Source organism: Haliotis rubra, unplaced genomic scaffold (assembly GCF_003918875.1).
Source record: "Haliotis rubra isolate DU_JTF1 unplaced genomic scaffold, ASM391887v1 Scf298, whole genome shotgun sequence".
Lineage (NCBI taxonomy): Eukaryota > Metazoa > Mollusca > Gastropoda > Lepetellida > Haliotidae > Haliotis > Haliotis rubra.
Genome location: NW_025766966.1, coordinates 592,891 through 664,979, shown reverse-complemented (window position 1 = coordinate 664,979; position 72,089 = coordinate 592,891). Strand labels below are relative to the sequence as shown.

At 38.9% G+C, this 72,089-nt stretch overlaps 1 protein-coding gene across 6 annotated transcripts; it reads right to left on the bottom strand.

The window, feature by feature from the left end:
- Positions 1 to 14,138: 14,138 nt before the first annotated feature.
- LOC124282299 (semaphorin-1A-like) lies at positions 14,139 to 56,503 on the bottom strand. 6 transcript variants are annotated; one of them, XM_046718253.1, is made up of 19 exons: positions 56,401 to 56,503; positions 45,006 to 45,128; positions 29,640 to 29,739; positions 29,161 to 29,206; positions 28,885 to 28,947; positions 26,123 to 26,233; positions 25,839 to 25,926; positions 23,865 to 23,975; positions 23,439 to 23,527; positions 23,079 to 23,220; positions 22,846 to 22,939; positions 22,476 to 22,623; positions 22,111 to 22,232; positions 21,415 to 21,494; positions 20,989 to 21,274; positions 20,453 to 20,508; positions 20,118 to 20,231; positions 19,548 to 19,615; positions 14,139 to 17,781 (listed from the first exon to the last, which is right to left on the bottom strand). In XM_046718253.1, the coding sequence occupies exons 2-19, from the start codon at positions 45,100 to 45,102 to the stop codon at positions 17,434 to 17,436; spliced, it is 2,163 nt and encodes a 720-aa protein (XP_046574209.1). In that variant the 5' UTR covers positions 45,103 to 45,128; positions 56,401 to 56,503; the 3' UTR covers positions 14,139 to 17,433. The 6 variants fall into 6 exon arrangements, with proteins under 6 accessions (XP_046574209.1, XP_046574210.1, XP_046574213.1 ...); XM_046718254.1 differs by lacking the exon at positions 56,401 to 56,503 and having other exon boundaries at positions 14,139 to 17,783; positions 19,550 to 19,615; positions 45,006 to 45,404; XM_046718257.1 differs by lacking the exon at positions 56,401 to 56,503 and having other exon boundaries at positions 29,636 to 29,739.
- Between the last annotated feature and the right edge of the window lie 15,586 nt (positions 56,504 to 72,089).

The following is a 72,089-nucleotide window of genomic DNA, read 5'->3' as shown; positions in this document are numbered from 1 at the left end:
CTGGGGAAATAAATGAGGGCTGGACACAGATTCCTCAACCGAAATGTGGTTATCTGTGGAAAAACAGGGCAGCAGGAATGTCATGAATCTTGTGAGAGTGGGAAAGAGATGTTACAGCTGCTCACAAGGATTATTCAATGTACATGTATACCCTTTGTTGGGTTAGCTGGGAGGAGCAAATCCATCTTATGTTTGGGGGAGTTTTCCCCCTCATATCATAAGGCATTACAGAGGGAGACTCTTAGACTTGCACAAGTCTCTAAGGTAAAAATTAATGGTTTAAGTGATAATTTATAAAAAATAATAAATAACAGATTGGGGTCCTTAGACTCCGGTTATCCGCTTATCCTCTTCGAAGGATAGAATTACTATACATCCATGGGCTCAGCATTCCGTACAGCCTTGGAGCAAGGCTAGGAGACTCTGAATGAGGGAGTCACACTCATGTTTGACAAACGCTTATAGTCTCTGAATATATATAATTTTGATTGCTTTGATTTACATTGCAGGGAGGACTAGGCAGGAGGGAAAATATTGCGGTTCAGGGGCTGACTAACTCATGTCATGTGGATTCTGGTACAGCATTGCTACACCTAAGATCACTCATACCTCTATTATGGAATGCTTATATCAGCCAGTCTTGTAGGATAGATTTAGCACAATAGTTTAACAATGTATAAATATTTTAGTATCTTTCAGCAAAATCATATTTGATAATTCGGTGAATATCTCACTTGGAATCACTTGCTTTTGGCCCATGCACTCATTCCTCATTAGAGTCTTCAGCCATGGGCATGCATTTCAATGACAGCCAATTAGATTGAGCGTTCAATTTTTACAAAAAAAATTCAAAAAATATTTTCATTTTTGTACTCATGAGAATTTGCGAAAAATAATATGTTTGAAGCAGTGTCTGATCAAATTAGCCTGATTCTGGTCTTGACAAGGGGACCGCATCTTTTCAAGTAAACCTCGGGACTAATAACCTGTTTGAAGAAAAAAAACAGAAAGATGAAAGATACTTGATCACAATCACATCGCTTTCAATCCTGCCGATGGCCAACTCATCATATTAAAGGAATTGATCTGTGTCTTGTCCAGGGATGTTTGGACTGCAATGACCCTTTGCTTGTCAGCAGACCTCATTTCATTAGAACCACCCAGGCCTTGTACGTTCATACTGCAATAGTATGCTGGGGGGTGCTGGCCTGACATCGATAGCATATTATGGGCAGATTGCTCCAGGGATATCACTTTGTGAGAAGCTAATATACTGCAATGACCACTGATCCCTTGAGCAATGATTTTTTCGACTGGGTCATTTTCTACAAATACTTGTTTGATGGAGTGCGTGCTTACTTGGTCTGACTGTTGACTTGGCAAATCTGGTGATGGGTGTTGGTGTTTGGGAAACTAGCATGGCAATTAGTCTGTGTGTCCTACTGGTTGGTCATCAGCCTGTGACACAGCAGGCAAGTTATTTACCAGTTTAGTTGCAGATTATTCAGTTTGTCAGTGTCTGTACATATAGACAGTCTGTCTGCTCAAACTAAGGGGAGATCACTCCGAGGGCATGTGTTTAATTTCTCACGCCATGGTGTATATTTACTGTATCACTGGTGTAATGGGGGGTGAATAACAATGAGATTTGCCTGGGAAACTTTGTAGGTGGCTTCCTGGTCTCTTCATGGGTTTACTCCGACTAGTGACTATAGAAAGCCCAGCAATGAACTATCAGCCAGAAACAGAGATCATATCCTGATATACAGTCTCTGGTGGAAATGAAAAAAAACTGGAGGGCTGCCTTATAGCACGCTGAGGACAGATCTGAAGAGTACACAGTGGAATATACTGACTTACCTGTTACTGTTAAGAGTGAGTGAGGGAGTATATATAATGTTGCATATAACAGTATTTAGTTATGTCTACCAGTGAACCTATGCCTTCAAGTCTTGTATGTTTAGCTCATCTGACTGAATTTATTTTCATGGGACATTCACCCTAGTCCTCCACTCTGTTCACTTTGGCCAATGATCTCTTGTCCCAGTCCTTTCTTTACAGACAGACAGACAGACAGACAGACAGACAGACAGACAGACAGACATTTTATTCAGTAACAGGACTTCATCCCAAAATACAATCATGATAATATGTAACGCATCAACGCATTTACAGCATTTGCAGTTTGTGTTTCTTGTTTGCTTGGTATAAGAATAAACATACATACATTACTTTACTTTAACACAGTATAGATAGTTGTAGTAGATAGGGTTGTTAGAGGCATCATGTTATTGTCTTTTGGGAACACAAAACAAGTTTCAAACAATAACAAGCAGATAAATAAACAAATATAATATGTTTTATCAAACAAAGATACAAGTACAGGGAATTCACCTTGTCACACAAACCCTTCACACAGGGTTCAGGTGTAGTATATTGACACATATCACATACCAGTGATATACTCTGGCATGTATTTCTTTGAGAGACTATAATCCCCAGCCTTTATGGGGAGAATTGTATTTATAAAAACTACTGTATTTCAGATCAGACTTGAAGGTGAATTTATGATGGAGATTGAGTCCAGGGTATATGTTATCAGTTGGATGTTGTGGACTAAATGCCTTTGTAATAGGCTGTATATTACACTCCCTTTACCACTTAAATCTTCACTTTCAATCCATCCATTCCCACACCCAAAACCTAACCATCCATTCATCCATCCACACCTAAAACAAACCCACCAACCACACATTTATCTGCCCATCCATCCATCTAAAGACACACCAACACATGACAACGACCAACCCACCAACCCACCCATCCTTCCATCCATCAATCCATCCACACCCAAAACCAACCCATCAACCCACCCAACCATCCACCCATCCATCCACTCCGAAAACCAACCCACCCATCCTTCCATCCATCCAGCCACACCCAAAACCAACCCATCAACCCACCCAACCACTTCCATCCATCCAGCCACACCCAAAACCAACCCATCAACCCACCCAACCACTTCCATCCATCCAGCCACACCCAAAACCAACCCATCAACCCACCCAACCATCCACCCATCCATCCACACCCCCAAAAACCAACCCACCAACCCTACCATCCACCCATCCATACACTCCCAAAACCAACCCTCCCACCAACCCACCAACAGCATCAACTTTACTCAATCCAATATGCTGTTGACTCCCCTGTTTTCACCTAGACCTACCCACAGTTTACACTGAAGTTTCTTCCTCCGGTTCACCAGACCGTCCTGCAGTCTGTAGTGAGGCCTCTTACGGCCTCCAGCCAGGACACAGCTCCAACAACATCTCCACCCGCTGTTGACACTGAAGGTTCTTCCTCCGGTTCACCAGACCGTCCTCCAGTCTGTAGTGAGGCCTCTTACGGCCTCCAGCCAGGACACAGCTCCAACAACATCTCCACCCGCTGTTGACACTGACTGAACATAACCTCTCCACGCAGGTTCAAGTCGTATACGTGCTGAATACAAACTACAATTTTAAAGTCAAATTTCTGATGTAATCTCACCAATGCAAGCCGTGTTAATCCCTGTGCTAACATGCCCCAGGGATCCTGGAGCCACGCTCATTTTGAATTCCCCCCATGGCTACATGTATGGTCCTGTTGGCCTTTTCGTTGCTCACAACTCATATCTAGTTTTCTAAAGTAAACCGAATCAGCTGAAGCAATTGGAAACACTTTTTGTGGTAATTGAATTTGCACCCCATGTCTTTTGCCTGACCTCTGACCTGTCAAGGTCATGTTAGTTAAAGCGCTTGGTGTAGGTAATTGATTGTGCCTGAGCTTTCATGTCCCTGAGTTGAGAGTATCGTGGGTATTACTGCACACTACGAATCGCATGTTACATAACTGATTGTTGTAAGGACATGTCACTTGAAATTGTGACAAAACTGTCTAACTCTAATGAACATTTTAATTATTCATATAAGATAATTTAGCTCATCTCACTGAAAGTCAGGTGCTCTTGTTCAGTTGCATGTTGTCCCCTGCCTGTGTGTCTGTTCCTATTGGACATCTCCTCTAACACAACATGGGCTGTAGAGCTGGAACTTTGTATGCAAGAACCCCTACTATAGTATATCTAAAGGGAGCTCACATACAATCCAGTGTTATTCATGGACTCCATCGCAGCCATCTCATTTTGTCCCAGTAAGTGGTTTGTGATGTCCTTTGTGACACATCTTCATTTTTTATCAGTTTACGACCTTAGCAAGAGCCTGTATTTTTCTTTGTTGCAAAGTAAATATTGCATCGTGCAGATTAGCAAATTGTGTACAACTCATGTGTACAGAATATGGGCCTTGTACAGTTTGTGGAATAACAGGCCCAGTCTATTTGTGGACTTTCCAAGCAGTCTACATCTGTTTCACACATCATTGACAAAAGGTGTCCTCAATTTGATGTACACAATATGTTTCTTAAGGTGTACTATTGACTTTCCTCTGCATGTGTTTGTGACGGTGCCATCCCCAGGGCAGGATACCCTCATGTTCTCATGAAGAATATATATCATTACCATTTCAGATGACTTTCATGATGCAGTTGGATTTGTACATTGGCACATTTCAGCAGGGCTTTGTGATTTCTATGTAATTGTATTTGATGAGGAAATTACTTTATTATCTATATGCTACAAACAGGTCTCACAATGTAAGACTTGTATGAATGAGACCGGCTGCATGGTTTCAACCATGTATGTTCTCCGGATCTTCCTTATCACTTCTTTGATTGGTTGGAAATCCGTTTCTGCAAGATTGACATTTTGCTAACAAGGTGAACAGCATACATGTAGAAAACCAATTAACTTGACATTCTAAAACCGGGGTCATTGATTTGCATTTTTTACCTGAAAATCCTATTGATAATTCAAAGTTTAATTTAAATTATTTCACTTGCTCTTTTGGTTCAATACTTTAATTTCCAAATGTTCCGCAGTAACAAATTACGTCAACCCTGTTGCATTAATATACAGGAAATGGTGTGTTAAAAATAAATAGCGGAATTGCACTTCCAGTAGCTATGAAATGAATTGCTTGCTGGGAGATTACAAAGATAGGAAAGTGCCACCAGAGGAGAAATTTCACTGACAATTACCCATAATACATTTATAGGCATTGAAGAAATGACCAGTTGACACTATGTTTCAGAAATAATCTATTGATGGCTGCCTTGGGAGATATTTTCACCACCACTGATTATGGACGACAGTAATATTAGGTTATGGTTTCAGCTGGAGGGAGCTACAGCAACTCTCAGCTGTGCATGTGATATGAAATCTTAACCACTAAAGTGCTGAGAAGTGCTGAGGCTCCTATTTCCAACCATGTTTGGAATGTTTGAGTTGACGTAATTCGTGCAATGATCATGTCCATTTGTGTTAAAAATAACCTATCGAAAAGCCTTCCACGAAATTAACCAATTTGCTCAGTTTGGTTCATTAGGTTAAATTGTTGTTTTTATGTTGGGTTACTGGCTCTTTTTCATGCATAAATGAGTGATAGTTGTAGAAAGGGAAACATTCTTTGTTTTTCGTGGCCTTTCACTCAAAGGGGTCATCTTACAAAGACACCTGGATTGCTGGAAAGGTGAAGATTGCTGAGAGATTGCTGGAATGGTGAAAATTGCTGAGAGATTGCTGGAATGGTGGAGATTGCTGAGAGATTGCGGGAATGGTGGAGGTTGCTGAGAGATTACTGGAATGGTGAAGATTGCTGGAATGGTGGGGATTGCTGAGAGATTGCTGAGAGATTTCGGGAATGGTGAAGATTGCTGAGAGATTACTGGAATGGTGAAGATTGCTGATAGATTGCTGGAATGGTGGAGATTGCTGAGAGATTTCGGGAATGGTGGAGATTGCTGAGAGATTGCGGGAATGGTGGAGATTGCTGAAATGGTGGAGATTGCTGAGAGATTGCTGGAATGGCGGAGATTGCTGAGAGATTGCGGGAATGGTGGAGGTTGCTGAGAAATTGCTGGAATGGCGGAGATTGCTGAGAGATTGCTGGAATGGTGGAGATTGCTGAGAGATTGCTGGAATGGTGGAGATTGCTGAGAGATTGCTGAAATGGTGGAGATTGTTGAGAGATTGCTGGAATGGCGGAGATTGCGGGAATGGTGGAGGTTGCTGAGAGATTGCTGGAATGGCGGAGATTGCTGAGAGATTGCTGGAATGGTGGAGATTGCTATTATGAGATTATTTTGATATGGTTGGTTGTTCTCTGATAGATCACTGTGATGTTGCTGTACCATGACTGTATTGTTGCAGCAATATGCTGGTTGATTCCTGTGATGTTGCTGGTAGATTGCAGTTGTATGGTGGTTAGATATAGTCTAGAGATTGCTGTAATGGCATGAGCGATAGCTGTGACATGGTTGACCAGTTGCTGTGACATTGCTGAGTGATTGACCGAGAGTTTGCCCTGACATGGTTGTGCGAGTGCGGTTATGTGGCTGAGTGCTTTCTGTTATGTGACTGATTGATTGCTGTGACATGGTTGAGAGATTGCTGTGACATGGTTGAGTGATTGCTGTGACATGGTTGAGAGATTGCTGTGACATGGTTGAGAGATTGCTGTGACATGGTTGAGTGATTGCTGTGACATGGCTGAGTGATTGCTGTGACATGGTTGAAAGATTGCTGTGACATGGTTGAACAAATGTTGTGACATGGTTGAGATATTGCTGTGACGTGGCTGAGTGCTTTCTGTTATGTGACCGTGATTGCTGTGACATGATTGAAATATTTCTGTGACATGGTTGAAATATGCTGTGACATGGTTGAAAGATTGCTGTGACATGGCTGAGTGATTGCTGTGAAATGGTTGAGACATTGCTGTGAAATGGGTGAGAGATTGCTGTGACATGGCTGAGTGATTGCTGTGACATGGTTGAGAGATTGCTGTGACATGGCTGAGAGATTGCTGTGACATGGTTGACAGATTGCTGTGACATGGTTGAGAGATTGCTGTGACATGGCTGAGTGATTGCTGTGACATGGCTGAGTGATTGCTGAGAGATTGCTGTGACATGGCTGAGAGATTGCTGTGACATGGTTGAGAGGTTGCTGTGACATGGCTGAGAGATTGCTGTGAGATTGCTGTGACATGGCTGAGATTGCTGTGACATGGCTGAGAGATTGCTGTGACATGGCTGAGAGATTGCTGTGACATGGCTGAGAGATTGCTGAGAGATTACTGTGACATGGCTGAGAGATTGCTGTGACATGGCTGAGAGATTGCTGTGACATGGCTGAGAGATTGCTGTGACATGGTTGAGAGATTACTGTGACATGGCTGAGAGATTGCTGTGACATGGTTGAGAGATTGCTGTGACATGGCTGAGAGATTGCTGTGACATGGCTGAGAGATTGCTGTGACATGGTTGAGAGATTGCTGTGACATGGCTGAGTGATTGCTGTGACATGGCTGAGAGATTGCTGTGACATGGTTGAGAGATTGCTGTGACATGGCTGGGTGATTGCTGTGACATGGCTGAGAGATTGCTGTGACATGGTTGAGAGATTGCTGTGACATGGCTGAGAGATTACTGTAACATGTTTAGAAGGTACAGGTTCAGCTTGCTGTGTGCCACATGTTGGCCAGGCTTCGATGTCAGCCGCTATGGGCTATCATGGCTGATATATTCACTCACTAATGCTTGACCTTAGTATAAAAACATTAAACCATGCTTGCAATTTCACTTCACTGTACATGAAGTCACCATATTTGTAAATTTACATGAAAAGTACAGAAAAGTGTCAGGACAACCTGAATATTACAAATCTGACACATAACGAAAAACTGACCAGTGAGAAGTCATATAAAAATTATACCTTATCTTGAAAATAGGGAAGTCATATGAAGGTTGTGCTATACTTGGGTTACAGGGAACCAGAATGGGAAGGGACTATTAGTTATCTCAGTCAGTGTGTCCTACACAGCCATTAGGGACCGTTCATAATTTATGGCTAGGGGGGGTGATGATGATTTTTATGGAGAAGCATGTACAATGTGAATGACACCCCTAATTGTATGTACAAAATAAGTGACCCCCTGCATGTCATGTACAAAATCAATGACCCCTCCTCCCCACCCATAATTTTTAAGCATAATTTTAAACAATTTTTATGAACAAAATTGATGGACCCCGTAGTATATGTGTACAAAATTGATGACCCCTAGCTCGCCAGAACAAAATGGGTGACCCCCCCCTAAAATCATCATCACCACCACCAACCAAACCCACCCCACCCCCACCACCCCCTAAGCCATAAATTATGAGCGGTCCCTTAGTACTAAATGGATGTCAAATGTACCCATGTACAGTGACTCAGATATAGCCACAGAGGTAGAGTGACCTTGACATTGTAATTACTTAATTAACCTGTCGGCCAATTAGCCTAGTTCTTAGATGGTGTGGTGTGTTTTGCAAGTGTAAGCTTCATGGAAGGGCTCTCCTTTCAAGTTGTGAAATGAAGCATCAATAATTGTTGTATTGAAATAGGATGAACTTTGTTGGAAGTGATGAGCTGATTAATATGGTTAATAGCTGATTCATCTATTTATGGGTGTTTAAATTTCATTGATGCAAGGATTTGTTTGCTAACTGTTTTGTACATTATAAACTCTACTTTGGGCCATATCAGGATGTAAACAGCATGTACACTATTAAACATATATCAGTTTGAAAATGTTCTTCACCTATTAGCTGAAGCATAGGCTTAATTTGTCATGCACAAGCTTGTCATGCATTGGCTTGTCATGCATTGGCTTGTCATGCATTGGCTTGTCATGCATTGGCTTGTCATGCACAAGCCTGTGGTGCATTGGCTTGTCATGCTGAAAAACCTGGGTTGAATGTCAATATTACTACCATGTGAAGTTATTAAATGTACTTCCATGAGAGGTTGATAAACATGCTACTATATGAAGTTAATGAATATACAACCACATGAGATTAATAAAGCAGCTACCATATGAAGTTAATAAAATGCAACAACGGTTCTTTGTAAGGTTTATAAAATACAACAATACTACTACAACAACTACTACTACTACTACTACTACTACTACTACTACTACTACTACTACAAGGGGCAGTGGGGTAGCCTAGTGGTTAAAGCGTTCACTTGTCATGCCAAAAACCTGGGTTCAATTCCCCACATGGGTACAATGTGTGAAGCCCATTTTTGGTGTCCCCTGTCGTGATATTGCTGGAATATTGCTACAAGCAGAATAAAACTATACTCACTCACTGATATAATACAACAGTACAAGGCTGGCATTCAGTGTATACACCATGCAGACATCCCATGACACGTGTACAATGGCCTGGGTGGTGAGACTCGTGTGTGAGACAGTGTGTCGTCATACCCTAACAGTTTAAAAGATACTCATAATATCAATCACTGGTCCAGACTGGTTATTTACATGCTGCCTTCTTATGTGCGACTTCCAAACAACAAGTAAGCCCTTCATATGGGACCTACAACAAGGCCTGATCATGAAGCAAGCATACATATAATTACAGTATTACCAGGACATTTGAGACAAGTTACGTGTATTTGCCAGTGGCATACATAAGGTTAACGCATCCTAATTAGCTTACTCCTCAGTGTTCAGAGGTATGCCTGCCCATTTGGTAGTGCCATGGCTAGGGGCTGGAAGAAATGAAGCAAACATGATTCTATCTGCCGATTCTGCACATGAATAATTCATCTGTCCATCCCGCTGGCATCCTAACTCACGTTCGATTCAGCAAATGTTGCTTTGATCGCTCTCAATACTCCAGATTCACCAAGATTTCGGATGTAATTTTTCAGGGTTTTTTTAAAGTTGATGTTTTGGGTGTATGAGAGTGTTTGATCCTGGATTCTGTCGCAGAGTCAGCCTCTGGTGATAAGGTCATTGATGTCCACCATGTAAACAGAAAATAGCCAATCTGAAAGCGGGAAACAGGATTTCTGAACTTGAGGGAGGAAATGACCGAAAGACGAATCTACTTAGTTTTTACATGGAAATCAGGCTGGAGACGGAAAGCTCTGTATTATTACTTTAAAGCAATGTCCTGCCTGTAGCCTTTGAGCTAAGCAAGTGTGTGAATCTGACTACAAGAGAACAGAGCCTTTGAGATATAAAAGCACTGAGTTAGGTGAACTTGATTTTTATTAATGTGTTCATGAGCATTTTCCACTTGTCTAAGGTGCCGTGGTTCACTTAGACTAATAACTAGTGTCTGAAATGAACATATTTTACAGAAAAAAGGCTCATAGTGAAAATAAATCAAAATATAATAAAAAGGAGCCCTGAGACTTTCTTCATTTTCAGAAGCTGTGGAAATCTAGACTTGCCACATTTTGGAAATAATGTTTGAATTAATGGGCTATCCCACCACCCCTGATAATGGGTTTGAATCCTGCTCACCTTGATCATGTTTCTTGGTTTGTCAGTACCACAGTCATGCTTGTTGGTTTTACCAGGGAGACTATATAAGTTGTAGAGTATCCCTGGTTTTACCAAAGTTGTAAGTGTCTGTGTCTTTCATAACCTCTGGCTCCCAGAAAGTGATATAACCTCCCCAGATTCAATGTGTTCAAAGCTGGTGGTAAACCAATCTCCCTGACTCACTCACTCACTCACTCATAAGCTGTTCCTTTCACCAGGATCAATGTGTTAAAATCTGGTGGTAAACCAATCTATCTCACTCACTCGATCACTCACTCACTCACTCATCAGCTATTCCTTTCTCCAGGTTCAATGTTTTCAAAGCTGTGGTAAACCAATCTCACTCACTCATAAGCTGTTTCTTTCTCCAGGTTCAATGTGTTCAAAGCTGGTGGTAAACCAATCTCACTCACTCATCAGCTATTCCTTTCTCCAGGATCAATGTGTTCAAATCTGTTGGTAAACAATTCTATCTCACTCACTCATAAGCTATTCCTTTCTCTAGGTTCAATGTGTTCAAGCTGGTGGTAAACCAAATCCACACGCTCACTCACTCACTCACTCACTCATGAGCTGTGCCTTTTTCTCCGGGTTCAGTGTGTTCAAAGCTGGTGGTAAACCAATCTCACTCACTCACTCATTCATAAGCTGTTTCTTTCTCCAGGTTCAAAGCTGATGGTAAAGCAATCTCACTCACTCATAAACTGTTATTTCTCCAGGTTCAATGTGTTCAAAGCTGGTATTAAACCCAATTCACTCACTCATTCATAAGCTGTTCCTCTCTCTAGGCTCATCGTGATGTAGGTGCTAGAAACTATCTCAACACTTTCTGTATGAAGACATAAACTATATTTTCAAGTGGCATCTTGCTTGATAAAGATACTACATAGTCTCCTGAAACGTGACTTTGAGAGGTAAGGAAGCTGAAATCCATAAGTGAACTCTGTCTTCACCACAGCAAGTGTATGCTACCTTCTCACAAGGTGTTTGATTAAAGTCGACAGGCTTTTGCATCACCCATTCCTGGGAGAATATTCTGTTTAGACCAATAATTTCTCACTCATTTTCAAAACAACTACAACTGACAACCTTATCTCTGACTAGGTACAGCCCACGCAGATTAATTATTGAGCACGGACCTGTGTTAATCCCTATTGTCACACCATCAGGATTGTCTCTTTGGATTTAACCGACAGTGGCAACTAACCAGAGAACCCCGAAACACTGGTACTCTTATGCTGATATGGTATGACGTTATTTCTGGTAAAGCCAAATCTATTACCTGCCTCACTTTCAGGAGGTCCCAGATGAAAGTGATGACAACAGATAGCTCTGTGGACCCTACCTGATGTAGAGACGCCTAATTCCTGCCTTAGCCGCGCGTCAGTGTATCTCTTTGTAGAGAGCAAATATACGGGAACCTGCAACTGCAGATACAGATCCAGCCTACCAAATCCCACCACCTATACTCAGCTTCATAGATTGCTGTGGAGTACTCCCGGCCAGGAGATTAATTATTGCGTCAGTTGAGCGGCAATAGCGTGAAGATACCGTAATCACGGGATCTGAGTGAGCGGATGCCATGAGCCAGGGAGGCTAGGTGAGCGTGGAAGTGTCATTGACAGACAGGCCTGGATCAAAGTGGCTGTTACAGACTGGATGTGCTGGAGGCCCAGGACACACTCTGGTACAGCACAGCCTCAACAGGGCAGCCTTCCGCAACACTGGTTGGACTCAAGGGCCACAGCAATTGCTCTGCTTTGCCCATGGGGTCTTGGTCTTTTTCTGTTAGGATCTAAGCGAAACTGTCTTGCCTGTGGTGTGAGTTTTTTTGTACCTTGCCCCTTGCAACCTGTGTCTTTTCACATAGGATATGACATAGACTGGTGTCCCTTCCAACTGGGACCAATGAAGCCTCTTTTTTCCTGTTTCAGTATATCTAAATATTAAGTTAGGCTCAAAGCAAGGTTGGCAACCCTTGCCTATAGGATGTTAATTGTTTTAAAAAGGGAACTTAATTGTTTAACTTTAGGTTCTAAGCAGGATCACTTTATAATTTTAATAAGTATCTAAGCTCAATTAGTGTCTCTTGCTCTGTATCATATTAGTGTCCCTGGGCTTTGTGACCCGTGAAGATCCTGGTTAGATTTGGTCTTCAGTAACCCATGCTTGTCGTAAGAGGCGACTAACCGGATTGGGTGGTCAGGCTCGATGAATGGGTTGACACGTCATCATATCCCAATTGCCTATATTGATACTCATGCTGTTGATCAATGGATTGTCTGGAGACTCAATTATTGACAGACCGCCGCCATATAGCTGGAATATAGCCGAGTGCGGTGTTAATTAACAAACCAACTAACCAACCCTTGGCTTGGCGATCTTTATATTTTACATAGGATCTAAATAAGATTTGTGCCTCTTGCCTACAGGCAGTGTCCCTTGCCATCAGTATATTTGTGATTTAAATTAAGATCTATTCTGTGTTAGGGTTACAATTTGCACTCATATTAATTTTTGCTATTTTGTGGCTGATAACCATAGATAATCTATGTTTGGGATTCCAACACTATTTATGACTTTTGGCTATGGTAGCTGTGCCAACTTACACTTGTCGTAATGGTAAACAAAATATGTGGTCTGGACAGTGGAATCTTGATGGCTGAGTGGGTTAGACTGCAGACTGCAGAGGGTTCAAATCCTGGTTGAGACTCAACCCATAAAATAATGAAAATTGTACTTCACCATGGAAGAGTAATCCCAAATAAAGTATTTACGTTACATATCGGCATTGTCATGAGCTGAATGACATATCAGCATTGTTTGTAATGAGATCTAACTCATGCTTCCAACACTGATTTGGTAAACCAAACTGCATTTATAAGCGATGTATCTACTGTTGTAAATATTTTGCAACTTCTACATCCTTGTTTTTGTATGTAATTATTGTAGTAATAGTAGTTTCCAGGAATACACAACCAGGGCTCAACCATCAAGGATGAGGGTATTGCATAGTTCATATATTCCAGTAATATCCCACACTCTGGTGCAGTGAGGACTTAGCATAACATCACTGCCACAGGCTAATTTGCATATCACGTGACCGGACTTTTCTCTTATTTGTAAACAAACGCTCATATTCATAAGAAGAGACTGGCTTACGCAAGCTTTTCGGTGTGCTCTTCACAATATTTTACATTGTTACATATATATTCTTCCACATCTACGACAGTAAGGTTTATGACTACATATTTAGATATCAAACTGGCTACACAAATCGAAAGTGTTACATGTTTTAGGATATTTTCTCAGTGAAACTAAGCCATTCTATCAAAGCTGTTTCATTAGATGTGTAGACTTCGTCAAACATAAAATAGTTAAGAAATACATACATTATATTGAATGGACTGTGTAAGATGTGACGAATCGTCACATCTTTCTTGCCTGTGGCAGAGGTACTATGCTGGCTGGCCGCATGGAACTCTGGGTTGGAGAGTGGTAATATCCAACAATCAGCTTCACCCATCACACTAAGCTACAGAATTAAATCCAACAAGCACATGCATTTACTCCATGTCTTCAGCACGCATACACTCTCCTCCTTACACGAGGATCACTTGTAAACACAGATAACAAAAAGAATATTGTATTATCATGTTTTGTTTTATTTAGTTTGTTAGTGTCATTCCATTGCATTTGCCTATGCACCAGACACTGGACAAATATACATATATACACACACTGGCAGTGCAGCTATATCACATTACAGAATACACTTTATACATCAACGCCAAGCTCAAGTACAAGTACAACCTCATTCACTGTTAAAGCTTCTTTAAAACTAAAAACACCAACGCTAGTCTCCTTAGGGTCTATTTCTGTAAAATGATACAGTTTATCTGAAAAAGCTGAATAAAGTCTAAAATCAAGTTAAAAGCGTCATGAAAATTAGAATTTTCTGTGTCTCTTTTTCTAGCTATTCTTTTTTTCTCATTAGTCGTCTCTCCATCATAATGTTATGGAATGGTTTGTCATAAATACTGTTGAGCACCATCTACACTAGTGCAGCTCACGTCAGCCTCTTTCCTCAACACTCACAATCATACCACTTTAAAATTAAAATTTTCAACTTTATACCACACAATGTATTCTTTAAAAAAATTATCTGCATTTCAAAGTCAATAATATTCTCAATCTTCAGTAACATTCAATAACTGAAATCAATTTTACCAACGTAAGGCTCCCTCCCCAAGAAATATCTAAATTCTCCCAACATGCATCCATATTCTCCTTAAGTACAAGACCCTCCCCCTCTCCACCCCCCAGTCTGAGACACGTTGAGCTGCTCCAGCTGCTCTGACCTCACTGTCAACACTGCAATCTGCATTCAATACCATTATTAACAGACATGAAGCGGTAAAAAAATAATATTTGTTAGCATTTATACATGACAACATGGCATAATGATGTTCTGTACACTATTTACAATGAAATAAAATGACACAATATTTCTTGGAAGAAAAGATGGAAGATTAAGTGTGACATCTATACAACTGATTTTTAAAATCTTTGGCAATCCATCACAGTTGTTGTAATATCATACAGAAGCATAAGCTCCCTTTAACTTAGCCCATAACAGCAGGCCTCAATCCTTGTATGTACACAAGGATGAGGTATGATGTTTCGGGCTGTACATACATTTGTACACAACACAACCACAGCATTGCCCTATAAATATTCCGATTAAAACATGAAAATGGCGCCAACTTATTATGTAATTTTGATTATTCAACCAAACTTCTGAGCTCATCCCTTTTATTATGTCTTGTCAAGCATGTTTTTCATGGTTGAGAGATCTTGTATTACACATACTTTGGTATGCTTCATGGAAATTTTTTCAACGTTTTAGATAATAAAATTCTATAACACCTCTTTCTTAATAAAAATATGAATATTCATCGAGTCCAAATGAATAAAATAATTTAAAAAACCCATTCTAATCCAGATCACAAGAAATGATATCAGTATGGCTTGTTGTATAAAATGTGTATAATGCATTGACCCAGATATGAATATAACAGTATAATGGTTCCATTCTTTCTCTCACACTCGCGTCACTTGGGACTGACTACAATTTGCATTTGGAAAAAGAGGCAATCCTCTTTGAAAGCCTGTGTGTAAGTGCTCAGAGGCCTGTTTGGTAAACTGTGACTCGCTTTGGGAGCTACCCAAAGAGTCAATATGGCCGTCAATATGGGAGCGTTGTTACAGTGACGCAATGTTTACCAGTCAGACGCTCCAAGACCATGTGAGAAAACGAATGAAATATATACCTATACCTTGTGACCAAAATATTTGTTTAGTTTTAAAGATATTATCTAAAATAAATAAAACATATTTTTTTAAATTATTTTTTTAAATAACATTTTCCTTATTGAAAAAATGTTTTATATTAAAATTTGACAATGGTCCCAAGGGGTGTAGGAAAATATAAACTCCTAGAATATTACAAATAAAAAAAGATGACATCTGTGGCAGAATAGTGCCTCTAAGGCAAACAACTACATGTATCACTGGCCTTGCTAAACTCATGATGTATTCCTTTAATGTACAGTCAATACTTGTAGGTTGTAGGAACACTTACACTGAATATATAAACATTGGTCTCATCAACAGGATTCAAACAGTCTTTATCAATCAACAATGCAAAAACTTTATTCATAAAAAGTCGGAACAAATGATTTATGTGATTAAATGTCATTTCGAAAAATGTGGATGAAAACATATTTGAAGCTTGTTGTTGAACCAATTGTTATAAACATGTGATTGTATATTTTTATATATACATAGATAATTTGAGTACTGTACAGAACAGGTGACAGCCATTGAGATTTAAGTGATATGCTCCAAGTATTTTGATGTCATATGATTATTCAAGATGGATAACTGCTAAATGCACCTCAGTGTTGAAGAGTTCACTTTGAAATGGTGTGAGGAGCACGTGCTGGAATCAGGGGTAAGTTAATGCCATGATACCAATAAGACGCAGGGACCACTATGAACTACAAGCACTGAAATACTCAAACAAACAATTCAGCTTTGTATTCTTAAAGTTAACAACTAAAGCTATATCCCTGCCTCTAGATGAAAATTTGGTAAATTGTGACCTTTCTTGCCATGGTAACCACTGGTTACCTTGACGACATCAGCACCGTATGACAATTTTGAGCACATAATTGAGTATCGTCCACAAATACTTTCGCTTTGTATCAATTTAGATGCTTTAATTTGAATGTTTTTGAGATCACTATCTCCCTCCGTGCAGGCCGACATCCCATAGGACATTCGATGTTTGTCTCACACAGAGAAGTTCTGTTTCTGATATACAGCGAAGCACAGGTCCGACAACACAGTATCTACATAGCATGTTGGCCGTGACTTCTTTCTGATATACATATATATTTCAGAATATTGGTCCATTTTCCCATTATGTATTGCACAGTGCTTGGAATGTATGCAAACAGTTTGATTGCAGACACAAGTCGCCATCTTGTCTCTTGATTTCACCAGACACTAGTCACAACTTCAGCACAACAGGTGTTCCTGGAAGATAGCATGATTGCATAGCCAAAATACACAGTTACTAGACCAGCAATGAACTAGGCATAATGTTGGCTATTAGGAATACACCTGACGGAAAATAAAAGTTTGTCACATGACACAGGACCTGCCCATGAGGTTGCCATGGGGCTGTTAGCACTATTTCTTGATGGCATGTAGCCCTGCTACGGCATCAGTTGAGGTCGCCACCTCGCCTCATCAGCGGGCGCCTCAATCCTGCTGGTTGGTCAAAGTTTTCACTCAGAACCATGTGCTTTTCTAACTGACCAAGGCCAGCCCAAGCCCAGCACCACAGAAAACATTAGTCTATGTTGTTTCCCGCTTGCTATAAGTAGACCTTGTTTGATTTAGTCACTGGTTTGGTTTCCACACTTGTATTTAATTTCCCGGGGGTTTTAACGTTCACAACGTAACTAAAACTTTTGTTGTATGGATTTTCTGGGGTGAAATATGTATGGTCCCCTGAAGACAGTCTGTTGGACCTCTTGCTCAGAGAGATGTTGCGCTCGTGATATGGAGTGTCTATGTCACGTGATGCTCTGCACGAGCTGACTTTATAACCGATGAGGAATCCGACGAGCATTGAAAGGACGATGGAGACGACGATTGCGATAGCAAGGGTTTCCGCTGTATTTACTCCCGATGGATCCTGGTGAGTTGCATCAATAGGACCTTCTGGAAAAAGAAGAGAAGAACCTTGTTGTCATATGTTACAGGTTTGAGCCTACATAGAGTCTCCAACTGCAGAAAGAAAACACGGTTATTGAAGTCCATATCCAAGGCATCAGACAACCATGTACACTACTGCTCAAAACAAACTTCCCCTGATCTTGTTCACAACTGCTACTGTCCTGATCACGAGGACACGATGACATTTGTCTGTACAGTACTAACCAAATTGTTCCTGATATTGAACACCATGTTCTACTATTGTGATCAATGTGGTGTTTGTACAGTATTAGCCAAAACAAAGTTCCAATTGATAGCACTTAATTCAAGGTTTGTTGCAATAGGAGTGTACTCCTAATGCAGTAGTTTGTTTTGATTCTGTCAGTATAACACATACAGATGTGACATGTATATAGACAAAACTTTGTCATGTGTGATGGAATAAACATTCCCCAGTTGTGGTGACATGTCTTGTATGATAAATCATCTGCTACACAAACACGGAGGTCTAAACTAACACGGATGCAAGTACCACATGCAATGACTATCAACCATTCACTACAGACTAAACCTAGAACATTCAAGTTAGTTGTACATGGCATGGTTAAGACAGACTGCATTGTCAGGTAGTCTTTTCACAATGGCAAATGTTAGTCAGCTATCAAATTACAAACTGAAGACCAAACTAAACAAAAAAAACATAAATATAATGTTATTAGCAGAACCATTGAGAGAGCCATGAAGAAAGATGTAGAGATAGATAGACATTGCTTCCCATCTTGTATTCTGGGAAGGAGACAGCAGAGTTCAAAGCAAGGAGAATAGAACCCATATCTTATGTGAGATGAGAGATCACGCTAACTTCTGGGCTACAATATAGATGCTTGAGAAGAGTGAAACTGTGTTGACTTTTTTGAGATGCAGCAGACCTTTTACAAACAGCACTGACAAACCTAAAATCATTATCAAATCAAATCTTGAATTTGAACCAATTATAGGATTCCAGCATACCAACGAGCCACAACTGTGCACTGTAACATTGTGGCACCAGTGGCTGCTGCAGAATCCATGCCCCTATGAGAAAGACTGACTGACTGACTGAGTTTAGTTTTACGCCGCTTTTAGCAATATTCCAGCAATATCACGGCGGGGGACACCAGAAATGGGCTTCACAAATTGTGCCCATGTTGGGAATCGAACCCGGGTCTTCGGCGTGACGAGCCAACGCTTTAACCACTAGGCTACCCCACCGCCCCCTATGAGAAGGAACTTACAACATTCAACTAAAGACAGACATGTATACATGACACTTTATACGGATAATGATTTCGTATATTTTATAACAACATTTAAGAGCTATTTCTTGCCCTTGTCCTGGTGAAGGGGCAGTATCAGTTTGGACACAATGTTAACATAATAAAAGAAGCTGTTATCAAGTGTCACATATACATGTTCTTCCAACTTCTAAATGTCTATCAGAGATTATAAAGAAAGACATGTAGGACACAAACAGTTGCAAGACACAATCTCCACAGCAACGCCCATAAATATGGACACACAAACATTTACAAGCACAGTGAGGGAAGCAGGCTATGCAGGGTTAACTAGCTACTCTGAGGAAAGATACCTTGAACCAAGCAGTGAGAGACTAGGTAAGCAAGCAGTAAGAGACTAGGGTAAGCAAGCAGTTAGAAGCACAGTAAGCAAGCGGAACTACATGAGGATTGCCTCGCCATCGTGAAGAGCTATCAGACTGATGCAGTGTGCCTTACCGTCATATTTATCTTCAGGGTGAGTTGTCTTGGGAGCAGGTTGTTTTGTGGAAGCCATATTGGGTCCTGATGAGACAAACACAGGGCGAATGAGATGACATGTTATCCTGGGATAGTTCTCACGTCTTGTTATGATGATATTTAGGATGGAATGTCACAGGACAATTAACAGAAGACAAGCAACATTAAAGAAAATTTAAAAAGCAACTGAGGCATGAAAACAGCAAACATGAAAAGAAAGTTGTTGTGATCTTATACAAGTGGTTTCTCTAGAGTGTTACCGTGGTGGACTTTAAAGGGGAAGGCATGCGTGTGTTAGTGTAATAGATTGCAGCACACTTCACTCCGATCATTAAATTACATTCCGTTAAAATTACACTTTCTAAATTTCTATTTCAACACATGCTTTTAAATTCTATAATATGGACAAATCTCAAATCACTTGATTACACTGTATGTTCATGCCACATTTCTTCTGCAACTTAAAGTGACTCGTGATATTTATTTCTTGTTTTAATTTTTATAAGCAAATGTAGATATGTTGTTGATGCCTTGGACATAAACTGACCAATATTAGTGACGTCTTTGTCCTCACTATGTTTATTGGGATCCGTGACCTGGGGACAAACACACTTTTGTGGCTCTGTGGCCGCTGCTGGTGTTGTCGTAGTGCTGGTGGTTTCTTATAAAATAAGACAAATCAAAAACGTAAAGCAAAGCAGAAAAAGATATAGGTAAAGAAATGCTTCAACATATTCATAAATACGTCTTACCGACTGGAACTCAATAAAATAATAGAACTTCACATTGAACTATAACTCCACATCAAACCAAATACTACATAATATTTACAACACCACAGCAATATATACAGTGGACTGTACAATATAGATCACAACTTACCGTCAAGGATCTCCACTCCACAGCCAGAGGACTTGCCAGTTGTAACACTCTGAAGTCTGAAGAAGCAAGTTTTGTCATTAACATCAATCATACAACACAACATTAAGCAAAACAAAACAAAAATCGTGTCTAAAACATGTAAAATTTGGACCATATGGACAGGCCAAAACATAGTTAACACAAACAGAGATTGTCATATAAATATGTAATATAAAACCTTGAAAGTGACTGCCCTCCACCCACCAGGTAAATATTTCTATTTAATAACTACCGGGGTATTAGTGAATGAGTATGGTTTTACACCACCTTTAGCAATATTCCAGCAATATCACGGAGGGGGACACCAGAAATGGTCTTCATAATTAATATTAAGAATAAAGAATTTTAAATATATAACTTCTTATGATGCATGGCCCAATAGACATCTGAGCTATTACTTTTAAACTTCAACATACACCTCTAGCTTTCAGTCTTAAGATTGTTTTGACAATATTGATAACAGTTGTTATGAGTGAATACTGCTGTTGATTCCTCACCCTCTGTTGGTGTTGGAGCATCTGGCATCAACCCAGGAACAGTATGGGTCCTGCAGGCCGACACACGAGTGACACGTGTTTTTGCGGTTACAGCGATGGAGAGGGATGCTGACCACATTTTCCTTGGAGACAACCACCAACTTCTCAGTACCATCTCGGCGGTATACTCTCAGGTTGACGATCGATTCATTCTTCTTCAAGACCTGGATCTCCTCGATAACAACCGTGCGGATCTTGTCTTTCGGGCCCTTTTGGGTATTCACAGCCTTAATGACCCTTCCATCGTCTGCAATGTCAAAATCAAATAAACTTTCAAAACCATTTTTTTTAAATCAGTAAAAACTATTAAGGTTATCATCGGTGATAAATTATTTTTAAACAAATGTTGATATGAATATTTTAAGGAGAAACTACTGATGCGTTTACCTGTTCCGATAAACATGATATCGTGGTATTTATCGACTCCACGGATTTGCCAGTCAATTGCGATCTGAGTGAAGCGGGACCTGAAAGTAAACATAAAGATAAGAACCATGCCACAGCAAAAAAGATTATTTTTTTACCAATCATAAACATATGGATAAACATAAAGAATAAAGGTTAAGTCTAATTTTGTCTCCATTCACACATTATTTCCCAGACCACCCACTCTTTAACCCATCATCTTCAAGAAACCACCAAAATATTGCATCCCATAAACAAAGATGGCTGCCCCAGGGGACATGTCAGTCGGAAATTCATCCCAAGATTCACGGATAAGTAAAGAAAACTGGGAGCTATCGGGTGCCATGCACAGCCAGCCATTGTTTTCAAACAAAATACCCATGGTCTATTGGTAATCGTTGAAGCAGGAGGGGCCAAGTCGGTCTGGCGACACAACCAGGGGCTATTTAGCCGCAACCCACTAAAGGCAGGGACAATCATGTTGTGACAGTGCTAAATTTCAAATTGTAACAAACTGCTCCGTATCAAAGAATTGGCTGGAAAGATGATCCATTGATAACTAGCTGGATTTTCAACTTACACTGCAGGACAAAACTACTGGAATTGTGTCTATGCCTTTCTTGTCCGCTTCAAAGACTGACTCGGTGGTGATGATAAACAGTGGAGAAGGGGACTTACGTGAAACTTGTCTGGATGAAGAGTGGGGCGCCACCTAGGGCAGGAACCGAACTGTCCATCAATGGGTGGGTCTTGATGAAGTTAAGGGTCGTATCCTCAAGCCTCTGACTACTGTTGGTGCACTGAAAATAGATTTCAGGTAAAATCAGGCTAGACTTGCTAAGAAAAAAATCAGTTCAGTATATAGTCAAAATAATTAACTTGAGTTAGGTTTTCTTGACAACCAGTTATCCTAAAAATCAGTATCCCAAGTAAAATGACAGGATTTTCATGTTACAAGAAACATTTTAGCTTAATACACTGAATTGAAGTTATCTGAATTAATTTAGGATTGACAGCTGATGGAACCAGGTTAAGGATCTCACCTTCTGAGGATGAGGGGCAGGTGTCTTTTCTCTGGGCACTGCCAGCCAGTTGTGCCACGCGGATTCCTGACCCTTGAACCGACCTTCAAACGTCTTGACAATGTCTGCGTATCTAAATGCACAGACGGCAGATCCACGGATGGAGTTGCTGCAAGACAGAAGAAGATAGTTATTGTATGGTCTCATGAACTCTGCATTATCACGGATAATAAAATGAATGATGATGATGAATGTGATAATATATATGATGGATTATTTGAATTACTACTTTTTGATCTCTTTATCTTATCGGTAAGAACTGATGATGGTGATGGTGATGATGATGATGATGATGATGATGATGGTATTTTGACCTAGCCAAGGGACTTACTGTGGTGTGTTGAAAACTGCATAAACCATGTCAAATCTGCTCCCTGAAGAAATCACTGGTCTGAAGTTACCCTCACCAAAATCTGATGTTGATTCTGAAAGAAGAATTAGTAAACATTAAGCATTGTACAAGCTGTCTTAACTATACAAATATACATTGTATCATATGTTAAAGAAAGCACAGTTTGAGTGTTAAAATTTAAAAACCAAAACAACTGTTAATTAGAAACTTACGTATTTCATCAAAATAGAATGGGAAATCCCCTGGGATGGAGCAGTTGAGTCGAGCCTTGAAGAAGGATGTCCATGTATTGTCCAGCAACATCTGGCCTCCCTCGTCACTCTTACAGATTCGAGCAACTCGAGAAAACACAGCCTGGAGGAAGCAACAGAGCTCAGTCATAACATTGAAATATCATGTATTATTTAAAAAAATTCAATTATGCGTTAAATTGTTGTAATAATGATAGAGGTTCACACATATACCTCAATATGTTTCAAATCCTGTTTCAACTGAATTTGTGTCTGTTCTTCTGATCTTAAATTAAATATCTTTAATCAAATGTCAATATTTTTTTCATCCTCTTTCCTCACCTTGCCACAGTTGATATGTTCCACAGCAGTTTCACGGAAGAAGAAATATATCTTGTCTTGCTTCTCAAAAGAACTCACAAAATTGGGCTCTGGAAACAGAGATAATGCTTATCATTCTCTACCTGCTCATTCACAACATTCACTGTCAAAGTCACACCAGAATATATCTGTACTCCAGCGCTGGCACTATCTTATCCATCCATCTACATGATACTTTAATTCCTTGTGAGATAAAACCCCAATAAAATGATTAAATACGAAATATTTTTTTTCCATATTTATCACCATATTTATTTCCAACCAGGCTGTTATGCTGCTATGAAATGTAAGTAAATTACCTCAACAGATTTGATAATTAAATTATTAATTTTTATCTGATGTAGAGATGCGATAATGGTGATCGCAGGGTAACTGCACACAACCTACCATTGAGCCACTTGGAGTCATACTGCTCTGTTCGGATCATCTTGTTGGTCTCCAGGATTAAGGGGTCACGTGATGAAAAGTCAGATACTGTCGCAGAGTACAGCTTCCCACCTGGAATAAAAATGGAAGATTGACTATTTCATGTTACAATCCTCTTTGAATTGAATTATCATGAAAAAAATGTAAAATGATAACATCAATATTTTTTAACTGCCAAATGACATGATAAACATTACCAGAAGCAGCTTTCTCCATAAATAGCATCTGTTTATGGGCTGACAGGTTCAGAAGGAAATGTTACTGTCAGCAGCAAATTGTAGTCAACATATATATTTGGTGGTTTTATTGATTGAAAGATTTTTTTGCTGAAGTTGCATTTCTTTTCAAATTATCCAACACTGCAATAGCGGCAAGCAGACGTCCAAATCTCGACTGGCACTGGCCCATTTTCTCCAAGTATGACCCCTGGGAGAGATGCAGCGACAGGACAGAGTTAAATGCTTCCTCACAAAGACTTTATCACTGGCGTTTAATTATTTTCTATGTCTCGGGAGACACAAGCTAGTTAAGTTCAGGAAGTCACCAAACCTGATCTGTCATAAACTCCCACTTCGACACCAATGTGAAGCAGACTAGAAATACATTTAACAAGGGGACAAGAAAGTAGTTCCTCGCTTGGCCACCTTGTGGCAGCACTACTGACATCTTAATAGCTGCCATATTGGGTGGCATGTTTTTTCTATGTCAGTTCCAAATACTGTCATGGTCTGGAAAAACATAGATGGTGATTTATGATTTATTTGTGGTGAATGTTGATAGCTGTGGTTGATAGCGACATGGGTGTTGGCTGTCTGTGGTTACTGAACTCTTATTCTGGTGTTTTATCTCTTTACCATGTTTATCTTATCCTCTTTGACACCACTGAAAGTGTCCTTGAGCATTTATAGATGCAATGTTATCCCATGCTTCGTAATAAATCACATCTAGAACCTTTCTTGACTGACTTCAAATCCTCACTCAAATCTCTATAAAACTAACACATATATTCAGCTGGCCTATGCAGTCTGAACTATTCACAAACGGCCCCCTTGTGTACATAATAAATCTAACTTGTAATCTACAGGGGGAGATAAACTACTTTTCTGCAACCTGTCAGAACATAATCAAGATTTCTGTTGACAGGCACATAATTCATATCTGGCTCCAATCACCAGTTTCCCCTTATCCCCGAAAAGGTAAGGTAGGGGCAAGATACACTCCCCCATCCCACCAACCCTCAATGATAGGTCACATGCGTGGCCAGTGCAGACAGAAGCTATTATTTCAACTATCCACGCAGAGGTTCCCTCCAAGCTCCATACACTGTACCAGAGGGAATCGGATGTATGCGATTCCTGACACATCATTAGCAGGATTCCTGGAACTCTACTGCTGTGCCTTTGTGTGAAAGCAGTTTATTATTTCTGAGTGTCGCCAATGGCAAGGCAAATTGATCACTTTCACTGTCTTATAAATTCTGTGATTCACATCTTAACATTCAAGCTGAGGGCTTTCAAATTTTCATCATTCAAAGATTTTCTTGAAATAATTATGGACTAAATTAGAATTTTGTAAAGAGACTCAATATTATATTTCAACTATCTCCAAATGTTGGTAATTTAGCGGACCAAAATTGCCTCATGCTGATGAGGGTCACTTCAAGTGTGTCCCATTTATAATGATGCTCCTGGGACTGACCCTGTAGTGTTTAATGAGTGGTCAGTTGCCCTCAAAGGTAATCTCCCGGCCAAACTGGTCTGACCACACCAGGATATTACCAACCACAGGTTTGGCCATCAATCATGGTACACGGATTTATGTGGACCAAATTGTCACAAATTGAATAATCAATCAAAATATGCATCATAAATATTCCTCAGATTTTAGAGAAATATTACACTAATGTAAAATCTATGCTATGCTAAATCTACTTGCCTGCATAAATGGCTGTGCTGTTTTGTTCAGGATCATAAGGGCACTGAGCTACACCATCTCGCTCCTCAATCCTTTCATATCCACTGAGCTGTATGGCAATAACAAGCATATGTTAGATACATGACTCAGACGATAACCGACCATTTTCATGCTGTTATTATGATTGAATAATCTCAATATATTACTCTGGATACTCATTTGAAAGATAATTATAAAGCCATAATGTAGCTCAATTGGGTATCTTGAAATTGTTAAAAAATGAATATCTTCATGAAGACACTTACCCCATTCTGCTTGTACGTTCGACATTTGGGACGGAAAGCATTTGTTCCACAGGTGTATAACCTGTCATTATCTTTCTTCACTATGACACGGATGTAATTCTGACATTGTTCCTGAAATATAAATCATTCGTTGTAAATATATTCAGAGCAACTGAAGAAAATTTTAAGTGACATTCAACATGTAAAATTCCCCCAAATATCCGAAAGTTTCATTTTGTGTTTTGGGTGACTTAATAATATTTCATAATTCACATTAATTAAATGTTTAAGCGTTAAACACAAGCCACTTATGGCAATGCCAACTGTACACGGACCTCTCGTTTCTGGACTTGGTAAACAAACACCTTCCATGTACTGTGTGTTTTTGTCTATGTACAGCCCATGTTTGTTTTTGTCTATATACGTGAAAAACAAACAAACCGGGCAGCAAATTGACAAGCCTGTATTTGAACTTTTCCACTACGTGTTTGACACAACTCTAATTTGATGCAACGTAAATACCGTGTGACCTCATTTATACAAGCATATATCTCTCATACTGACATGTTTTATGCTTAATCTCAAGACTCCCTTTAAGTAAATTCTTAATTTGAGCAAATCTGCTACGCTGTGATTACATTTTACAACATCAAACTACACTTCATGTTCATCTTGATACTCGTATCATCTCCTTCATAGCAAGAAAACTTCAACAAGATAAAGACACTTGACGTATCTTTTTGATGAGGGACAAGAGGTAAAACTTAGATTTTTATCATAGTTAATATTTCAGTATGATGTGTGTGTAATAGGCAATCACGTCACAGATTGAAAGGTCACAGAGCTTATCCTGAGTTAAGAAGGACAAGGGCTACTCTCTATTTTCAAAGTCGAAAACGTGCCGGAGACCACGCAGCCCCAGTATATAGAGGACGAACACAACAGGTAGCTGTGAATTGTGGCGTAGATTGTGTCAAGAGGAGATAGAGGGAGAACCGTGTACAGGTGTGGCGGCCAGGTAGATACCTCGTTATCTCACCTGGTCTCTGTGTCAACACTGACGTGACTTAACTCATCAACAAGCAACATGGCAAATCTATTGCCAATGAAATCACCTAATTCCTTTACCACATGTACTCTTGCAATCGGTGTCAAACTATCGCCAACATTAGATAATATATTTCTGAAACTGTCAACTGATAATTACTAAGTTAAACAACAGAGTACTAATGATTTTGGGTAATTTCACATTTCAATCATAAAACTTATCTTGATACCATTTCTTAAACCATTGTATTCATTCTGTATGATGAAATTCATGCAAAGTTAGGATTGAAAAATCTTTTCACTGCAACAAGAGCATGTGATAATAGAGTTTCTTCTGCCTGACTTGCTTGTTTACGATGGCACAGGATATGTATTAGATACTGTCTGTTTGACAACTAGTTTATGAGTAACACATATTTCTTAACCAATCTTTTCATTGAGATCTAAATTGCTTTACACATCAACAACCCTAAAGAATATTGTACTCCTTTCAATATCCATACTTTCAAGAGAAATTTCATCAAGCTTTTTAACATTAAAATTCATGGTCCTTGTTAGAATTTGAAAGGAATAAAGAAGCATCTAAAATATTGTGAAAATACTTTTGCTGATCTCATTCCTAGCACATTATACACTACAATGAGTTTCTGTGGGAAATGTGCTTTAGTGTGGGACACAGAAGACAGCATGACCCATGGACGCAATGAGTTACCTTCCACCTGTGACCTTGACCTCACTATTGTGTGGCAAACAATTCTTAATGCACAATAATAAGTATTTGCTCTACAAGATCGCATCCACTCATACAAGCATGCACAGCTCAGTCTCATTTCCGTATATCTAATTGAATTGTTTACTTTATCAATTGCGGTTTCCCAAGTCTTCCTGTCTAAGCAACCATCTTTATTATCACCAATTGGTGACAAGTGAAGCAAATTTAGTTTTGTCAGCTTCTGTATCCCAAGACATCCCATACATTGATGCAGCCATACACAAGCCCACTGTCACATAGATTTCCTCCCTGATCAGAATCTTGTACAGTGGAGCAGGAGCAAGTCAAACACTGGTTCAACTTGAAACAGATCCAGCTTCCAGCTAATTCAGACTGCATCATTTGTGAGCCTTCATCGGGAGTGTGAAGGGTTCGGAAATTGATTTACCGCCCAGTCGGGTTAGGTCTGTCTCATCTTCAGGTATCTTGATGACTTGGCCAAATACAGAACCTTGGATTACTTTTTTATATTTTCCATAGTCCTTCCTTTCGTTAGAGAACCAGGTTTATCAACATCCTGACTGACTTGAGTTACTTGCACATGTGTTACTCTGCCAACTGTAGTCTGAGTGTGAGTGAGTGAGTGAGTGAGTGAGTGAGTGAGTGAGTGAGTGAGTGAGTGAGTGAGTGAGTGAGTGAGTGAGTGAGTGAGTGAGTGAGTGAGAGTGATATTTAATGCAGCTTTTAGCATTTTTGTAGCAATTCCCGAGGAACTAACCCTAGAACAAAAACAAACCTTTCAACCACTGGGCCAACCACAAGGTTAACCCCCCCAAATCTTAGTACCCATGAACCAAGGAAACTAAATGGTTGAAATGGAAAATGAATGTTCACTGTACTTTCTCCAAATGCCAGCTATGTCGGTGATGGAGTGCATTTTCTTTTCCTACATAATGGATCTATCAAAGAGGGCAGTGAAGGTCTTCAGTTACGATGCCTCAAAAACAGAATTGATGGTACTTACTGGGGTCTTATGTTTCTTGGAACATAATTCAATGTCCGATGCCTGAGGTTCCCAATCTATTCTCTGAAATCATGAAACAAATAATTTAGAATAGATATACATGCCTTTCAAGTCTGGAAAAACATCTATGACATCATGAGTGTAGAAATATAATTACATAAGGAGCATCATCACCATGCTGTTTGCTCATGGTCATATTTGAAAAAATTTCAAAGCTTGACAGTAAGAAATATTCACATCACTTAGGGCGTAGAGAAAAATGCACAAAAAACTTACCGAGAATTCCTTTAGGTCAGCTAGACTGACATTATGTATAGCGTTTCTGAAACACAAAAGGTCATCGTTTATGTTGGGTCACACTGATCTTGTAAAACAAATACAGAGACGTAAAAACACTTTCCTGCATCTCTGATGCAGCATTTAATTACACATAACAGTGGGAAACACCAAATCTCAGAGATCTTACACCTAAAAATATTATGTAACAGTATACAGAAGCAGGTTATTTCTGCATCTCATCTTATGAACATGATGAGAGTGAAGCTAATAATTATGTTTAAAATTATTTACAAGATGTCCTTATAAAATTAAGCACATATTTTAATTAATTTTGAAACACATGCAAGTTACTTCTGTACCTTATCTTATCATCATGATGGCAGTAAAACTAATAATCAAGTTTCAAAATTAATTAAGATGTGCTCAATTTCATATCACTTGTGTTTCATATTCAGGTATTTTACATATATACTTACTTTGCTCCCAGCAACATGGAAGAAGCATCGGCCATCAGGAGTCTAAAGTGGTCAATTTCATCAATTCGTCCAGCAAATTTCTCCAGGCTTGCATCATTTTCTACAAATAATAAAAAAATAATGTAAACAAATGAGTCCTTAAATATAATACAAAACCACCAATTCATGTTTACATAGGTTTCAAAGCCTGATTTTTCTATTGTCGGGACAACGAGACATCTAAGTGTTTTGCTAATACATCCACTAGCATGTAATTGAAAGTAAACATAAGTTAATGTTTTCAACTAGTACTATTTTTTCCCCATTGTGTACTACATGTCAGCAGACTAGTTAGATGTGTTACTACATGGCTCTCTATGCATACATTCTCTACGTTGCTGAAATGTTTTTTTTCCTGATATAAAGATAAAAGGGAAATTTGTGTCTCTCTCAGAAGTTGATTTGAAACTGGTTTGGTTTGTTTGTAAGATCTCCTGGTTGATGTAACATAATCAGCGTAGGGCACAACCTTTGGGAAAAACATCACGCATTTAAAGACTGAATATTCATGATAAGCACTGTTTTATAACCTTTGAAACATAAACCCAGTATGGTGCAAAAGATAATGTCTTAACTCTGACACACTTTTTTAAAATAAAAAATAATGTATTCTAGTTGACCACATGTGGGTATTTGTTTAAAAGAACAAACAGTCGTGATTCATTTGAATTACCATATAATGAGCGAAATTTACAAAATTTAGTTGTTAGACAGAGATATGTGTGAATTATCAGTCAAAAGGTTAATGCTAGACCCCCTGGGCAGAGAACAGTATATCATGTGTTGTGTGTTCACAGCTTCCATCAGGAGATCACTCTCTCACATGACCAAGCTGTGTACAGGACATCAACCCACAGTTAAACATTCCTCAATTGTTCTACCGACAAAAACTAAACATGATTTTATACATTATAAATAAATGCACCCGACTACCACACAAAGCAGTGTGGAATACAAACATATGTCTCAATACACATTCTCGGCATTATCAGTGTGCAGGTTAAGACAGGGACACCCCTCAGATGTGTAATTACAGAAATAAAGATAGCAATCTGGGCTGAAGAAAAGACCATTGTTGGGCAAGCAGACACGACAATGCCTGAAGATGGTCCTCATGGCAGACAGAGATGGCTATTGTCAAAACAAGTTCCTTGACGGCCCACCTCAAGTTTATGCACTTGGAGTTTTCTTAATGATAGTCGTGTTTACACTTCATCTGGAGCTTGACCTTGATTATGAACCATGATCAAGATACTGCGCACCAGAATTTGTAATTTTCAAGAAGATTCAACACGCAGATGTCTAATATGAACAAATACTAAGTCATTTTCGGTTTGTTTATATAATAAGGTTAACAAAGATAAATTTATACTGTCAAAATTTTATCAACTGATCTGAGAAATATGGTTCATAGGAGCCGCTTGCTTGAGATCATGAGATCAGAAATCAATGACCATGGCAGGCTTATCTTTGTGTTGACAGGGACAATGGGGGACCTGATCACCTAGAGTGACCCTCTAGCCAATGGAGGACATGGAGGACGTGACTGGGCGGCTGGTGGGACAGACCTGGGACCAGGCAAGGGAGAGAGGCTATCACAGCCTCCTTGATCTATGTCCCCTCGTATCCCTTGACAACCTGTCCTTGTTAGTTGTCATCCCTGTAATCCACTCATTGCTCAAGTCAAGTCTGGATATTGCTTCAGATAGGCAAAGGATCGACATCAAATCAAATCCAACCATTTCTTACTCAGGGTTGGACTTTTGAGACTTACTGCTTAGAAACAAAATTAGCCTGTTCTTTCAAAATGGATCAGCGCCTGTACTTTGATTTATTCCTTTATTAGCCACACTATCGTCTGTGGTGGTTAGTCTCAAGTTCAGACTTCTCAAATGTCACTTTCAAGTGAAAGTGTACCTCATTTAATCCCATTTCCTCCTGGTTCCATGTTTTTACCTAATCCCCAATCGTTCCGCTTTCAAGGAAGATAAATCTATTGTTTTGCTGCCTCCTGGTTTAGTTTCAGCATGTTGAAAGTCCATTACTTTATCACCTGATGGTAACTGAATTCTAACTACCATTTCAACCTGCAGAATCTGAGAAAAATATGTGAGCAGGTACAAGCCTTAAATGCCACGATGCACTAATGCGAGAATATTGTCTCGTTTATTTGACATTATTTAAGCATTGCAACTACCACAACAAAAGATTCTGTGCTGCCTGATTGGTATAATGAGCACCTATAAATACTCAGACACGCTAATGTATATTGGTCATGCTACCCCAACGTTTTGAACATGTGATATTGATGGCGTGTCATAGTGTTATACCATGTTAAAACCACAGCGCCATCTACTGAGGTTTGCACCACCTGGCAGGAAGTGGCGGAGATGGCACACTCCACAAATATGTCCCAGAAACCCTTGAGCCCCTGAATACATTGCTTTCAACTTCCCCAATATTGATATGCACATACTGCAAACAAAACGCGCTTCATTAGCTGGCAAGTAAGAACACAATATGGCTTTAAGTGCTGGCAAAACAAATCTTTAGCCAAACACATCATCTCTTCAAAGCTTTTTGTCTTTAATGTTTTTTTACCCATCACTTAAATCACCTAAGTTCATACGAAATAATCAATTCATGTATGATACCACAAATCATTAAAAAATTCATTTTATGAAAGCATCAATGATAAACCTTCTTTAAACATATCACAGAACCCATTTCAAAGATTTTAAACACAACCTGCTAAGATGGCTGAGTTCGGGGAGACCTATTAAGATAGCTCTATCTGCATGTTGCATGTTTGTGGGGTCTAAGAACAGCATCAAGTGAATCTGTCTCCACTCTACGCCCCAGGCTGAGATCTGCCTGTTCCAGGTTTTCCAAGGCCAGGCCTACCGTACCTATCAGTTCATGTTTCACCATTGTGTAACAGAGACAACAGCTCGGACAATAGTATAGCTGAAAATAGCAGCATTTTCTTAGAAGGGAAGCCAGCTGTTGTGATGCCTCTTCTTTGTTAGGGTGCAAATATCTAGTGAGTAGAGCAAAGACCAGACCTGTTTCAGGGACCTTTATAGTGTAATCAATGTTTAAAGTCTCCCTCAATACTATTGAGCTACTTTTGTTTTAATGATTCAGCATCACTTCAAGGGAATGAACAATGATGAATAATTATCCTGTGAACAATAAATTACCACGCATTTCCTAACACAGAGACAATAAAGTTACAGATATTGATCTTAGATAAAATGAAAACAAGACCTCATTTTAATAAACATGAATATATTAATTAGTTATATTATTGTTAGATATGTAACTCATTTTTGCTTGACTGACATTTACCATGAATCATTTTTCCTCATTGGGCACCATCTTCCTTGCCTGTTTCTCCGTCCTTCCATCTGCCTATCTACCCATGCTGTCCAGCACGTGCAAGGATGAGATACATGGCAACCCACAGTTTATAAACAAGCTCGACCTCTATGGCTCTAACACACTGAACTAACTGAGAGCGTACTCTCCACATCACACAACACATGTTCTTCAAGATCCCATCCCAACCAGGAATATGATACCCGACCTGGGAAAGTAAGATTACTGCTGTTGCACTTCCAACAATGTAACACTGTCTCGCACTCCGTAAAATGCTAAATTGCGTAAAATTAAAACCATGATAGAACAGTAAATGGGTTTGGAAGCCATTAAAGAAACAGGCAAATTTCCCTAACTGATAACCTCTCAAGACGATGTGCGTAAGCTGAAGCACGCGACTGCACGTGCGCCAGGTTTTGGTAGCCTCTGGAGGCTTCATGTAGTGACGAAGATAAGAATTACACTATGGGCTCTACTGTGGCACGTCAGCTGGCCCTGACCGATTCATGTTAAATGTTACACTTACTGAATTACTGTGTTTATACTACAGAGGAGAATCATGAGTACGACTCGTAGCACTTGAGACTCTGCCAGAATGCCTCCAAATGCCAACACGTGCTCACCATACCCTATGGCCTACAAATCTTTATTGTCTTTGGATCAAATATACCCAATAGTAATTTTTCTCAGCAAGTGCTTGCCAAGATCTATTATATATCAATTTGGCTGCTTATTAAGTTTCTAACAACCTTGTACAACATTATCCCGACTCCCACGATACCAGACTATTGCTGGACTAATATCCACAGTCATTACATTCTCAACAAGCTCATGAATACCAGCTAATTTCCAGTGTCTGCTTGATGGCTAATCTGAGACTCCCATGACTGCATCTGTTAATGCTGTTCCTGATCAAGTATCTGGCTTATGTTTTCTGGAAATTATCTAGGAGTTGGTGGACTCTGTGAAGCAAGACCAACTTCATCCACACTTCGTGAACATATACAGTAGTGTCACATGTCAACTATCTCCACCACTGCATCCTCTCATAGGAAAACCTCCGACTTCAGCTCTCTAGAAAATAAGCACTTATTTCCTTTTGAAATCTGTTTATCTATCAACATGTTCATGAATATAATGATGGCAATAGTTATTTTTTTACAGTTTATTGTAGTTTATCTAAGCAATGACAATAAAATGATAAAAATATATCTGACAAATTGTGCTAGCTTCCTGATCTCACTATAACTACATTTTAATATTGCTATGACTTTAGACTCAAGCCTTAATGTGATCACAAATTCACACCTTTTGAAGATTGGAACTTGAATAAAAGATGTGAATTCATAATCCAATTTTATAATTTATTTCATAATAATAGTGACTTAATCATAGATATTTTCTGATTTGAATTTCCAGTATCCCACGAATCCCAGAAGTAACACTGTTGCTGGAGATATCATAGCGAAGGAGATGTGACATGAAATTGACAATTTGTCATAATCATCGCCTGGGGTGATCCGGGTAGTATGTGACTCACCTGTGTGACTCACTCCATTAACAATCACCCAGTTTATCAAACTTGCCTCAAGCAGAAGAACGAGCAAAACATATGCCTGATTTGTTGTCATTAATGTTCAACTCCTTCTGTCTCATTGACTCTCTTATGTTCCATGCCTTCATATTCAAAATATGACGTTAGGTAAACATTCAGTCTGTAATGTGATCTATATATATGCAAATATAATGTATGTTGTAGGAAATATTACAGAGGACAACATATGAAGGTTGATAGTAAAGTCTCTCTTAATATCAGATGTAAATGCCCCTGACAGTCTAAGCTTGAGTAAATATTAACTATTTTCGTTCTTTAAAAAGGCAAGTCTATATATAGATTTCAAAGCTACTGCAATAGTCTGGGGATATTTACACATTGCACACTGACAGCGTTAAATGCTACTTACACGTGACATGCACAACTAATTACACTGATAATTTTTATCATCGCATAACAAGAACATATAAACAACAGAAAATGAAACTTTTTTTCTGAACAATTTTGTACTCCATGTGTTTCCAGCAGATGTGTTATTTTCACAAATTATTATTCTTTCGGATCATCTGGTTTGTTCAATGTTTATAACACTGAAAGTCAAAAACCTTTTCAGTGTTCACAGTCAGCCATCTTGACTTTAGAAGCAAAGATGGCCCCTGTGACACCGAGAAAAACCAACAGCTCCAGGAGATCCATGTTTAATTTGTGCACGTCATGTTTAAACGTCTCGTATCACGTCCTACGGCTGCGGAGTCGTCTAGGTGCCGAAACCCACAGTGTGCATGTGAAGGGAAGTAAATGTGGTAGGAGAGTTGGTGGCGGGAAGTGAGGGACGGAACAACCACTACACTTGATTGCCGGGAACAGGAAGAACCAGCTCAAAAATTGATCAAGCTCACCGCGGGCATATTAACATGCCAATGAATTCTGTTATCCCATTTTTTTTACCTGCGATCCCTCCAAGTTTTTTTCCCACTCCCAAAAACAGATACTTAAAGCCAGAATTCACTCACTTTCACCTGCTGCATTAAAATACTTCCTATGAAGTATATGATGTTTCAGGCAATGGTATTTCTGGAGATCTGTGGCTAGAAAAAATTATTTAATCTACTAAACGAACTGGTGAAAGAGATTATTCATTTCTTCACGTATAGTGATTGACCATTCTGGACAAGCGTGACAACATAAGTCTCTAGAAGCCATGCCGGGAGGTTTCAGTGAATTGACAAATTCATCCCCGTCTCAACACCTCACTTTCCTGGAAGAAACTATTCAGCATATACAAAGGTGTTTTCATAAGTTCGGAAATCACCTTTGTTAACCTTTCAACCTCGAAATGATATTCTGAATTCTTGGGTGGATGATTCGGCAGTTTCTTACAGTGTTCCTTCAAGCGTAGGAACATTGTATTGAGTTTGTGTTGACGACTTACAGGGTCTTGGGATCTCATTCGCTGAAACAGCATGCAGCAAGCCACCACAGACACGGACAGCGCCATATATTCAAGCTGACAAGTCCTATTAGGTTGCCAATAACACAGAATACTATAGCCCCTCAACAGCCCATAGAGCCCTCCACCAAGCAGGCCCTGTTCCGCTCCAGGTGCGCTCAACAGGGTAGTTTGACACAGGGACATAAGCACTACAAGGGTAGACTTTGCCGTCTGCTTTGTTGCCTAGAACCCTCAAGGTTAAGAACACACCGCAACATTACTGGGCCCGACAGGATGGGAACTACATTCTTATACAACTGCCATTCTGTGACAATGCTTATCCATGAATTGTATAGAAGTTGTTTAAATAAAATCAATTAAACCATTTCCATAAGAAATCACTGCAAAAGGCAGGTTCTGTGGTATGAATCAGATTATACCATAAGCTTGTGTTTCTTAAATCACTTTTGAAAATTCTTAAATGAACATAAAAATATTTGACACTGAGCCAATGAAATAAAAATAATGGTTTGTTTCATGTTTTTAATCTACAGGAAGGAGTCTTAAAATCTTTCCAAAAACTAAGGAAAGTTTGACTAAAATGGAAAGAATTTTGTTTCAAGGTATATGTGAGTGCCCACATTCAACCTATAAAGACGCTATAACATGCATCCTTATAACCCCTAAGTAGTTTACTGTGGCTGTAATCCCATTTCTGCCAGCCTGTTTTGAAGAAAGGAGCCATGAAGCATGGAAGCATCAGCTCAAGCTGCTTCCTAATCTACAGGTAGCTGCTGTTCTCATGCTGTTGGCCTGTGGACATGTTTTCTCTGAAATCAGACTAATTGCATCCCAAGGCCTGAGGCTATGGCGTAGGTTGGGGCTTTGTAAATTGTGAATCAGCACTTTCATCCTTCAGGTGCATGGGGGATGCCTTACAATAAAGGCTCCTCAATACCACTGACCCATTTCGTCAATTCAGATACTGCGCTGGGACCTTCAAGCAGAGTGGGAATCCATCTTGAATAGCCATACATAAAACCCACCTCTCCATACAAAAGCTAGATCGGGTTTCGGCCCAACCCTATTTCAAGCAGGATCATCTTATAGGCAGAAAACCCCTTGGAAAATAAACATGATCATTTGTAAGCACGACTTGGTATTGGGACAGGATTTCTTTACCTTTCGCAACACATACCTACACAGTTAACACTGCTGTTTACTCAAACATCTACGAAAAGACTGGCCGATTGAACACAGTAGCTCTTGTAATTCTGGGGGTTTGACACTAGAATGAAGAACCAGATTAAATAATCACCTGAATAATGATTCAGATTTGGTGACAATGCTGACAGCTACACAATCCATCAATTAACACAATGACTGATTTTATTTCACTTAAGTATTTATTTTAAAGACTGACCTTTCATTGACCTTTGTCCTAAATGTCATGAATATGTGACACTGGGCAAAGCCATAGGGCCGAAAATTAATTCAAAGTATGAGGAAAAAACATGTAGACATATACTGGGAAGAATGTTAAGAAGTCGTTTTCACTGTAATCATGGAACACAGAGATGGGAGCATTCAAGATCAGAGTAACTATTACTGATTAATGTTCAGTCACATTTTTGTAACTTTACACTAATGAGCAATTCTTACATGATCAATGGTAACATTGATCTACAATGCACCACATCGACGGTGGTTACTCTAATTGGTCTTTTCTTTTCAATTTCAGGCATCAAATCTTTCTCTACCAGCAAGTTTTTATTGGATGTAGTTTCAACATTGCCACTTCCAGCTTTCTGTTCCTACAGTGCAATGCAAGAATACACCTTCCACTCTCATCTATTCTAGTGCTCATTTGGGACCATGCAAAAACTGCCCCAAGGGCCCTATCGCCAACATCAAAAGACTAGTGTGTCTACCACAGTATAACTCTTTTGTTTTGGAGTCATAAAAAGTGGTTGTCGTGGTGAGTTGATTCTATAAGGTTTAATGCACTCCAACACTCACAAGAACACAAAGAAGAATTCCAAAGTGAAGATGTAATGCAAGGGTAAACCAACGTATCAATTAATTAGAATCAAATGAAATCGCGATTCATTACAAATTTATGACAATGGTAACCTTTGATCTTTGGAAGCACTGTGTGACTATCAATTACAGCAGGAAGCTTTTCATATCTGCCAGTCAAGAATGGTGTGTCTTTCACAACAAGTGTCAAAATTGTATGTAATTTTCAACTGTGACCAATGCACTATCTGACATGATTACATACCTAACGTTTCAACTAATCTGTACTTAATGGCCGTCAGCTGTCCATGCTGATGGTACCACTGTTCCTGAATGCTGTACTGAGCAACAGGATGCTACTATATCGCAGTTCTTGAGTACAGAACAATGACATCATCATCAACAGCTGGGAAATAGGTGTCATGCAGAGCATGAGATGAATGAAAATCAACGGTCTGGATCACCTCTCATCATCAGTATTTTCAAATATAATTATTTAACAAGTGCAATTGATACTCGGCTGTTTCAACACATGGCAAATTGCTGTTTTTTCCCATGCTCTTCGAGAACCTCACAACATTAATTGCCTCTTGTGCTGATCGTCATATATGCTTTTGATCGTCATACATGCTGTTACCTCGTTAAAAGTTGTCCCACAATCACCAATACCAACACCAGACTTTGATTAAATTTAAAAATACAATTTCATTGTTGATGACAAAATATAATTGTAGGGGCCATATTTTATTCCTTACTATTTCACCAGTCTACTCATGACAGGATTGCCATAGAATACTGGCCAGCACCCAAAACTGCCGTCTGCTTTTTTTTAGCCATTGTTAAAAAATGCTGATACACCATTAACATGACACATTAACGTACATCAACACATAAGTATTTTGTGGTTTAAATGACCAGTATTCCGTATGAATGTGTATCGAGTCACACCAGGGTTTTTCAGCTGAAAGCCTAACCCTTTGGCAGACGTCCATGTGACTCCATCCCACACATACAAGCTTCATCAGTCACAGACGAGCTCGGCAAATTACCACATCCCCCAACCCATCACCACAGGAAGTAGTCAGCTTTAACAGTGGATTTAATTAATACCTCAGCGTGCTAAGCCTTGGATACTCAAACTCCCCTCATCCCTCGATTCAGGAAAACAGATTGAACTGAAGACTTCACATGCTTCCCACTCAATATAAATATTTTTTCTAGGTTACTTTTCCCAATTTGTATGATGAAGGAAACACACCACTATCATATTGATGGCAACTGTAAAAAACAAATTACCTTTATTCAAGGTATGTAATTAATCTTTCAAGCAATATACTATTCATCCATTGAGGTTCAACCCACATCAGTTATGTAATACAGCCCAAAAATATGCTGTTGTGGTCCACAATTTTGGTCTGAAAGATTACCTATTATAATCCTCACGTGAGGATATAAATTTACCTACTTACTTACAGTTATGCGAAACATTCTTCTATGTTCAGCATTTCATGTGTAATATATAACAAGGCAAGCCTTCATCTTAAGACTTTTGCCATTACACGTATGATTTACTACAACATCTGTGCTAGCCCATGACAGGTCTCAATGTGTTCATCCATCTTTCTGTCCATCCACCCAGGTCTCTACATTCACAAGTCCAGTCAATACCACTTGGCAGACGTATCGTGATTTCAGATAGCTCTTTCTGACCCATGGCCTCTGGCAGATCAATTAGACAATCAGATTGTCTCTGGTCAGTAAATGGTCAATACATCCTCCAGCTATTTTCCTGACCATTGATCTCCCTGCGTGCATCCAAATGTCCACAGTTTGAGGTGTAATTGTGACAGGAAGAGGGGTTCATGTTACAATTGTCTCCTCATAATGATGTAAATAGGGCTTCAGGTTATCAACACATCCTTTCAAATGCCATCTTGAAATGTTCTTGATCATGAATGCCATCAACCAATCTTCCACCAAATGCCAATTGAAATTCATGCTGATCAAAAGTCATCACTTGTGAGGAAATGACACTACGTATGGATATACCAATACCTGGACCCTGTGCTAATGAATAAATATACTACTCAAAGGAAGCCAAGAACTACTTCATCCTTTCATACTATTATAGTTAACTGTCATGCTTCTTCTCTGAGTAGTATACATCTGGTAGATGTATTTCTGTAACAAGGACCAAACAAAAATTCCCTTTAGATAGTGATACAAAATACACTTCATGTGCAAACAAGACAATGCTGATTGTAGATTTCTAGTGTTTTGCTCGCCTTGAACTATGAGAACTTGATATATTTTTGATAGTCCCAAGATCTTCGCGTTAACAAGGTTTTGCTAAAGTTCACAGGGATGTGAGCTTGATTCCCCTCAATCAGTGGACAATTATTGTGTAAGTGTGTCTCAGGGATATTGATACTGGGACTAATTATCCCGGCACAGCTGAGTTGCTCAACACCCGGCACAAACACTGATGCATCATGTCGAGTCCGCAGATGTTCCACACAGAAATAGATTCTAGCCAGTATTTGCGACCCCAGCTGTCTGCACATCTTCCGTCAATCTTCATCCCGACCCATACACAAGACAATCTCACACATAAAACAACAAGATGTATCCTCCGTATAATGGTGAAACTGACATTATGGGATGCGCTGAAACTAGCATCTCTCTCCCTCTGTACTAACCATGATGCTATGAAAAACCATGATCAGGGCAGGAAATAATCTTATTACAGCCCTAACCATGCATACTGATAACAATATTACAGTTTGGAAGGATCATTTTTCAATATTGAAATCAAACACTCCAGGCATATTTATCCCAATTAGATTTGATCTGAATGTATAGCCGATCCCAGGACAGAGTATTCTGGTCTTCCTGTCCCTTTTCGGTGTTGAGAACAAATGTCCACGAACTAACCTTCTCTATTCTAGTGGTATCTATTTTTAATACTGTCAGGTCTTGGGAGACTAAATGGATTTTTCTGCTTGTGATCAGAGACTGATCTGTCTTTCATGCATAACTGACGACATAGCTAGGTGTGATAGAATTGATTTATGACTTTAACATATGAGTGAGTTTCAATAGGAAAGGCCTTATCACACTCATGCTTCTTAAAGAAATGCATCATCGAGATGAATAAGTGTTCTGATTATATAAATATTGACCTCTGAATGTTGTGATTTTTTGGAGTGGTATATTATTCAGCGCTAAGATCTAAATGGGGACTTAAATGAGAGACCCGTGTTAGAAGGGAAATGTACATTTCCTTAAAGGAAATTCACAAATGATTTTCCTGAAGTGTGACTGAGAGTACAACTTCATCATGGAAGACATCTCTCAAGATCACATCTTTCCGTATTAAAAGGAACTGAGACCTTCTTAAGATGAATGGTCACTTTTTTATCAGAGATCGTTATGGTAGGGCTTAAACCCCCATAGTAAGAACTGAAACCTACAATCATTTGGAGGTTTGCAATTAATCAATTTCTATGGGAAAATGTCTGAACTGTTAAAGTGGTAGTTCTTCGGGGCGTAATATTTCCTGGCTCAACTTCTGAATCAATGACCATTAGAGTGTGAGAATCTTTCATTGAGAAGCTGCAGAAACGGTTTCTGTAGCTTGGCACCGATTCTGGGGTCCTTTCCTTCCCCGCCTAGTTGTGTAAATCAATACACGGATGCCATAAAAACTCCATATGGGATGGAAGGATGGGGTCATTTTATCACAATAACAAATACAGAGGGTAAATCTTGGTGAGTCATCTTGGAGTGAATATTGTACACTCATTTTAACCAATGTAACAACCTATGCTTCTAACACCACCGATTGTTAAAGATACGTTCAATTAGTAATCAATTGGTAAATTCTATCACAATATGTACACTGCAGCCCATAACTGTACAAATAAAGCCTTTACATTTGCTATGTAAATTCGATACTTTATTTCAGGTCTATATTTTTTCTCAGCCAATTAACCTCCTTATTGCTACAACCAAGTTAGTTTCAAATGTCCAGTTGGGTTAAAGGTCAGTTAGTGACCTTTGGCCTTGCGGAGTGACAGGGGGTAGGGACGTGTGACAGCATGGTGTTTCTCAGACACCATGTTTACCTAGCCCTCTAACTGACCTGGGCTCTACCTCACGCACAAACAACACTTTCTTAGCCTTCCTGGGAGACCAGCTCTTCTTACTTTAAAACTTCTTCCTCATAATTGCTAAATTCCGTGACAAAACACAGCATCCCTGTAAACATAATGCTGTTTGAAGACAATGAAATGTGACAACTGTCATAATCCCAAACTTCTGAAAGATGCAAAGCTGTCAGTGATCAAGAAGAATTTGTATAGTTTTAAATTCTTAAGACCCAACACAGTTCCAGCTTTTTCAAAGGAATAGACTTCCTGCTATACCAATGTGGATACTTTTCTTAAGCCCCATGAGCACATAATTTGTTTATGAAATGAACCATTCCTGCCTTTCATGATGAAAAAACTCATCTTTCCCTTAATTACAACCACAGCACCAGGCATCATGCCTTTCCATGGCTGCAAAGATAAACTGGTTTTGATTTACTTCAGACACAGTTAAACTGAAACAATTAGCTGAAGGTGCAGAAGCAGAAGACCACGACATGATTACACGTGTTTAGATCAAAGCTGCTTATCTTCTGAAGTTTATGATGGGCAGCCGACCTTTCAACACTGGACTCGAGTGAACTCTCACCCCAAATGGGGCACAGTGAGCGAATGTGAAACAAATGTGCACGTCTATAAATCAATTATGTTTTTCAAGCAACTTTATAGGCTTCAGCAATCCTGGGTGTATGGCATATAACAAAAACGTCAATATTTACAAATCGCACATTGTTTTGTAGACATAGCCGTGACTTATTCCCAAATTTTAAACACTTCATTGTCATTTGACGATAATGCTTATGACAACTAACATCTTAAAAAATATAGATTGAATTTGGCACTATTTTCAACTAATGTTAAAACTTGTAGCGTCAACATCATAAAGACATGATTTGCAAGGCTTTAACGTCACAAATGAGACAAATCAATGAAGAATGGGCAACTTTTTCTGTGCCCGTCATCCATAGGCAAATATTCGAGTTGACAAACTGACAAGACCAACATGCACGCTCAGAAGGCAGTGTGAGTCCACACAGCCTCAGTGCACAGATATTTATACGACATTTAGTGAACAGATCAACGACTGGACATCCCCAAACTCCCGCCAAATCTATTGTCCCCATGCTGGCCACTGGGGCAAGTATTTGTGAAAGCTGGTTGAAACTTTGTTGACCTTTTCATAGACCATGTGACTGCCCGTCTGCTCTGTGTTGATGTTCAGTGAGTCATCAGAATCTGATAGCCATACACACTTGTTGAAAATCTTAATGAGACAATTGAGAAAGTATATTGTGGTGTAGGTTTCCCTGATCGTGTTTGTGTGCAGTAATAAGCAGTATCACTTGTCATGACAAGTTGGCACTACCAGGATGCACAGAAGGATGTGACCTATCCCACCGGGTGTCAGGTTGATGTACAACACCACCTCCATACAAAATATGCCATTTGTCAAACAACACTGGCTATAATTCAACCAAGTAGTGACATTCGTACAAAAGAAAAATATTTTACTGTCCAATGATTTGGGACAAAGAACTCAATCATAAAATGCATTACAGACAGCTGTTTTTTTTAACAAGTGCTTAATTTGGGGTCAAAGTATCAACTATACGAAAAATGAAGATCCCTTTATTTATTATTTGGCACTTAACACTGTGACTTAATGGTGATTTTCACTCCATGCATTACAATTACATCACATTGTAGGTAGGAGTTGAGTGCAACAAGGGTTATCGTTACTGCTGAGTTCCCCACTGAGGTTGTGCCTTATCTTGACTGGACAGTAACTGTTCAGCTTGAGTGACCCAGGTTATGTAATAATCTATTGAAGGCCTGTTACTGACACTGAGGTGTGAAATAACAGCTTGGGGTGACTCTGGCTTAGCTGACACTAGCCCACAGCCAGCATGGCCCTGAGCTTGGGAGATTAATTCCCTGGATGCCAAAATATCTCTACCTTGCTGATATTTCAGATCAATTTCTATATTTAACTTCTTTATTCAACTTCTTTATCTTAGCCCCTTTACCTTAAATGAATGGTTGAAATTCTATTACCCAGTTAAATTATTTCATAAATGAATTCTGGGTCTATCATACAAAAATATCATCTTTCCGTTTGTATCAAGAAGCTGTTAAACAGAATTTGGATGTCAGCTTGATTCAGACAATTTAGAATGTCCTTGAGCTAAAATGAAAACACTGCACGTGTCTCGGGAGGACACATGTGTGTAATGGAAAATAGAATTAATTCCGCTTGGGAGGGGTATTGAAAGTAGATATCTGTGACAGACGAGAGTCTACACAATACGTGGCCTATATTGTTGCTGGGATCACCAGAGCCTTCATCAGAAAATACTCCACACGAGAGAATGATGCACAGAGAGACATGGTTTATACGTTTATACTTGTGTCTATGATTGGTGTTTAATACACCATTTACATCTTTGTAACAATGTCAGTTTGTAATTAGGCTGTGTATAGGACATAAATTGGGTAATCAAGAACAGAGCGTGCCACAAGTAGATATCTGCAATATGATCCGCATCCATCATTGTGTTTCATAAATGATTGTAATTACCATACCTGTATAGACAGGTGTTATTTGTGACACAAACAAAAACCATACAAATTACCTCAAATTGATTTCCAATGGTTATTACAGATAATTTTCAGTCTGTTATTCACAATCATGATGAAATAATTGACAAAATAGGCCCTAAACTAGGTGTCACAATCGCAAACAATACCATGTGGCACGCTGTGTTCCGAGAATCGTGTCATGTTCTTACCTCCAATCTTCACAACTGAGTTGGGTTGCCAATCTCGCCAACTGGCCACGAGGGTCAGCTCTGCTGATATCACCAGAAGAACACATAATAACTCCATAGTGCAGGCAGGTCCTTCAGCTAGTCCTAGGGTAAGACAGAGGCAATCAGTGAGCTAGGTTACCACACTACAATAGAGACTGTTATGGTAGTTCATGCATTGCTACACCATCAACCCAGCTGTCACGCAGTCAAAAACTCTCCTCTTCATGTGCTGTGCTAAGTTCTGATAGTATATCCAATCACAAATGCTTCACTTTGCGCAGTAGTATTCAGGAGTTTACTATGTGAGTGTAATTTTGAGAAATCCACACATGCTCTCACAACAACTCCAGTTACAAGCTCTGCTTAGAGTCAACTGAGGCCTTTACACTACAGCTTCCCCACTGGATAACACTACTTAGCTCTGATTGGCTGGCTGGCTTCATGAATATGCATTGTTATTCAGGAGCAGCCAGGCATGAATAAACAGGCAGGTAAGGCAAGGGATTAAGACCAGTGGCTGGGGGTTGAATAAACAAAGCTCACAGACTGACCAGTGAGGATTCAGGGAGCCCAGTGGTCACTCCATGGCTGATAAGCTGCTCACTCAAGCAGACGCCAATTTACAACCACGCTTGCTGCCTTAGTTTCAGTAAGCAAGCCTCAGTAGATAGCCATCTTTGAACAACCAGAGTCTACACAGTAATTTCTCTGTACCACGCTGAGCAAAGACTATTGTCCTAGCCAGCTTAATTCATCCTGATGATAACCTGAATTTATTTAATTCAACAAATTTAGAGACCCTGTATCATAAATATTTCTATTTTCATGATAAACAAACAAATATGTTATCCTCCAATGCATCATGTAATACTACGTCATACAATTTTGTCAACAGACCCCAGCTTGTTTTTACACACCTGTAGGAAACCCCCTGGGTAGTATGTATGTTTATAGACCCCTGGGGTCAATCACTTGTTGAGGAAGCAAAGCTATGACTCAGACATTTATTGGCTGTTTTTCTCCAACAATGTTACAATATTGTATCCTCATTGAACTGTGATAAAGCTAAAAGTCGTTAATGTAACTAGTGACTCTCCAGGTGTAAAATCTGTCATTTCTCCAGAATCAAAATGATTCATGTGTATTCCCCTGTGTCACAACAGGAAAAAAATCTATCAGCGTCAAAAATCTTTATGGGGAATTTACAATGATTTTCACCATCAATTCTACATTTAGCTTCATTCCTTTGTTCAAACACACACACATTATTGTTTGATGCTATTAATAATTCAACATTTTACTTCTTTCTTCAGTCGTGTTTGTTGTATGCTGCATTATGTTTTTATTGATGTAAATAATCTCCAGTGTATGCATGTTCCATACCAGCCAGACATTTAAATAACGAAACCTATTATTACTGGATCAGACAATCAAGGAAATTAAATTATAAAATCAATTTTTAGTCGCAAACAGACCCATGTGTTCAGATGATGCAAGTCTGGACCAATTATGCGCTAGCCGATTGTATAGTGAGGTCATGAATGATTGAAGCGAGCCCAGTCAGTTGTGTAACTGTGGGCCTCTGTGGCTGCTTGTTATGTAATCTGTAATACACGGCTGCCACAGCCAGCTCGCAACCTCTCAACGCTGAAACCACACACCAGTATTAGGAGATTTGTACTGCCTGGATGGGGGTTGCCTGGATGGACACTACTACAGGGGCAGTGGGGTAGCCTAGTGGTTAAAACGTTTGCTCGTCATGCTGAAGACCCGGGTTTGATTCCCCACATGGGTACCATATGTGAAGCCCATTTCTGGTGTCCCTCTGTCATGATATTGCTGGAATATTGCTGAAAGTGGCGTAAAACTAAACTCACTCACAACTACTACTACTTTTGTTCCTATTGCCATTACTATCCTGACAACTGAATTTAACTATTACTATTACTACTACTACTATTTCACTACACATACTTTCGTTTCTATTGCTACCACTATCCTGGCAACTCATCTTTATTACTGTTATAACGACTTCAATAATCACTACCACTACATCCGCTATATCGCTTCATGAGGACAGCTACTACTGACACTACTGGTGTAATAACTACTACTGCTTCACTTCTTGCTTGTCGTGCGCTATTCAGATCAAATACCACACAATGTTTAAGGAGGCTGTTTTCCTACGTCTACAGCAACAGCAGTGCAATACATCTCACTGACAACAACAGCGTGCAAAGCTGATGAAAGACTTGCGTCACACTCCCTCGCTCTGTGAGACATGAACACATACAGTGCATTCTTAAAGATGTAGCTCTTGTTTATGCAAAGATTTAAAAGATAATTAAGATTTCCCATTTTAGTAGTAAAAACAAATAAAACTTTATATCGGGTTCCATAATTTTGAGGTATTTTACACTTCCAGATTCGACTAAAACCACTTATTTATAAACAACTCAATTATTGATGTAAATCTTTCAGTGTGAAACCACTCATTATATGGCCTATTTATCTTCTAACATGATGATTTTTATGTACTAACAACACCTAATAGCTGTCAGCAATTCCATTTTGATTAGTAATTAAACCTTTTTCAGTTTGTAAAGGAACGGCCCCAGCCAAGAGGTCACTTTCTTGTGCGCATTCATATTTCTAACATAAATCTTTCAAGTTTGACACCTACACGGCCAATGTCTATTGGCTATTGTTGATAGTATTGTTGATGTATTATGGACCTGTTAAGCAAACAATAATATCCAGGTATTGTTCCGCTCTCTAGGGGGTGCCTACCTGTGAGCCACTAACGAGCACAGCTCAGGTGAAAAGCGAGTCGAAAGTGACACTAAAATGATAGGAAAGTTAGTAAGCATGAAAAATGTCTAGACTTATGGAGCCAAGATAAAGTTGACATTTAATTCAATTAAAATTCACTTCATACTTCCTTTAAATAAAAAAATCCCACACCCTTCTAACACCTTTTTGTAAACTCTGCAAATCGTACTAATCCATTTATCTTGGTGTCACCTGTGAAGGAGGTCATTCCCTTTTTTGTTATCTCTGTAAAGGTTAACTTTGAAAAACACCTATCCTAGTGAAGCAGGCTTGACATTTAAAGAAAAGTCTTTTTCCCCATATTGCTGTTTTTTTAATGATTATACTCATGCCTAGCTTGGAGCACTTCTGAAAGCAATACCGATGTTTACCAGTTTCAGTGTGTTTTAGTTGTCTGTTTAACTTCTTAAACACATGATATGACATAAATGTGTACACATAAATATTATTTATTTGTGAATCTAATTAAACTAATAAATTGAATTTTAATCTTTTACCATTAACTGCTCAATAAAAGATTTATCAAAATTTCTACATATTTTAATTTAAAATTATTCTGAATTATTAACACAGGATTAATATGCACAGAAATCCTTTTGTTACAAATTACATAACGCTTTAAGTGCCAGCAGGCAGAATTGGATCTGAAGTATTAGGGTCAATAGAGATGATCCCACAGAAAACACAAAAAGTAAGGTGCAATGTTGAAACGAACCCCGATTAGTCTTTGGTATTTAAATATAGAGATTGATTGTAATGGAATTAAACTTAGAGGTATTCCAAGGCTTCACCTGTATGGGATCAAGGTTACTCACTTCATACCTGTTGATTGCAACACCTGTGTGTGATGTAATGGGAGGCAGAATGTTCCCACCAATTCAGTAGCCTCTAGACAAATGTAACAGGAATAAAGCATACTGGCCATCTAGAAATTAGACAGAAGTTGTAACACAGGAATGTATTGAAGCATGTAAATATGTTTAAGTGGCTCGGCTTGATCAGCAGTACTTAAACATAATGTAATTGTTGAGTCAAACTTATGTTCATTGGTACCTGTACATCAAAGGTAGCCGCTGATGCATGCAGGTAAATTGCTACGTTTAGTTAAGGTCGGTATGTTTACATCTGTTTTGACAACACTGGACAAATACAGATCTCTATTGTATGAGATTGTTTTCAGAGGATCCAAGATGTGTAGCAGTCCAGTGTTATGTGAAGGATACATGCAGTCCCTTAAAGAGAATAGGAGAATGAAATTGTCTGGATTGACAAGTGTCCAGATAAAAGAATGGCAGTGTTCTCATAACATAAAGACAACACATCTGGAACCTGTCGGGAATGAGGAGTTTCTAGACTAACAACTAGTCTCTGAAAGGAACATATTTTACAGAAGAAACAGTTTATAATAAAAAAATATATATAATGATAAAGAGCCCTGAGATTTTCTTCATTTTCAGAAACTGTGGAAATCTAGACCTGCCACATATTCTAGACTTCAGTGGGATATATTTGTTTCAGGGTCTGTATAAGGTTAGAGGAGTTTCTGGATTAACAAGGTGTCACTGTACATAAAGTGGTTTTCAGTGTCCCATTCATGTCACTTTGACAGCTGTTTTACCCTCTACACCTAATGGAATCTGTTTGTGAGGAGTCAAGACAGGGGTATTCTTTGACACTGACCTTTCATATTTGTATGTCTATTGCCCATTTTGCTAATTAATTTGAACAGAACATATGCTCAATCATATCAGTTTTTGCATCCTTAAAATGTCAGTTCAGTTTATTTGAATCTCACTTAAAACCATGGAAACTTGTATCCATGATCATCTTGTACCACCTCTGGCTGCTGATGGATGACTACACGACAACAAACACGTTCCTCCACCAGTATTTCCCTGAATTATATCCTGATAAATGAACTCAGATATTCTTACACTGTGTACCTACAAACCCTCACGTACATATGAATACCACTCACGGTGAATGAAAGATTATTGTTGATAATTCATCAGTATGACAATTGTTTATCAGTGTCCGCCACTCTTGATACAGTCGTCAGCTAGTGACAGTCTGCAAGTTCAAGGATAACACGAGGTACAATACAACCCTCATGCGCACTCCATGGGTATGGTATACGTGCAATATACAACATGACATAAACATGTAGTGACGTCAATTGCAGTACCTATCAGTAACTCTGGATTAGCGCACATGGCATGCCCTCTTTTCAACCCAAAGTACGCATATTTCACATACTGCTGCACTCACAGCCTGTACCCGTGCACAGGCATATCACAAAAAATCCCCTTTAAAGACTTTCCATTTTAATAATCACCATGCATTTCTGGTTGACTGAAGCCAATTTCACTCAATTTCACAACAAGTAGGAAGTATAGCCCGTCATGTCATATATCATAAATCAGTGCAAATACATAATGCAACAGTGTTGCTGGTTAGACAGTACACAACCCCCAATTATATTGTTTCCCTTGAAGCCCCATCCCTCTATCCTTAATGTGGTATAATTGGTACATAGTTATATGCACCTGTGCTATGGTGAGCGCCAGATGAAGTACTCGGAAACATCACTTAGTTCATATGCTGACATCATGTATAGGTAATAGGCACGCTTAGTATGGTTAACCAATTTGTATAACATTGTATGTTTGTGTATGTGGTTTATACACTGGTACATGGCTGCAAGGACAGTGTTGTGGGTTATATTAGAGATACAGGCAAATAACAACATGTAGGGTTATATATGTCGTAATGCACTGGATGGCATGTTCCTTTGTACACGTATCAAGTCTATAGCTATTGATACTTCATTGACAGTGATATTGATTTTGTTGTATTGACATTATGACCTGAATACTTGCATATAGGCTAACAATGAAATTGTGATGAAACCTGTTTCAATTCTTTTTCAAATCAATCGACATGTCCAAAGTCATAACCTAACTGTATTCCAGACAAGTTTAATTCATATATTCAGAGTGCTTTCCTTTATTAAGTATCCTAATTCTTAAACAATATTATATATATATGGATAGGTATAGCTGTTCATATAGCGTTTGTCAAGTGCTGATGCAAGGAAGATGTACTTTCACCATAAACAATGTTGCACCCACATGCATGTGTGTGCACACATACACATGCACAGCTGTTGACAATTTCATTACAAACTCCCTATACTTCCTGCTAAAACACAGGAATCAAGGCTCTGTAAAAGTCCATCAGTGTTCCAACATATATGTCTAACTTTCCGGCCAGGTAGTTCAGTTTATGTTTTACACGATGATAGACATATGGATGATAACAAAATGACACCGACGTGACAAATGACATGTTAACAAAGGCAACTTGAGATAAGGTGATTTTTGGACCATAAAAGCTATTAATACATATAACTTTGAATCTAAGCATGACAAATATTCAAAACATATTTACTTAAAATTCGAATAAATCTTAAAGAATTGTTACAATAAGATTCTCACCAATGAAATGTTTAGATGACAAATTGCAAGATCACATGACTAATGGGCCAGATTAATTAATGTTTAATCTAGTCAACAAATTCCGAACAAAGGTTATAAACTGTTAACGGAGTTGCTGTTATCGGTGACTTCATCATCCAGCCTCCATCCCAGTCAAACTCTAATGCTTTTCCTCAGGTACGCATTTAGCACCTGAGTGGTATATATAACCTATATATCTTTATCTACGGTTTTACCAATCACCTCCACAAAGCTACACTCTCCCGATGGTCGTATCAGTTGATGTATCAATGCAACGGCCTCTCTAATACTGAAGATAACACTAGAACCTGCCCTGAAGCAGGTACCCCCGCCTCGAGGGGCAGCATCACATCTATTATTCACTGTTAATTCTATCAATGCTTTATCTATACCCATCTGACTGACTGAGAGACTGCTTCGACACATGTTGGTGTGTGTTACAGGTGCAGTAAGGAAGATTAGGGATCTATGAGGTGCTTGAAAGGGGATAGGGATCTAAGGAAATCCTCAAAAGGGGCATTGGTCCTTTGGGAGCTTCGTCTGTCTACTTCAGTCAGAGGTGGTAGATAGCTAGTTGTGTTGGTAGATGTTCTCTTGAGTCCATCACATAAGGTTACATCATGCAGAGAACCTTGATGAGTGATACCGTATGTAAAACATTTCTGTTCATCCACAACAATGACTGAAGAGGCCCATCTCATGAGGTCATTTTATCATTCAATCACAGGTTCTTGACCAGTGAGAGATTGACAATTGTTTGGATGGAGTACTAAAATACCCAGTACATTTCACAGGAGTCTGTCGAGTGAAATTTTTCAAAGTTTCAGATACTACTCAAAAGAAGACCATCTTATATATTACTACAGTTATGCCATAATCGATAACTGGTGTAAAGGCAGCATTTTAATTGTTTTTTGTGTTTCCCATCGCCCAACTGACCCTTCTAATTTTGTCAACTCTCTACCCCCCCCCCCATCTCAACACAGGCGACTCAAACCTAAAACGTACCACCGCGCCATATAAAATGTTTATCTATCTAATATGTTTTAATCTCACTGCCACAAGTCCAAAGAACGCGAGAAATTGTAATAAGAATTACAATAAATGAGAATCAAGAACATTATTTGGGTAATTTTTTCTTTATTAAGTTTTTTTTTTCCTCCCAACCGACCAACGCATGTTCAGAATTTGGTGGCTATGTGAAACACATTAAAAAAAAATGATGCCCTAACATTAAGAATCAGGTTTCTTAGTTAGTGAGTGTGTTTAGTTTTACGCCGCACTCAGCAATATTCCAGTTATATGGCGGCGGTCTGTAAATAATCGAGTCTGCACCAGACAATCCAGTGATCAACAGCATGAGCATCGATCTGCGCAATTGGGAACCGATGACATGTGTCAACCAAGTCAGCGAGCCTGGCCACCTGATCCCGTTAGTCGCCTCTTACGACAAGCATGGGTTACTGAAGATCAATATTCCAACCCGGACCTTCACAGATCCTCAGGTTTCTTAACTTCTTTGGAGTAGTATATACCGAGGCATGTTTTTTCATGCTATTTTTGCATGAAATACCAACAGCTACGATCTAAAAGTACAACATGTCTTTCTGTTGACTGATAGATAACTTGTGAAGTACATTATACGGATATCTGTATGCCTGTTTGACAGCTTTGCCTCACAACGTCTTGGGCAACAATCCTTTTATATCCTGACAATGTTTGTCATTATCTGATACCCTTTATATAAAATATAAAAACATTTTCTGAGGAACAATTATACACTGTGAAAAGAGTGAGTGGTTTAGTATGGTTTTACACCGCTTTGATTACAGCAATATTATATTGGGGCCACCAGAAACAGGCTTCACACATTGTACCCATGTGGGGAATCGAACCCCGGATCTTCAGCGTGATGAGCGAACACTTTAACCACTAGGCTACCCCACCACCCCTGGTGAAAAGACACTTACGATGGACTAAATGTTTTTATCGTAATTCCCACGAATTATAGAATTCTGATCAAACGGTTAATTCCAAATCTGTTTCATAACTTTATCTGATGGCTTTAATTCCAAGTTACATTTTCACACGGCAGAACAATATGTCAAGAAGGATTTCGACTTCGGAAACAGAAACATAACACACTGACAGTAACCTGTGATTTATTAAAACTACATTTGACACAATACATGCCACATCCTTCTTTCAGAAGATTTCATTGTTATTTGCCTTTCTTTTTAAATTTCAACTTCCTCAAAAGACTGGATTTAAATGGGGCATGATGAACATGGAGTATGTCACGAAACCAAAGTAACGAGGTTTCCGTTTATCATGCAGCATTTTCAGAGGTCACACTTTTATCTTTCCATAAAGTCAAATGTATTGACAGACCACACAAGTGGAATAATTATTCTTTCAAAATCAACAGGAATTATGTTTCATGTGTAATTAGAATCATTACATGTATGATCCAGTGTTTGGAATACAGTCTTTCAGGAATATACAATAACCTTTGTCAAAAACTTTCAAAAGGTAAAAAATCTTTGAATTTTTTTTTTTGATATTTCAAACATTTTTACTCATCAGAAAAGTTTTGAACTACTGAATAAACAATACCAAGGCTTAATCTTCTGATCTTAGCTGACTTCATAAATACCCCTGTCTAAATGTCGTTTTGACATACGTTGCAATGATCATCCGGATCCTGTGTGCAGTTTTTAAATATGGTAATCCCCAAGATTTTCCAGAGCCCAGGATGTGAAAAGGTCTAGTGGATATTTGTGACGTTGAAGCCTGATCTTGATATAAATTTGTTGACGTATATCCTTCCACAGAAACAGGATTTGATTATTTATAGTCTCATGACATCCTGTATGAAAATGCAGCATAAGATTACAAAGAATATGATATGTAAAATAATGAACATGTTGCAGTTTTTTATAATCTATCTTGCTGACCATTAAAAAGAAATTCAAAATGTTTAGACTGATAGGGCCTGTCCAGATTGCCACAGCTGGGAACTTAAGTGGTGTCCTTGGCCCCATTTGGATGTATTTAGTACATACTCTTACATATGGGGTGGTCGGGTAGCCTAATGGTTAAAGCGTTGGCTCGTCACGCTGAAGACCTGGGTTCGAATCCCCACATGGGCACAATGTGTGAAGCCCATTTCTGGTGTCCCCTGCTGTGATGTTGCTGGAATATTGCTAAAAGCAGCGTAAAACCAAACTCAGTCAGTCAGTCAGTCTTACATACGGAGAGTGTATATCTGGGGTGAAATGTTAGTCTACATTTTTCACTTTGTTTAAGCTATCACCTTACTCTGTCCTCATCATAGACATTCAGATATACTAATGGTACCCAAGTCCAGATGTATTTAGCTGACTCTAGGATTACTGTGGAAGCATTCCCAGGTCACCATGGTAAGCAGTATTGGGAGTGGGTAAAATATCTGATACAGAAATACATCTGTCTATTAAATCATTTTCATGATTTACATATATTTGGTAATATAATGTCAATTGTGTGGCATATTAACTTCAAAATTGGATATGTTACTCAGGGTTTGGTTTTGAGACAGAGTACTTAAGTGCACTGTTGTCTACCTGTCAGAGCCTGACATTCCTGGGGAGATCAGGCAGCCAGTACCCCGTACTTACTGTAGGTGACGAATAAGGTTTGAGTGGTTACAGTGTGTTATGGAACTGTGTGACATTGCTCGTTGCTCATACTGTCGACCACTGGTTTGCCTGGTTCTGACTTGGTTAACAACAGACCACTGACAGTGGTACAGCTGGTGTACTTCTGACACTCACTCATTCACCTCACTCATTCACTCACCTCACTCATTCACTCACTACCTCATTTCATGGTGCATTAAAATATTCATATGTTGCATTAAAGCAAAAAAAAATAATATACCTTCCAACTTTGTATTGCAAATTTACATAATTAAATTTTAGAAGCAAAATTATTAATTATTAATTAAACATGAAAATCATAAGCATGCAATGTTTTACACATACCATATTGTACATTGGGGATATCTCAACAGATTAGTTTAAACTATGCAATCTTGGATACTACTTTAAACTAATTACAATTTATGCAATTATAAAATTCCAAATGACCTTTAGATTGAATAAAAAGTACAACCTCAAAGAAGCTCATTTCCTTGCAATCCTCTGTTGCCTGGCTCAAACCATGCATAATCATCCAGGAACGTGATGTGTAGTTGGCATGACTTGTCAATCATGTATATGTACATAGGTAACACTCTCACCTGGGCAGGTGAGTCATGCTCTTATCTTTCCAACCCCTGACTGGCCAATCTACATGTCTCCAACTGGAGCCCTAGCGTCGTCCAAGCCTAGGTCTCCTACTCTCTATAGTAAACATTAACACTGATTAAAAGACATGCAGCTTGAATTAATGGAAAGCCGAGTGGGACAGGGTAGTAGAGAGGTGCACGATTTCAGGTCGGACATGTTTACTGAAGTCTGGTTGGACAGGGGGATATGAGGCGAGGTGGGGGGAGGGGTGGTAGGGGGAGGGTAGCGTGGTTGACCTGGCGTGCCGGTCACACATTGGAGTAAATGAGGGTCATGTGTAGTTGTGCAGGTAAAAATGAATATACCTGAGCAGCTGGTGCTGTAATGTAGTCAATAATGACTAGATATAATAGGATATCTACTGTCAGATAAATGGAAAATTACAGTTAAGTTAAAATATGATTTACCTAATATGAACATCAGAACACCTGAGCAAGTAACTGTCAGGTGATATCATGCACTTGGAAGTGCATTACATATGCACTCTGTATATCTTAACACACCTGTCAGCTTGGAAGCTCATTACCTGGAGAAATTCTCCACAGGTGAAAACAGGTGAGCAAGCTTCTCAGGTAGCTATAGCTAGCTTTGACCTATAAAACAACTCTGTACTTTAGGAAAACTTCAGTTTAAACAAATTATACTAAAAAATCAAGTAATTATGAAGTAATGCAAATATAAATCTGCACGTACCTTGATTATTATAAAATAATTAAATCCAGGAAAGCATTGCAGGACTGTGTACAGAAGTCTGGGATGACAGTGTAGTAATAGTGGTAGTAAACTTCCAGCCAATCAGAAGACACGAGCCTTTGTCATCGTAGCCTTTGATTGGTTTCTTGGTGAGTAAACAAATTTGGCGGCTTCAGTGTTTGGCAAGCTGCCCAATACCTGTAGCCAGGCCCCGACTTGCCATTAAACACACAAACATGGGGAGACAGGGGGATCCACTATACCTTAGAACACATCACCTGAGCTAACTGTTCAGACTTGCCCCTGTCTTGAAGCGTCGGCTACTATTCACAGCTTTATTGCTGCATATGTTTATGAAGTAATACAACACGGATACACTTGATGTTGATCAAATATGCATTAAAATCTGAATAGCGAATTCATTTGGTAAAACATTTGGAATGCTGATATTTGTGTAATTTTCAGCTGAATGGAAATTGCATAAATTAACATTTCCTAATTACTACCTCCAGTACTGCAGTAATGACCTTAGTTATAAACCTGCAAATATAAAGCTAAATTCATTGACTTATAAATTAAATGAAATTCTGTAGAGATTTTAATTTAATACATCATACTGAGTGAGTGAGTTTGATTTTACGCAGCTTTCAGAAATATTCCAGCAATATCATGGCGGGGGAATACCAGAAATGGGCTTCACACATAGTACCCATGTGGGGAATCGAACCCAGAGCCTTGGCGTGGTGAGTGAACGCTTGAACCAATAGGCTACCCCACATCATACTGCATTTAATGAACACATGTAAATCAATTAAGTAACATAAAACCTAAGCATTTCATTATATGAGCCATTTTGACAGAATGACATGATTCTCAACTTCAGTTGATTTGATTCATATGGAAACATATTAGTGCCTATCATATTGCAACTCTATACTTTATCATAGGCTTACGCATAGTATAGTATCACACATGTTTTGTGTATAGGGTGCCAGGTTAGTGTGTTGGGAAGTTACAATACTAGGTGGATATAGTTCAAACTAATGTTGGACATAGAAAATACAAGTATATATATATGATTTATTTAAATGCTTGGCAGCATGTTAGTCATTTTCATTTGACCTTTTCTCTAAGTTACTGAAAATCTATTCAGATGGAAGCATCATCTACGGAGATGAAAGTAAATTCTACAAAGATGTAAGTATCATCTATGGGAGATGTAAGTAAGTTCTAAGTAGATTAAGTATCATGTGTGGAGACGAAAGTAAGTCTATGTAGATGTAAGCATCATCTACGGAGACGAAAGTAACTTCTACATAGATGTAAGTATCACCTATGGAGATGAAAGTAACTTCTACATAGATGTACGTATCACCTATGGAGATGAAAGTAACTTCTACATAGATGTACGTATCACCTATGGAGATGAAAGTAACTTCTACATAGATGTACTTATCACCTATGGAGATGAAATCACCTATGGAGATGAAAGTAACTTCTACATAGATATGCGTATCACCTATGGAGATGAAAGTAACTTCTGATGTGCACGTATCACCTATGGAGATGAAAGTAACTTCTACATAGATAATCTACATAGATATCACCTATGGAGATGAAAGTAACTTCTACATAGATGTACTTATCACCTATGGAGATGAAAGTAACTTCTACATAGATATACGTATCACCTATGGAGATGAAAGTAACTTCTACATAGATGTACGTATCACCTATGGAGATGAAAGTAACTTCTACATAGATATACGTATCACCTATGGAGATGAAAGTAACTTCTACATAGATGTACGTATCACCTATGGAGATGAAGTAAGTCATACAAGATGAAAGTAACTTCTCCATAGATGTACGTATCACCTAAGGAGATGAAAGTAAGTATCACCTATAAACAGTTTGTAGATTTGTGGCATTATGATCTATATATTCAAATAGAAAACAAGATCAAATGAGAGACATGCATTCCAACAATAGTACACGCAAGCAACAAAATCGTTACAGAATCCCATTAGCATTAAAATTTACCTCTAAGAAAATCTAGTTAAAGCCCATTAAGTGCTGATGTACTTAATGAATAAATGGAGCATATTTGACTTGTTCATCCCCAAATTCCATTAATCAAATAACTCCCTACTAGCAATCGTAGCCCTTAAGTAACTTATTAAAGACAACATAGCACAGAGTGTAATGCTAAGCCAGTTTGGTGAAAAAAGCATTGCCAGTGATCCAATTGTATGCTATCAGATTTGGCCCAGTTTCAGAGGGCTGTTTTGTAAGTATGCCCACTCAACCATTACAACTACCTTGTACGAAACAAGATTGGCTGCTTGCCCAGTGTATTCATGCGTAAAGTGAAGACACTTGAGAAAAGAACCAATAAACATGTGCGACATTGTCACTACACCTAGCCTGGCTATTAGATATGTTCTATTAGTATAAGGAATGATACAAGGAATCTTTACTAAAGCATTTTGTGTACTACATACTATATAAGACAGCACAGCCTGGATCTTTGTACGCACGGTGTTAACGTCATACACACATATCTGACATTTCTCATGAGGCAAGACACATACAGAATTCAATCAACAATGTATTTTTATAAAGACACATAAGAGAATAGTTGTGTGTTACACAAACATTTCAATATGTATTTTACCTAACATATCTGATTACACCTGACAAAGCATTGTAATTTCTACAAAAACTGAATCAAATGATTCAACATGCTTTTTAATTGTTTTGTTCTCATTTGAGTATTTCCATGGCAACCAGAAGAGCTTGAGACATTGTTTTGAAAAGCCTGGTTTTGAAACTAAACATGAAAATGTTCTTTGAAATACAACCTGCCTTGTTTCATCCTGATAAGAAGAGAAGGCAGGCAAGTCAAGGATCAAAGAAGATGATAATAAGTCTCACTGAGCAGTTGGATTGCCTTTAATAAAAGATAATCACAGATAATCAAAGAGCTGGCTGGTTTTATGGTTACTGAAGAATTGGCCACTGCTTAAAAGCATGTTACATACATGACGTAAACCTCGTCATCTCCTGCAGTGATTAATGGTGGAGTCCACTTCAATATCTATTGCTACTGAATGCAGGTCAGATTGTTACTTCACAGCGAGAACACCTGGTGTCGTGACTAATGATATTTCTTAATGATACTTCCTAATGGGTTAGCTGTACCATGTGGGTACTAAAACATGGACACAGACTTTCAGTACCATTCATATTTCAGCACTTCCCCTTTTTTTTTTTCCAGCAACATTCCTTCTGCATTTCAGCAACTTTGCACTTCAGTATTTCAGCAACTTCAAATTTCAGTATTCCAGCAATTTTGCACTTCTGTTTTTCATCAACTGTGCATTTCAGCAACTTTGCACTTCAGTATTTCAGCAACTTCACATTTCAGTATTCCAGCAATTCTGCACTTCTGTTTTACAGCAATTGTGCATTTCAGCAACTTTGCACTTCAGTATGTCAGGGGTAGTGGGGTAACCTAGTGGTTAAAGCATTCGCTCGTCACGCTGAAGACTCAGGTTCGATTCCCTACACGGGTACAATGTGTGAAGCCCATTTGTGGTTTCCTCTGCTGTGATATTGCTGGAATATTGCTAAAAGTGGAGTAAAATTAAACTCCCTCACTTCAGTATTTTAGCAACTTTGCACTTAAGTATTTCAGCAACTTCGAATTTCAGTATTTCAACAACTTTGCAAAATGTATCTCAGGAACAAGTTCCTCTTATATCTAACTTTTGAAACTCTTACCTTGCATACATATCAGTCAGTGACAAATTAAATTACCTGATATCCTTTTCGTCTTTCATGTGATCTATTCAGCCTCAAACTAATGACATCAACTGCCAACTTAAATGATTCATTCTAGAATGTAACATCATAAGTTGCCTTTTGTCCACTTACAATGTAAATGCCATGCTGCATGATACTGTAACACGATGAGCTCTGTAGTCTCATGTCTTTATGCAATGGAGTTGGCAGGCTGGCGTATGCTTGTCATGATCCGTCCTCCTCAGGAGTTACAAACAGACTCAAGTTTTAACGAGGTGATTGCTCTCAATCCATACTATTACAGTGTGACTTGGAATTAATCCGACTCAATTTCTGTAAGGAACCCACTTTTAAAGTGTGGGTATTCCTTTGAGTATAAGGTGTGTGTGAGAGTGAGTGAGTGAGTGAGAGAGAACTGAGAGGGAGGAGACTGAACGAGAGAGTGGGTGAGTGAACGAGCGAGTTAATTTAGTCTTAAGCTGCTTTTAGCAATATTCCAGCAATATCACGGCAGGGGACACCAGAAACTGGCTTCTCACATTGTACCCATGTGGGAATTGAACCTGGGTCTTTGGTGTGATGAACTAACACTTCAACCACAAGGCTACCCCACGGCCCAAGAGAGAGAGGAGACCAACACGGCACTACCAACATCCCAAGACCTAAAATCACGTGGAGGACACCAGGTGTTTACATAAAGGATGATATCATCGACCTTCCCTACGTTCAAGGTCACAGACTCACAATGTTGTAAGTCTCAAAACATACCACATGGTCGAGGACACAGGATGACAACTAATACAAAGTAGCCCACCAACCTAATCAATTCAGTATGCAGCAGTCTGATACAAATAACAATTAGTTGTAATGGCAATCTGATGACACTTTGATCCAGTAATGCACCTTCAAGCTGGAGGCACTTGCTACCTTTAAGTGATGGCAAATGCCCACGACGAGATCTCCTTGCATGTAAGAAGATGCCCACATGAATTATAGACCTTGCACAGGGAATAGCTGGAGTAACAGTTAATTACTTGATTGATTACGTGAAAGGTTATGTCACATTGAGTGGATGGCCGAAACACGCCAAGAGGTCATATTAACCTTCAAGATGTCATTCTAGACAATTTCTGCTAGGGAAATAATATTTCATCTGGTGTAATGAATGAATGAAATGAATCAATAATCTGTCATAGGAGAGGCTCTGGAATATATTAAAGTGATGTATATTAATTTGGCTGATATTTACATAATTGACACTGGAACCTTTGGGAGCAACCATTTAATATTTAGGGGATTGGGTTGGGAAGAGGGATGGGAAGAGGGATGGGAAGAACGCTTGGAATTTCTGTTAGACACGAGACATTTTTTTCGGCTTCAGAATAAAAATTGGTTTCTCTTGAAGGAAGAGCAAAAAAGATATATTTTCACAACACATTGTTTTTCAACCATGGCTGGAAGAGCCACAAAGGAAAATCCAAAAGTTCCTCAGAGCTGATTAAATTTAACTTGAAACAATGGAACAATAAAAACTTGGGGAACTTATACAAGTAGTTGGTAGAAGGAACATATGATGCCAATTAGTATGTTGCGTCTAGCTTCCAGTACACAACAGCTGGAACCTTGTATGCATTACCTCAACATATATCTACACCAATTAACTATTAATGATGCATACTCCATTTATTCCCAGTGGTGTGGGCTTTAGGTAGATATATAGGAACGATATTTCAAAATTATGGAAGACGAGTGTCTTTCCAGACTGTCATTCATTATATACTATGTGTGGTGCCAAATCTATTTCACCATCATCAATAACACAAAGCCTATCAGTGGAACAAAGATAGATTTCTGTGGCTTGGGGAATTACTGTTATCCTGTGGCCAGCTGCTGATATATGTCTTAATTATCTCCGCTCATTATCATCCTAACGAATACCATTGTTTGTGCCAGTAGAATGGAATGAGAGACATAATACTGATCATTTCTGATTTGTGTAACTTCCTCTCCACCGTAGATCCCCCACACCACAATCACCATTATCACGGATATCATCACCACCTTTGGCATCCCAATCCCAATAATAATAACCATCATCACTGAAACATCATCATCACCATCACCGATACATCATCAGTGCCATCATCACCAGTGCAATATCACCTTCTTATCACTACTACTGCTATTATCATCACCACTATCATCATGACAATAATCATCTCCACTATCATTTACATAATCATCACCACTATCATTTACATAATCATCACCACTATCATTTACATAATCATCACCACTACCATCATGACAATAATCATCACCACTATCATTTACATAATCATCACCACTATCATTTACATCATCATCACACTATCATTTACATCATCACCACCTCTTACATCATCATCACCACCACTTACATCATCATCACCACTTACATCATCATCACCACTTACATCATCATCACACACTTATCCGTCATCATCACCACTATCCGTATAATCATCACACATACCACCATCCACTATCATCATCACCATCTTTATCATCATCATAATTATCTGCATATAATAATCATATACTACAACAGTCATCATTAGGCGTTCACAAATCACCTTCGCAAAAATAATATCATCATTTCTATCATAATCTTTGGCTCGATAATAATGATGTCATTATCACTATCTCTATCATCATCAGCTTTACTGTATAATGACACCATAATCTGCAGGCCAGTAATCATCTTCACTAACATCAGGAAGAAAGCCCAGACTACACTGATGGGTATCAGCAGCTGCAACCCTCAGTTCCCCAGACCGATCTGGTTGTGGTGTATTGTGTTTCCAGTACTCCATGTACCCCCCTGGTCATGTCTAGACCAAACACCATCAACTGTATCAGGCAGACAATAAATGGACTTCTAGGACTTTGATACATGCTTCTTCACTGACCCCAACTTTGAAACACTTCCATTACACAGCCACAGAAAAGGCCGTTGAGACTAGTATTTCATCAATACAAGTAACACAAGGTCAGTAAAACATATATCTCACCTATCCTCTCAGAAATCTTTACTTCAAAGGTACAAGCAAAACACAGCAACACGTTGAGAACCCTTCTTATGTCTAACTCTTACTGCCTACAAACCATAGGCCCTAAACCTTTCAGCCTACTGAAAGGCCTTAAATCTTACTACCTACTGCATACAGTCCCTACTGCCAACTGAACAAAGGTCCTACACCTTACTGCCTTCTGAATATAGGCCTTAAGTCTTACAGCCTACTGAATATAGGTCCAAGTCTTATAGCATACTGAATATAGGCTTTACTACCTACTGAATGAAGGTCCCACACCTTACAGCCTTCTCAATATAGGCCTAAAGTCTTAATACCTACTGAATATAGGCCTTACTGCCTACTATACGAAGGTCCTACACTTTACTGCCTATGTAATAAAGGTCATGCCTTACCTCCTAATGTAAAATGGCCTTAAATCTTACTGACTACTGAAGGCCTAAATCTAATGGAATGCCGAATAAAAGCCATCAGTCTTACAGCCTACTGAATATATATCCTAATTCTCAATGGCTACAGAATAAAACCTTACATAACTTGTTCAGCTGAATAAAATCCCTCCAGTCTAAGTAAACTTAGTCTCAGTACTATTCGTTACCCTACTATACTGAGTAGAGGAGTGTAACGAATAGTACTGAGACTAAGTTTACTTAGACTGAAAATCCCTCAAGCTTTCACTACAGACAGTATAAATCCTCAACAGTAAATGATACAATGTTGAACATTGTTCTTTATATCACACATCCACTGCAATATATACACATATATACCTGGATATACTAATGTTATCACATGGATGCTGTCCTGGCCTGCCACAGATGGAGGTGAAGAAGATACAGGGAGGGATGCCATATGATCAATGATCCATGTGCATGATGCTGCCCCAGTCATCTCCTGCGGGAGACACTGATGCTAATTCCAATGGCAAAGCTAACAGTCTCAAATGAAATAAATATAGTAAAACATATGAACACAGAGAAATGCTGCTTTGATGGATAAAACTATTGCATGAGAAGCTGATGTCCAATTTAGCAGCAGGAATGATAGTCTAAACACTTAAGTACCTGTAGTTCAAACAGCCTGTCTCAAGTTTTTAAACATACATTGATTCAGTTCCTCTGTGCGTGACTGCTGAGAAACAATAGCATCCATTTCTTAAAGGCAATACAAAGGACAGTAGGACATAAGTCTAACTTCATCCTCAGCCTAACTGAAAAACACCATGTAAGTCCAGAAGATCAACGGTCAAACTGAGGCTCATCTAAAGAACACCATATATGATCAGAACATCAACCCTCAAACTAAAGAACACCATATATGATCAGAACATCACCTCTCAAACTAAAGAACATCAATACTCAGAAAACCTCTCAAAAGAACACCATATGATCAGAACATCAACCCTCAAACTAAAGAACACCATATATGATCAGAACATCAACCCTCAAACTAAAGAACACTAAAGAACACCATATATGATCAGAACATCAACCCTCAAACTAAAGAACACCATATATGATCAGAACATCAACCCTCAAACTAAAGAACACCATATATGATCAGAACATCAACCCTCAAACTAAAGAACACCATATATGATCAGAACATCAACCCTCAAACTAAAGAACACAATATATGATCAGAACATCACCTCAAATAAAGAACACCATATATGATCAGAACATCACCTCTCAAACTAAAGAACACCATATATGATCAGAACATCAACCCTCAAACTAAAGAACACCATATATGATCAGAACATCAACCCTCAAACTAAAGAACACCATATATGATCAGAACATCAACATCAACCTAAAGAACTCAAATCACCTCTCAAAAGAACACCATATATGATCAGAACATCACCTCTCAAACTAAAGAACACCATATATGATCATAACATCACATCAACCTCAAACACCAAAGAAGAACATCAATCAAACTATGAAACATCAACCCTCAAACCAAAAAGAACACCATGAAAGCCAAGAACATCAACAGCTAAACTGAGTCTCATCTAAAGAACACCATATATGATCAGAACATCAACCCTCAAATTTACTGACTCTCATCTCATCAACCCTCAAACTAAAGAACACCATATATGATCAGAACATCAACTCTCAAACTAAAGAACACCATATATGATCAGAATCTCATCTAAAGAACACCCATCAAACAGAAATCTCAAACTCAAACTTAGTCTCATCTAAAGAACACCATATACAACCAGAACATCAATATATGATCTCTCAAACTCAGTCTCATCTAAAGAACACCATATACAGCCAGAACATCAATCCTCAAACTGAGTCTCATCTGAAGAACACCATATACAGCCAGAACATCAATCCTCAAACTTAGTCTCATCTAAAGAACGCCATATACAGCCAGAACATCAATCCTCAAACTGAGTCTCATCTAAAGAACACCATATACAGCCAGAACATCAATCCTCAAACTTAGTCTCATCTAAAGAACACCATATACAGCCAGAACATCAATCCTCAAACTTAGTCTCATCTGAAGAACGCCATATGCAACCACAACATCAATCCTCAAACTGAGTCTCATCTAAAGAACGCCATATACAGCCAGAACATCAATCCTCAAACTGAGTCTCATCTAAAGAACGCCATATACAGCCAGAACATCAATCCTCAAACTTAGTCTCATCTAAAGAACGCCATATACAGACCAGAACATCAATCCTCAAACTTAGTCTCATCTAAAGAATGCCATATACAGCCAGAACATCAATCCTCAAACTTAGTCTCATCTAAAGAACGCCATATACAGCCAGAACATCAATCCTCAAACTGAGTCTCATCTAAAGAACACCATATACAGCCAGAACATCAATCCTCAAACTTAGTCTCATCTAAAGAACGCCATATACAGCCAGAACATCAATCCTCAAACTGAGTCTCTTCTAAAGAATGCCATATACAGCCAGAACATCAATCCTCAAACTTAGTCTCATCTAAAGAACGCCATATATGGCCAAAACATCCTCCTCAGCTTGCTCCTCATCTTGGTTGTCGCTATCAAGGAAATACATACCAATACTACATAACTGATTATTGTACACATGAAGCAGTGCAGCTGCAATAAGGATTTAGTAACCGAAAATGAGTTTGTTTTGGTTTTGAAATATACAACAATATTTTCCGTAATAAAGTTTTCTCTTCCCCTGAACACTAGAAGTCATACTTAAAATGATAACTGCATTCATTATGAAAACTAACAAGAAAATTACTGGTGAATATTGTTATTTCCACGCCTGTCTCCAATTTATGCAAACTGATTTTAATTTCATATGTTGCTAAACATATTTTTCAGACAGTTTCCTTCATACACAATCTACATACGGAGAATTGGGTGGCCCTGAACTGGAATGACAGATAAGCTTTAGAAATATGAAAGAATCTTGAGGTCTTAAACTTATTTTGTGAAGTGTATCATAATACTCAGATTTTACCTTTGTTTTTCAAGTAACATATTTTTTAATTTCTAAAGGCATGTAACTTCTTAAATTTGACAGCATGACAAACATGAGTAGGGAAACTGACATCTTCCTTGTCAAACAGGAAAGGAGAATATTTCAAGTAGTTGTGGTTTAAAAGGCATTTAAAATCTCCCATACTCCTAGAGTGTATGCCGCATCAAAGTAGGGAAATGCTGGGAGGAATTGTCACCACACTTGTTAAAAGCCATGAAAATAGTTTTAAGTTCTCAGCAACAACACCTTCTTTTCATAAAGGATTGTGCTCTGGCCCAAACAGGGAGGAAATACAGAAATGTTTTTATATCTGTATTCAGTTAGGCAGTGTGTCCACATTAGAAAACTCACAAACTGTCATTTGACGATGGTTTTGTCTGGAGTGTGTACAAGTGGTGTCAGCACAATACTTGTGAAAACTGCAGGCGACACACCGACATTTGAAACCTTATCTCAATGACATCTAATGACCTTTACCTCTAACATATACTCTGGAAATATGAGATGAGTAGGTATGAAAAGCATGACCAAAGTTTTCATTGGATTCTTTTTATGCATTTTTCAACAATTCTCACAGCAAGCTTCTTGAGAGGATTCTGGATCATATTGGGTCTACAGCATCCTATACATGTCTTCTGTGGAATTCTGGATCATATTGGGTCTACTGTAGCCTATACATGTCTTCTGTGGGATTCTGGATCATACTGGGTCTACAGTAGCCTATACATGTCTCCTATGGGATTCTGGATCATATTGGGTCTACAGCATCCTATACATGTCTTCTGTGGGATTCTGGATCATATTGGGTCTACAGTATCCTATACATGTCTCCTGTGGGATTCTGGATCATATTGGGTCTACAGTAGCCTATACATGTCTCCTGTGACATTCTGGATCATATTGGGTCTACAGTAGCCTATACATGTCTCCTGTGGGATTCTGGATCATATTGGGTCTACAGTAGCCTATACATGTCTCCTGTGGGATTCTGGATCATACTGGGTCTACAGTAGCCTATACATGTCTCCTGTGGGATTCTGGATCATACTGGGTCTACAGTAGCCTATACATGTCTCCTGTGACATTCTGGATCATATTGGGTCTACAGTATCCTATACATGTCTCCTGTGGGATTCTGGATCATATTGGGTCTACAGTAGCCTATACTTGTCTTCTGTGGGATTCTGGATCATATTGGGTCTACAGTAGCCTATACTTGTCTCCTGTGGGATTCTGGATCATACTGGGTCTACAGTAGCCTATACACATCTCCTGTGGGATTCTGGATCATACTGGGTCTACTGTAGCCTATACATGTCTCCTGTGGGATTCTGGATCATATTGGGTCTACAGTATCCTATACATGTCTCCTGTGGGATTCTGGATCATATTGGGTCTACAGTATCCTATACATGTCTCCTGTGGGATTCTGGATCATATTGGGTCTACAGTAGCCTATACATGTCTCCTGTGAGATTCTGGATCATACTGGGTCTACTGTAGCCTATACATGTCTCCTGTGGGATTCTGGATCATATTGGGTCTACAGTATCCTATACATGTCTCCTGTGGGATTCTGGATCATATTGGGTCTACAGTATCCTATACATGTCTCCTGTGGGATTCTGGATCATATTGGGTCTACTGTAGCCTATACTTGTCTCCTGTGGGATTCTGGATCATACTGGGTCTACAGTATCCTATACATGTCTCCTGTGAGATTCTGGATCATATTGGGTCTACAGTAGCCTATACTTGTCTTCTGTGGGATTCTGGATCATACTGGGTCTACAGTATCCTATACATGTCTCCTGTGAGATTCTGTCTCCTGTGAGATTCTGGATCATATTGGGTCTACAGTAGCCTATACTTGTCTCCTGTGGGATTCTGGATCATATTGGGTCTACAGTAGCCTATACTTGTCTTCTGTGGGATTCTGGATCATACTGGGTCTACAGTAGCCTATACATGTCTCCTGTGGGATTCTGGATCATACTGGGTCTACTGTAGCCTATACATGTCTCCTGTGGGATTCTGGATCATATTGGGTCTACAGTAGCCTATACTTGTCTTCTGTGGGATTCTGGATCGTATTGGGTCTACAGTAGCCTATACTTGTCTTCTGTGGGATTCTGGATCATACTGGGTCTACTGTAGCCTATACATGTCTCCTGTGGGATTCTGGATCATATTGGGTCTACAGTAGCCTATACTTGTCTTCTGTGGGATTCTGGATCATACTGGGTCTACAGTAGCCTATACTTGTCTTCTGTGGGATTCTGGATCATACTGGGTCTACTGTAGCCTATACTTGTCTCCTGTGGGATTCTGGATCATATTGGGTCTACAGTAGCCTATACTTGTCTTCTGTGGGATTCTGGATCATATTGGGTCTACAGTAGCCTATACTTGTCTCCTGTGAGATTCTGGATCATACTGGGTCTAGTGTAGCCTATACTTGTCTCCTGTGGGATTCTGGATCGTATTGGGTCTACAGTAGCCTATACTTGTCTCCTGTGGGATTCTGGATCATACTGGGTCTGCAGTATCCTATACTTGTCTTCTGTGGGATTCTGGATCATACTGGGTCTACTGTAGCCTATACATGTCTCCTGTGGGATTCTGGATCATACTGGGTCTACAGTAGCCTATACTTGTCTCCTGTGGGATTCTGGATCATATTGGGTCTACAGTATCCTATACATGTCTCCTGTGAGATTCTGGATCATATTGGGTCTACAGTAGCCTATACATGTCACCTGTGAGATTCTGGATCATACTGGGTCTACAGTAGCCTATACATGTCTCCTGTGGGATTCTGGATCATACTGGGTCTACAGTATCCTATACTTGTCTTCTGTGGGATTCTGATTCAACATAAAACCCCAGTCTGATACGTGCATCTCACAGTTGTAAATGGCACTAAGAAGGTCTGCACACACTACCCTGTATCTGATGTCTCACTGTTTGGAGTACAGAATATGTCCCCACTGCCATGTACTTGATGCTAGCACAACCTACAACCACACTACCACGAGTGAAAACAGAGGAAAGTCAGTTCAAGCCCTGAGATACAACCTAGCACACCAATCTCAGCAGACAGCCCATATTTCAGAGTAAGTACCTTCCTAAATGTGAGTCATATTTTGTTACAGTCTTTAACATCTTTGTGATAAACAGTCACCACTTGATATCTCTTTGCTCAGAAGTAATATCAATAAAAACGACTCAACTTAGAGAAGATGTTAATCGCACCATGGACACTTTAAAGGTCAATCTTCTGCAGAGTAAACAAATTACAGGGAATCAAACAAACATTAAAAGTTAATATTTTGTAATTCCTACGGATCAACCAAGGGAAGTTTAGTCAGACATCTATCATTTTAAATGCGAATCAAAGCTGTACAATGTCTGTATGAATGTGTAATAGTTAACGGGAAACCAGTACAGGGAAATATTGAGCGAAAGTTCAAAATAAGCATTTTCTGGAAATTTACTTCTACCTTGAATGTGGTCAAGTGTCAATATGAAAGTGTGTCAGTTGGTCAGCCAAGCTGTATCACGACATCAACCAGGAAGTGGACAAAACCCCCTCGCAACATGAAAGGTGGGTTGAACAACCTGCATAGTTGAACATCAAAAGAGAGGAAATGGTTTGAGCTGTTCCCCAACCTGGCCAATACTAGGGTGTCAACGTTGACTGCATGTGGAACTTGGCAGACACCGGCGACGTTCAGAAGTCACTTCACTTCCGCGATCTCCCCGGAAGAGGGAAAGCATTTTGTCAACAAACATTCCATCTTCTTTTTCTCTCGCATGTTAATGTCAACAAACACACAGCTTATTATGAAACCTTCAATAAATATTGTTTATTGCATATGGGTTTTTTTCTTTTTTGTCAGCGATATGCACAAAGTGAAATGGGGCAAATATAATCTCAGGTGTGTTGTCTCATTTGCGACGGGATTTCAAGGGGATTTAATAAATACTTTGATCTCTTGCAAATAAATATGCCATAGCTTTAGCGAAACATTTTTCAATTTGCACCTCCATATTTGCACACAAAATGAACACAAACAGTGATATTTTTCTGTAAAATATGAAATGCAAAAATCTGGACTTTTCTTCAAAGGCAACCTTGAGAGTAATAAGATATCATAGGAAGCTAATACAGACTGACTCAGTGTTTTTGCAACTAGAAAAGTATCGAAAACACACTAATACTGTCAAGTGTTTCAAAGTAAAAGCCTTGAAATATAAATTAAAAAATTTGTTGAGTCCATGCAAATTCTCAGTATCATTTTCCCTTTGTCATCGTGTTGCAAGCCAGCTGTTACCTAACATGTTATTACCTTTTTCAAATTTATCTCTTTGCTCATATTTTCTGCATCTGAACAGTAGATCAAGTTACACTGTTTGTATGTGAGCTACAAACTATTGTCTCTCTGTGTGTAACTTACAAAATATTGTCTGTTATCACTAAGTGAGTGAGTTTAGTTTTAGGTCATTTTTAGCAATATTAAGGGGACACCAGAAATGGGCTTCACTCACTGTACTAATGTGGGGAATAGAACCCAGACCAATGGTGTGACAAGCGAACGCTTTAACCACTAGGCTACCCCATCGCCCCGGTTATCAACAGTAGTTTTTTATTGTAAAACAAGAAAAACCATACAAATATATAAAAGGAATAGATATTTACTGTTTACCGGAAAATAGTTTCTATATTTTGTACATTTATCTCATAAATAAAATGCTTATGCAAAATACCTTCTTAACAACAAAACAATGTCATCGTACATTATATTTGAAGACCTTATTAATTTGTTAACACATTTCAGCAAGTTACGATCTATATCGTTGTACATTATATTTGAAGACCTTATTACTTTGTTAACACATTTCAGCAAGTTCCGATCTATATCGTTGTGCATTATCAACTCTGTCAAATTGTTAACATAGAAAGCTGCCTGCTACCTTGTATATTTCACATGTCATCATACATTACAAAAGCTCATTATTCTTGGCATGCTTAACTGGTTTCCCAACACATTCTGACATTGGTAATAGTATACTTAGTTTCTGAAATGTTCTAAAGCAATTAACACCCATGTAGTTGTACAATATGTTGACAGAGAAATCACAGTCAGCAACATTAGCAATCCCCACCAGGTAATTGACACTTGTACATAACAATCAGTACTGACACTTAATTAAAACTAATTCAAGTGTATGATCACTGTGAGACTGTCAGAGAGACACGGTGATAACACTGGACAAAGGCAAACAAATGACGACCTGTG

Excerpts from the sequence above, each read along its gene's own strand:
- LOC124282299 (XM_046718253.1), bottom strand. The coding sequence starts at position 45,102 with ATGGAGTTATTATGTGTTCTTCTGGTGATATCAGCAGAGCTGACCCTC. Across the intron at positions 22,940-23,078 it reads ATTCTATTTTGATGAAATAC|AATCAACATCAGATTTTGGT; the intron begins GTAAGTTTCTAA and ends TTCTTCTTTCAG. Across the intron at positions 20,232-20,452 it reads TGGAGTGGAGATCCTTGACG|AAACCACCAGCACTACGACA; the intron begins GTAAGTTGTGAT and ends TTATTTTATAAG.